Raw genomic sequence first — 61,728 nt, 5'->3', positions numbered from 1 at the left:
TATGAAAGTGGAGGAAAATACTGCAGGACGCCAACAAGCGAGAAAGCAGACAAGACTGAACACCGCCTCTCTCAAACACAATCTATTCCGCTTTGTTTCAAATTCATAACGAACCCGCTCTCCAGATGTGCGTCCACAGCGCAACTGCTTGGAGATGCCAAGTGCACACACACACACACACCCGCCCCCACAGACTAAAACCTTCAAAATAAAAGGCCAAGTGATGAAGACGTTGCAGTGTTTTATTTTCAAGTCACAACACTCACATTTCCTCTGTGTTGTCCTTATTATAGGGAGAAGAAAAAGTCGGATGCGGCTCACATTGAATATGGTCTAATAATAATATTAATAACAATAATAATAATAATACACACATTGATATACCATATTCCATACAAAAATATAGAAAGATATACAATGTGCTTCACAAAACATGAGACAAAAACATGGAAACAACTGCTAGAATAATAACAGAAAGGATTAAAAACAAAGAAAGAATTAAATTAAGGCAACCTAAATAAAGTGACAATTAGGTTGAAATATATTAATTCATGTATAGATTAAAAGTTTCTTCTTATCATGTGGCAGATGAGCGGAGTGATTCTTGGCACCATGAACCAATGCCAATCATCACTGCGTCCATAGCTCCATCTTCTGGCTGCGCGAAGATCACACGGTGGGATTTCTTTCATTTAAGAGCCTTATAAGCTGTATTACTTACTCGTGATGGAGTTATGTATTCGGCTTTGGTATCATCTGACCATAGTTTGTGTGTGTGTAATCTTAAAAAAAGTTCCTACTGCAATATTACTAACCCCACAAATATAATTCAATACTGTTGGTGCTGAAGCTTTTTAGATTGAGTTCTTTACAATAATATATGGAATATATGATAAACTTTGAATAGAAATTACACAACAGAATTGAACAGTTAGGACAGTCTGGGCCTCATGAATATTTTACAGGAACATATGTTCATCCATCAGTAATATAACACTGTGAGAGAGGACAGACTTCTGAAAGGGTAGCCTTCTGATACTCTTCAAACTGCTTATATATCTACTTAAAGAGGTGCTCCAGTTTGCACTTGCACTCACAAGATTCAGAAAAAAAGCAGATACTGTGATACCCTGACTTCAAGCACCTAATTTGGGTCAAGGTACAAACATGCTTGATTTGTTATTCCCTGTAATGAAACAGCATGCAGAGCAAGCATCTTGCCTTGTAAATGCTCTCATCTGCAGACCTCTGAGTTAGTGACTCTGGTCTTCATTTAAAACATTGGAGTCTCTGAGACAAAGCTCCACATCCATGTAAGACATTACTGTTTTCACAAGTTAAGCAGAACTCCTCGTGACAAAGTTAAAAGTTTGAGCATAAACTTTTGATTTTAATTGAGTATTCATTTATTAATGTATTGCTATTTGACTTAAGTAAAGGATTAAATCACATTGTTCTACTGCGTATTACAACTAAGTAGCTAATACCAATCTTAGTGATCCAAATCCTGATTGTATTATGATTGTATTGTGATACATTGAATGTCTATAGCAGGCTTACCACTGGTAATATTCTAATGCTATGGCTAGAAGTGATACTATGGGAAATAGTGGTAATGATAAACGTATTCTGATGATAGCACAAAAAAACCAAACAAAAACAAACAAACAAAAAAAAAAAGCAGCGTGGCTCCCACGACTACTACTGCTACTCTTGCTCCCACCACTAATGCCTATTTGGGTACAAAGTCACATTATCCCCAAACTGACCACTAGATGGTGTGCTCTGCCCTGGTAACACAGGAGATCTACTTGAATGGCAATGTTATGTAGAAGAACAGTAAGTTACAATGGATAACAATGAAATATTGTTATCCATTGTAAAATATAAACATTTTATGTGTTTTTAATTAATTTTGTTGAATTTACACAGCTAGTGAATAATACATTCTGGTAACTTCTATTACACTGTACCTAATACCTGCCTGTTTTCAACTGAGTTTCTATATGCCTCATTTGAATGCAGCTTTGGATCTCCTGTGTGAATCAAACCCCATCCAATGAGAAGGGAAATCCCTCCTGGCTGGCATGGAGAGATAAATAGGTTTACAGGGCCAGTACGGGAGCAGCCCTGTATAGGCCCCACTTGCATAACGTGACACCGCTAATACCTGAGGACTTGTGACAGGTCCTGCAGTGTAAATACAACACAGGGCTTTCCTCAGGTGTCACAGTATGTTCACACTCTGCAGGTCCTCTGCCAGGTTGCTTCATCTACCTGCACTAGATATCCAACTAATCACGGGCACATAAGCATCTGCCTGTGAGCCAAGGTCAGCTCTTCTTGGAATATAAGCAGAGAACAGAAGGGCTTAAGGTCTCGTAATCAGATCCCCTGTTGGACAAGAAGGACTGACGCTTGCAGCAGGAGACTGCCGGAGACTTAACAAAGCCTTCCTTGCTGCATGTTTTTACAGCATATAGGGCAGGAATTCCAGCACTATATAGTTTGAAATCAATGCTCCCAGGGTGTGCACCACAAATGTTGTCCTTAACACAATGTTCCCTCTTTCTACTGTTATTTCCCTCAGAGCAATAGGGAAAAGCCATTTGCAGTTTTACTGACTGAAAACAATTTAATGCACAGTACATTCTTAACTTAATGCTCTCCACATGCCTGAATGTCTTTCTCATGATTTGACCTGATCTGACTTGCTTGCAGTGCTTGCAGGACTTGCAGTGCTTGTAGTGTGTGACCTTGGTATATTAAGCTCTATCTAATGTTTTTGTCAAGACTGATTAATCACTTAGAACACCACCACAACTCCAAGATTACTGAGAACTTTAAAGGCTTGGTATTGCAGAATGTTTTATCTCAGGCAGATACCACAATGCAATAAGTTAAAAAAAACACACAGCCTAAACCATTCTTGTATCATTTATAATGTGTTTCAGGTAATACCAAGCTGCAGAAACATGGTTAAAAGTTTTACTCGTTGGGTAATTGTTCCTTGAAGGCATTCGTGGTAATGCAATCAGTTGTCCACATGAAAGGTCATAGAAATAGTTCTGTTTCTGATGAAAATAGAGACAAGTGAAGACATGAAATGGGCATGCTTGCAGGATCATCAGTTCTGGAAAGTTAAAGCGGGTTCAAACTAGTTCATATGACGTGTTGTTGGACCATGTCAGGAGGTAAAGGTGGGAACTTGGTTCTTCACATGAAAGTGAGAGAAACTGTTTTGTAAAGAATGTTCAGACCTGCTTAGTTTCTCACATTTGTACAAGTGGCCAATCACTGCATAAAGTGGGTGTAATTGTTGAGTGTAGGTTTTGGGACGTTACAGAAATGTGAAAGCAGATACCCTCAATTTCACAGTGGTAAAGATGTGTAGGGAGGGGCTTTCAGACACTGTTAAACCATTGCACAAGAGCTTCTGTTAGAGCATACCCACACCTTTAACCCAGAGTTCACAGCTTCACTATAGGCTACAAAATTCAAACAAGTTTTAGATATCGATTCCCGTGCAGACATTACTCCTCTGCATTTGACCCATCCTAACAAAGATGGGGTGACAGGCAGCGGACAGCCGCAGGGGAGCCAATTCCAGTTCTGAGGCCAGCAGCTCCAAACAGAGACATGCATCTGTTTTCCTGTGAGGGGAATGAATCACATGCTGTGAGCATTCTGAGGATGCTAAGCCTTGGCCGCTGATCCTGGACCCAGGGGTTCCTGTAGGCCTTTAAAAAAAAAAAAAAAAAAAAAAAAAAAAAGCTAATGTGAAATGAGGTTAAGCTAGCCCTGGGCTTTCAGTAGCCTCAGTTCTATTTTTACTGAAAATGCTTTTTCTGTCTGAGCTGTGAGTGATCTGATACAAGAGTTCTAGCTCTTGTATCCACAGGGAGATATTTATTTTTTATATGTTGGCTTGCTGGTAAGATGTATATTGCCTTAGCTGTAGTTAGTTTAAGTACTCCAATGCATAGGTAATGATCATTCACTAAATTTGTAATGTTATGCTCACTGGGCAGGAAAGTATCGACGTGGCACCTTCTCGGAGTTAATATTTAGTGATACTGAACGGCTGTACTCATTCATGCAAAAACAAGAATGTCTAACAGACAAGTCTTTGATAGGGCACAGTCCCATGGCGCCTTGCTGAGTCTGTATCGACTGCGGCTGTTATTCCCAGTGTTATGAGAGAGACGGCACAGCTGTACAGACCAGAGCTCCCACTTCCCCTGGGTAAGTCCATTTCCATCACCGGTGGTGGCTCTGGTGGTTGTCATGGCTCTCCTGTATGCCACAACACACTGTATCTTCATTAGCTATGTGTATACTACACTGTGTGTACCACCTGGCAAGGATGTACAGTGTAATCTCATTGGCTGCTTTTCTGAAATATATACAAATAACAAAGTGTAGGACTGTACAAGCTCATTCCAAATAACCAATTTCATTTATTTGATTAAAAAGCCTTCCAATTACTTGCTTATAAAGAAATCAAGATAAATCAGAGAAGGTGGAGTACAAGTATATACAATTGGGAGATCATATGATACAAAAAGACTCCTAATATCCCTAAAATGAAACAATATATACAATGTAACATGTAGTAATTGTCCTAAAATAAGCCCATACAGGATGCTCAGGATGCGTGCAATCAAGAAGAAAAGAAAAGATCTGCTTCAGTGTTTTATATGAGATCCATTACTTAACTACTTTTCTGAATGGTTGATGTGAATTTGGAGACTGCTCAGTCATACTGAATACTACAAGTTCATTCTGTGCCATGAAAAAAAAAATCCTTCCTTTGTCCTTATGTAGCCTGGGAAGCTGCAGGGTGGACCAGTTCAGCAACAGCATGCCTCATATTCACATTGTGAGCTTTCACCTCTCACACACTTATACACTGTATTTGCAATATATCTTTGCCAGGGTTTGTAATAGCCTAATTACTCTAATAATGAATCTAACCCTCCACTCTGGTCAGGTGAAGACTACTAAACCTTGGACTAGGGTTACATTTACAGTACCAGTCAAAAATTTGGACACACTTTCCCATTCATTTGAAGGAGAAAGTGTGTCCAAACATATGACTGGTACTGTATATCTGACTTTCCCACATTATATCGTGTCAACATGACTCGGCAACAAATCATGACTTAATGTTGTTGAGTCATGTTGTGTGTGTGCGTGTGTGTGTGTGTGTGTGTGTGTGTGTGTGTGTGTGTGTGAGAGAGGGAGAGAGAGGGAGAAAGAGAGAGAGAGGGGGAGGCGGGGACTCATAAGGGGACGCCCTGCCTTGCCTTGCCTTGCTTGCCTTGCCATCACGACAACCTCCCATAGAAATAATTCTCCGCTGGCTCCGGATTACTTTTTTCTTGTGCGTCTCTAAACAGAGCGGAAGGAGCACAGTGTTTTCTGACGCAGGTCGCCCCACGCTGACACAGAAAGCCAGGTACCTCCGCGACACGTACCTGTCCGTGTGGCATGTGACACTTAACGAGTGTCTTTTTAAGCCGAGGAGCAGGAAAGCTGATCGGCAAGAAAAGGGCTCGACCTGTAGAGGAGATAAAGAGCTCTCCGGTGGTTCCCCCGGGTCTCCCACCGCGGAAGGACGGAGATGGAGCGGCTGTGCGGACAACAGCTTCCCTTCTGGGTAAATACGTTTCCCGTCAAGCCCGCCGTCCGCTCCGGGGATTTTTTTTGTCATGACTGCCGTTATGTCAGAAAGATACTGTAACTCCGTTGGCCATTGCGTATACTTCATGTACTAGCTACTACCTGACAAGATTGTACAATATTGTGCCATTGTCTTCTTTTGTCTTCTTTCCCGGCAGCCATTCAGAAGTAGAGTGACGGTCACAGCTAACTATAAATAATCCACTTAATAGCATTTACTGTGTTAACAAGCTCTCAATTACTGTCATGTTGAATTACGTGTTGTATAAAGAAGTCGGACAATGTAGCCTACTGTTCGTTTTTCGAGGAAAAACACACGATAATTAAGTCAAGTATGGCTAAATATGAATGTTTTTGAAGCTTTGTGGTAACTTGCTACATCTCCGACACAGTGAGGTCCGTGAACTTATCACAGAGTCAGTATACAGTAGCTGATTGACGTCCCTGTGGGAATATTATAGTCGAGATACAAACACCGTGGACGGTGGAGGAGGAAGTAGCTAGCCTAATGGATAGTCTATTAATGACACACTATAGTCCCATAGTGAATATTTCTGTATGCTGATGAAATCACAGACAGTACATTTGGAAAAATCAACTTATACAAATATGACAGGAGACGAATGCTATAAAGAAGCTGTCACAGTTACTATTTGGTAACACTGACACATAACCTGTTGAGCAAGTATCCTTAGTATTAAGGGAAAAGAGAAACACCATAGATTATAGAAGGAAAGGGTCACTCGGTTGTACCACAGATGTATCCAATCCCAATGAGAATACTATGCAAGCTTTCTATTTCTTACTTTGATCAGTTTTCATCAGAGATCCACATTAACTGTACCTTCTAGACAGCATGGATGATGCCAGTCAGCTATGGGTCATGCTCTGCGAACTTATACAGCCTGGAGATAGTAATGTGGGTTCAATGCAATGATACAACTTTTGGTTAACAGCTGCTGATCTAATTGTTTCAAATCATTACTTATACCTGCTTAGTAACTCCTAAAATGCCCAGCAAATTGTTATCTGATACTGATCCGTGTTTGGTTTTTATCTCTAAGCATACCAGCTTTGATTTGTCAAGTTGCCAACCATGAGATCATTGAAAGGTTATTGAATTTGACAGCTGTGTGGAAGTGCTTATAGTGCTGTTTATAGTGGTGATTTGGAGAAAAACACACAATTGTGTAAATATTGTGATGGAGATGTGAAATATGACAACGTGCAGTTTGTTATTGCGCAGTCAGTGATGTGTCTCTGTTCTTTCTGTGCTGCAAATGTAAATAACAGATTTGCTTTCTGTGTACTGAAATTTAAAAAACTATGATCCGCCTTCATTTTCCACCGGCAACAGCAGTCAGGATGTTCAGTAAACATTAATATCCTGTATGCAATTATACAAAAGCATCACTAACACAGCATGTATGTGCGTGCTTCCTGTGGTGCCTCTTAAGTTTATTTCTATATGTATGGATGGATAAAAGTTTTTGGGGATAAAATAACAGACAATGTTTTTCTTTCTTGTTTTTGACTAATTCAGTCAATCTGTGTGACAAATCAGGGAACTACATCACACTGTTGCAAATACATCATGTTCCTGTATTCATTGTACCCAAAAGCCTACAGAAATGAGGTCTTTGTCTCTGATTGACTGGTGCTGTCTTTACAACCAGGAACCGAAGCAAAGAGCTGACGGTTAACTTTCGACTTTCCCGCCACTGACCTTATCAGTGACCTTTACGTGGAAAGAGTGGACAGCCACTCTTAAGTTCCTCAGAACAACAATCTCTTCCTCTCCCATATGATATAACAGCAAAGTGTGCATCATCATCAAAAATAAAAAGCCCACAATAGACTGTTTTTGCTGCATCAGCTCAAAAAGTTTGAAGTGTCCAGATAGATGGGAGTTTTTTTTCCCCTTTTCTACATCTGTGTGTTATGGCAACTAGACCAGGATTGTTTTTTTGGGCTGATGCTGATACTGATATCTGTGACCTCAACTAACTGCTGTTCACAGTCCACTTCACACAAACTGAAGGCAGTTGTAATCCTCCGGCACTGAACGGTTCATATAAAGTGCAAGTCGGGTTAAGTTGTCTGGATTGACCGAGGAGTTTATTCGCAATCTCATTATTAGTAAAAGGTGTACCTTTATCTTTAGCTGATACCTGTAGCTCAGACAAGATTTAGATTAGTAAAATCAGCAGTCATATCGGTCACCGCTTTGTCGGTAGATGTATGAATCAGCTTTCAAGCGATAGCCTTCATGCAGACTGCTCAGAAGTCCTGCTACTCTGTCAGCACGTTTGTCACAGATGCTTTAAATTGAATTCCTTACTTTACCTTGACAAGATTAAGATAGATGAAGAAATCAAGACCTCTCTGATGTGTGTTTCAGAGCTGTTTCGATTTGAGCATCACTAATGTTGCAGGACACATCAGATCGTTTGAAAAATCGTTGAATTCTGCTTTTGTCTTTGCGGCTTATGGGGAAGTCTGTTTATAGAAGTGTTTCTGTCACCCACACTGTGTGATGTAGAGAAAATATGCGGTGTGTAAATATTGTAATTGTGGTTTCAGTGCGTCACTTGTTGCTCATGCTGTGCTGTAAGACAGGTAAATGAAGATCTTTGTGTAATGAAATCAAAATACGGCATGTTCCAATTTTTTTTCTAACAAAATATCAAACATTTGACAATTTAAGCCTTCTGACGGGAGAACTGGCTGCTTTGCCTGGTTTAACAGAGTAAAGATTTGGGTGTTGGACTGATTTCCAGAATGTTTTTCTGATGTTTTATTGTCCACACAATGAATTGCTTATTTGGAAAAATGATTGGCAGATTAATCAATAAAATTAGTTGTAGCCACACACAAGATAAAGGCTGAAACTAATGATTATTTTAGATTTGAAAAGTTGCAGTAAGTGAATTTTGGAAATTTTGCATGAGAAATAACAACTTATTTATCGTAGCTGTTGCACATTAATTTTCTGTCAATCAATTAATCAACAATTCAGCTCTACGCTATCAGTTTCTCTGCATGATAAACAGGCTCTATATCCTACTGTGATGCACATCTGAATCTTGTAGCTGCTTCACATATTGGTCCTTTTGATATCGCAGCAACGTGCCTGAACTTCAGGTGAAAGTCACGATTCAATCATCAAATGTTGACAGACAGTACGGTGTGTATTATATTTACAGTAGTGTCATGTTAAAGGTCAAAACACTGGCAGTGTAGATGTATTTGTGGGACAGATCGGGTCATTCATTAGAGCCACAATGGTGGACTGTGTTTTTATGGATATATGGCAGCTAATTTAGGCAAATTTTGGAACATGTAGCTCTGGATGATTTGGCTGCAAAGTGATTGGCATGTGGAAAATGATTTGCATGTTGTAAGTTCCCTGTCCCCGGGCTTTTGATTGTATAACACAACACACAGTCCTCTCCTGCAGATGACTTTTCAATTTTAAAGCTTCAATTTTTTTTTATTCAGAGGGAATTTTGAAGGAATTTTTGTTCATCATCAAAGTTGAGATTTAAAGTATTTCTTTACCCTGGTAACAGCAGGTGATAACTTTTAACAACTTCTTACTATATCTACAATTCCATGACAGCTGGGCCGGATTCATTTTCCAAGGAAGATGGTGTGATTCTGAATGAAAGCTACTGCACAGCTGCTAACCTTACAGTGAGCTGGTTTTCCCAAGTCCAATATATACTTGATCATCAGACCCATGTATATCATTATATACAGAACATTTCTCTATATAGCTCAATACATATATTTCAGTAAAATCAATGCTGTTGTTCATCATCTGCAGTGTGAAAATAACAGATTCCTGGACAGTCAGTGAAATAAAAGGTGTGCCTCCTGACGGGCCAGACCAATACCGGATTTTTGGGGCCGATGCCGATACCGATATTAGGAAGTAAAAAAAGTCTGATATATTGACTAATAATACCTCCAGTGTTTGAAAACCATATTTGAGGTATCATTACGAAAACTTGTGTTTATGTATATACAGAAAAAAATTATATATCGGCATATCATACAACATATTGGCCTATACTGATAGATGTGTGATAGGTCGGTCAGGCTCCAGCCTCCTGGTATTAGTGCAGTTATAAAATGACTGGCCGCTGTCAGGCCAAGAGTTGATGACACTGGACGGTAGAGGAGGAGACGGCAGAGAAGCTGGTACACATCTGTTTAGCCACAGTCGCTCTACGTCACACATCGTCCTATGTTTCCATCATCCTTCTCTGTTTCCATCACAGTTAAGCCATTTAGAGACAAGACTCCAGGGCAGCAATTCCACTGACAAAATGTGACTCCACTAGGAGGACTATCAATTGTAGCATCGACTCAGCACCTTTTAGGGTGGCATAAATTACCAATACACTTTTTCGGAAGTGGTGCAAATAATTCATACCAAGTGTAGAAAATCTTTTGTATCATGACTTTGATATTTGATATGAAGTGTCTACTTTGTAGGGAAGAGTTGGTTGGTTCAAACATACTAATTGTTCCGCTATAGTCACCGTGATTTGAACCCTGCCTTTAACACGTAAACATGAAGAAACAAACATATTATTGACTGTGCTATCCAATAAGAGACGCTATGAGAGTAGTACTCATAGCAGCATGTAAATACACACATTAACAGGCTGATCCAAATCCTGTTCATCAGCAGCATCGTGTACAATACCAACCATACGATCTGTCAGCAGCAGCTTGGATTACAGTTGTGTGTTGAGGAAAAGAGTTTGGCTCGATTGCAGCAGGTTATATCACGGTCTGTACAATCCATGAGGCGTTGCATAACTCTGGAATAGTTTGTCTTCATTAGTTCGGGGTTGTTTTTTTTCTTTTAAAGAAGCTGAATGGAAACCGAAACAGAGAAGTGATTGTAGTTTTAGCACTAAGTCAGGATGGCAAGAGAGGTTTAACGGAAATGTCCACCACTTCCCATTGTGTGCATTTTTAGGTTTAAGGCGTGTTCTCTTTACTAGGAATATTGAGATAGTGAAGGTATATGCTGTTGCTGCAAGGTTACAACAGCAGTACTGATAATGATAATGTAATATATAATAAGAAATTAGACATCTTGGACTCCCATTACAATTCCAGTTTGAGCTTTTAGAGGTTCCACCAAAGAGACATCTAAACTTCTCAAAATATTAGATACGAGGAATGTCCTAATTGTGATTTTTCTTCTTTCCTACCCCATTAGTTACCTCATGATCCCTCAGAATGATCTTGTGAGCCTTTTGAGGGGCCCAATCCCCTGTTTTGGGAACCAACCTGAGTACTTTTACTTTTGATACTTTAAAACATTTTGCTGATGATACTTAAGTACTTTTTTTAGATTTTGAATGCAGGACTCAGGATTGTTATTGTTGTACTGGTTGCCACTGAACAACATGTTTCACAGAAATCCCCTAAACGCAGTGTCCGATTCCTGCTAACCCAACAAAAAACCAGGAATTGAGAGTTGTGAAATATTCTCATTCTCACGTTAGAACGAAACATGGTCTCACCACCTTGTGTTTGAACTGCGTGATGGCAAAGAGGCCACATGCCAACAGACGTAATTTGCAGAATAAGTCGAATTCTTTTCAAACTTCTTAAATTAGTGAGTGGTTCCTTCATTGTCACCCATGTCCTGCTGCAGCTGGTCTGGGATTTATTACTCTGACGGCCTGCACAGTCTCAATCACTTCCTGTGTGTTCTGTAATATTTTTTTTATTGCTTTTCATTCCCAAGCAATGCAGTAAATTCCCTTTTTTAAATTGTAACCTTTTGTTCACTATGAATAGGAATGTCTATCCTGTAATCTGCATTCAAGGAATCCAGTTAAATATGAAGAACACAAGCCCCATGAATAACATCACTAATGTTTTCCATGTTGGAGAGAACATAGCCAGCAGCATTTCCTGTCCTCCTGTAGTCTTTACTGTTGTCGGCCTCCCATTCATACCCCTCGAAAGCTTTCCAGTGTAACAGACACCAGATGCAATGCCTGCTGCGACGCATTCTATCAAACCTCGAAAAACACTAGAAAACATAACAGAAGTTCGTCACACCCCCCAAACCACCTGCATTGCTTTAGAAGTGACTTACTGATCAACTTTGCCTTGTTAAAGATCTAATACATTTCCACTATCGCCTCATTAGCAGAGTATGACCAAACCTATCCATGATACTAAGAAAACTGTTTGACTAATTTAGGCCGGTCACAATTATTACATTATCAACTTGTACAATAACGTCAGTATCGACGTCATCATGTCTATATATGGACTAATTGTATATTACATGGACATGATTTTGGTCATTTGTTTTGACTTCAATATTGCCACACTTCATATTAGCAGCTAAGAGGCTATTGATGTCACATTGGCTAAACAAGTAGTGTCCTCCATTCCTCACTGTGTACATCCTGAGTGGAGACTGCAGAAGAATTAAATAACTCTGTCCCCAACCATAATGGTAGTTTGTGTTTTTACACAAGTGTAGCCCCCCCCATGCCCCCTCAACAATAATATTGCTTATTGCAATTATTTCTGAGGCAATATATCGTCCAATAAAAGTAGTTATCGTGACAGACCTAGACTCATTTGGAAATGCTTGTTTTATTTACTGACCAAAGTTTGACAAAAAGATACCACTCATGTGTGTACAGTAAATAGAAAGCTACAGCCAGGTGCTGGTTAGCTTAACATATACCTTTTTAAAAATGGGAAACCACTGCAAGAACTGATGCAACGTGCAAATACTATGATCTTCATTGGTCTCTCACATGTCTGTCAGTGCTCTGATCAACAGTAGTAAATTACATGTGGTCAAAGTTTTACATAGCAACACTTGATAAATGCTCCACTAGGTTCACTAGCTGGTTGCTAACTTTGGTGTCCACTGCTTGGCACTGGGCAGGTAGTGAGCAGTGGGTTGATCAGTACAACTGTGTGTTGGTACTGTAAATACATGTATAAATGTGCTGTAATACCAAAACATCAAGCTGAAAGAGGATGATAATTGTATAGGTCCTTACATGTAGTGAATCCAGTGTAAATGTAGCAAGTAAACACTGTAGGTCCTAAACAAATATGTTATGTATAAATGGTCAAATGAAGTTGGGTTAATGGTTTTTGACCTGGCGCCAGCTTCCTGCCATTGGCTTCACCACTAATGCTGTCTCAGTCTATTATTCTCTATTTTCTCCAGTCAAGCACAAGCCTATGTCATTCATTACATCCATAGAATAGCTTCAATGTATGCATGTCTTTCCTTCTCCTTCAAAGGCCTGTATTAATATGAGGCATACTTGTTATTCCATGTCCGAGTAGCTACATCCCATTCAGAGTAATGCGGTCGAGATTTAGTTCTCATATGAGAAAGCTGGGTCATTGTAGAGAAATTTATGACGCAACGAGTCATTTCCTGGTGTTGTTTCTCAGATGAGACCTTGCATCGTCCAACAGACTGTTTACTTGATGGTTCAGTGGTTGTCTTTTGATGTTGCGTGAGTCATTGAATGCTTGTTAGTGTTGGTCTTGCTCCGAAAGTGTCTCCCAATGATTAACCTTAACAGTCAGGTTTACTTTTGAGGAAGCAGGCCGCCCACATGCATGCAATCCCCTCTAACTGACGTTACAGTCAATTCAGAGGAGCTTCCCATTTGGCAAGGTGACAAGTTCACACAGTGGAAGAGAAGCTCATTTCACTAATAGACACGCATGTGAGTAAAAGCTCAGAAGGTCTAGAGTATGCTGCAGTGTAATATTAAATTTGCATGCAGGAATTTTATCACTGGTAATCTTATTTAGTTCAAACATTACAGTAAAACCTCGGCAATGCCCGGCAACAGTCACATTTCACCGTCTACAAGGGTCGATAACGACACAACTGCCTGTAAAATGAGATTCCTAAAAGAATCACTGCTACTCCAACAGGGCCGTCATTCATAATCATCTCAAACACGCAAGCAGCATTTCTTTATGTGCGGAGGTAGCCTTTAACTCTTTGTACTCGAGCCAGAGAAGAAGCAGAAGAAGAGAATGCAGAGAATGAAATGAATGAAGGCTCACATAACTGTAGGTCATCTCAAAAAGCTCAGGTCACGTAAGTTGAAGCTTAAAATCACATGTTGCACCATGTATAAACAATTTAGACGGTGTGTCAAAGCTGGATCCAGCCTGAATGAAAGTAAAGTACGTTTGATGGATGATTTCGGAGGCGAGAGAAAGACGTTTATTGTTAAGCTTTAGCTTTTGCTGGGAAATTAAACCGTTATTTACCTTTACAGTAGTCAAGAAGCTGGTCTACAGTCTGCAATCATCCTGTTGCATCAGTGTTAGCTTAGTCTTGTGTTTTTTTTTCATTTCAAGTAAAAAAAAAAGAAGAAGAAAAGAAACACCACAGCTGGATAGAAAGACTGCAGAACAAAGATGACGAAATGTTGTGAAAGCTGACAAACGAGCAAAGAAGAATGTGAAATGAATATTTACATTTTGTTAAACAGTCTTTTCGGAAATCTGATGCGATGACGTGATGTTTATTGTATTAATATATATCTCTTTTTCTTTCCTGGGGGAGGATTTGATGTCTCTCTGTGTCATCTTATCTGATCTTGTTGGTCTGTTTTTATCAGGAAACTCAAGTCAAACAGATTGAGGTCTCAGCAGGTTAAGATATCATCAAGAATTATTATCATAGTATTTCTGCTTCAGTGGAGAGACTGTGAGGAGAGGCAGGGATGATGGAGGATATAGAGGAGATGACAAACCCAGGATGTAGACTGGGGAACAGGAAATATGTGATAGCATTACAGTTTTAGATTTCCAATACTTGTAGACTCTTTTAAGAAAAAGGGGGGGAAAAATGAGACACAGAAACCAATGTGATTTGATTGTTCATACGATACCGCTGCCACAGTTTTTATGGCGCTGAACAGACCCTGAAAACATTTGTATTTTCATAAACATAAACGTTTCTATCAGTGGTGTCATTTTATATTTAAAGCAGGCGGGGCTCATATAGAAAAAGCTGATGTCGCCTACTACCATACACCTATCTGGCAACAAGTCAATCAATGTCGATCACAGTCCTAATGAAGCAGATTGACTGAGTTCTGCAGTGTTAAATCCTTAATGAATAATACTTAATGTTTCAGAATGCAGATATGTTCCTGTTATTTATATAGTGTTATGGTGTCATATATAGATAATAAACATGGCCAAAGTTCCAAACCTTGAGGTTAACATATGTAGCAATGCTGCTTGCAAGTCAAAAGCCAGGGTTTCAATGTATCTCTGAAAACTTTCCCATAAATGGCTGTGAATTCCATAGCCTTTGTTGCCACGGTTGTTGCTAAGGTATTTCCGTGTATTGTTTGCGTTGGCCAATCTCACATTTCGGACTTCATTTCGTCTTGAACATGTATGGATTTATTTGAAGGAACGAGAAAAAGTAGTAAGATACTACTACTGGTGTTTGCTCATGGTTTGTTAACAGCCCACTGAGCTAACAAGTCACCTGTGACACTGCTTCTTGGAGCTGACCAATCAGAACAGAGTGGGCTTATAGGGAGGAGGGCCTTAAAGAGACAGGAGCTGGAATGGCCTGTTTCACACAGGAGTTTGAACTGAAGGGCTGCATAAAGGGCCAGTATAAGATAAATAAGGAGCTTTTAACAGTGAATCATGTAAGGAGGTTAGGGATCCAGTAGAACCCCAGATTAAAAATATAGAGCTGTAAATAAGAAGCACTGAATTGATGTTACACATTAACTTCATTTAACTTGTGATGCTACTGAGCCTGTGGAAAAAAGAAACAGTTGATGTCTTCTGTGGTTATAGAGGAGCTTTCTAATGTTTAACTAAATAAATAAGTGTGGGTTGAAAGCAGATGGTAATTTAGGATGTAGGCAGGTTAAAGCTGCATTCTGGAAATTGTAGGATCTAGTGTCTTCGGAGCTTGATCCATACTAGAGATTAAAAGTCAGACTATCTCAGCCTTTGTTGCTTTTAACTTTGAGGTGCAATGCCAAATTACTAGAGTAGTCCTTTTAACTTTAACTATAATTGTTGCATATTCAGTTTTGGAGTGTTTTTTACATTGTTTAATGTCACACATTCATGTATGATGAATTGCAAGTACTGATGTGTGTTTCCCGATCACATCTCAGTCTAAAGTCTCCTAATACTGATTCTCTTAATGCTCTTCAAACAATAGTTATTTTTACAAACTGATGTAACATGGTGTTATTATGAGGGCAGGTCTTACCATTACCATCCTGTGATGATATCAAGGTGCTAAGCAACAATCCCATCGAGAGACGAGCCTTACAAGGGAGACAAATGCCAGACCAGTAGGTACAGTACTTCATAGTGCGGTTTCAAGGTCTGTGCTGGCTCGCTGTTATCTGAAAGCACCTCACGCTTTTCATCTCGCCTTTTGTTTAGTTTGGAGTTTCAGGTTTTAAGTGTAGTGATAACTGCATTGTGTCTGTGAAATGGGGTGAAGGCCAGACATCTTGCATTTAGTAAAAGCTGCGGTATTGCATTTTCTCTTCTTCATGATTATTATCTATAAAAGGGTGTCTTGTTATGAGATGATGATCATTACAGTACTTCTGTCTTTTATACAAGTAATAGTTGTCATTTGATCATTTTCTCTCAGTTAGGGTCTGTCATTGGTTGGCTCTTGTCTCGCCCTGATAAAATCTACTACTGAGCCTTGCCTTTTTAAAGACTCTGCTAGCTGTTATGTGCTTTTTCAAATGATATATTTCAATGGAGTCACAATCATATTTGTAGGATATAACCTTTATAAGCAGTAGTGTAGAAAACAGGCATTGTATCAGATGAGATATTTCAGAAAGGGAAATTATTAAAACTGGGTGGAAACAATTAGAGTTTAAAAAAAACCTGCATTTCAGAACCAATTCAAAGTCTTTAGGGCGGCCCTTCATATTAGGGCAGTGACATACAGTACAGTTCACTAAGGAGCAGAATTGGGGGAGAGCATCATTTCTGGTGAGGCGTGTCCTTTGTTGCTGGTTTATTTATAAGTCCCCAAACTTTGGTATCACAAGACTAATGTGAATCTGTAGAAAAATCTATAAATGAGTATATAGATCTGTAAATGAGTATATAGATCTGTAAATGAGTATATAGATCTGTAAATGAGTATATAGATCTGTAAAATCATATGTAGATCTGTAACTGTAGAAAAATCTATAAATGCATACATAGATCTGTGAATGTGTAGACATGCATTAGACATTAATGGCAGAAAAGTCATCAGTTACAACTCAGGCCCACCTCTCAACTGGCTTTCTTTTGATACTCTTTTTTCATTTCCCTGAGCCAAGGCTCACAGGCTAAAGAACTTCCTCTGCAGACAACCAACAGAAAAGGGCGGGATGGAATAATGCAGCCGCAAATACCACTGTACACTGTGCCCCAGTACTTTAACACTTTCAATTAGTAGAAGCAACAGGCACACCTACAGTATGTTTCCATGACTTTTCATCTAATGAGTCACTGGTGGCTGTGTTTACAGTAAGATTAGATTCTAACAATAGTAAAATCAGCAGTAAAGGTCCTCAGGTTCCACTGCTAGTGATGCTGAAGAGCGACCAGTGACTCATTAGATGGAAATTCACGGATTTGAATCTTAGTCACCTACCTCTATAAGCTTAAAAGTTGTCGGGACCATCTCAAGTTGCTAGTCGGACTATGAACATTGCCATCACCTCCAGAGGCTAAAACGTCAACAGACAGATAGCCAATGGCTTCCGAAATTGAGTTTCAGATATTTCCACACTAGAGCAGGAAAAGACTAAACCTGCACATCATTAAACCAACTATTTTATCATTTAAACATTCTTAGTCAAAACATACAAAAGAATTCTTATCCGCAGAATTAAACTAACTTTCACTTACATGAATGGAAATGTTAATGAACTCACACCTTATGTACATTCTGTGCCTTTGTCGCCAAGATAAGAGTTAATGCCATGTTGGTGAACAAAGATATAGTCTTTGTCTGTTATAGTTAGTCATTAAACATGGTATTTACTCACTGCCTTTTCCCTGTTGTGCAGTAGAGATACCCTAATGCAATGTGTTTACATTTCTGTTGCTGAGGAAGATAAAAGATGTGTGTTACATATGAATAGGGGTTGACTGAAGAGTAAAACAATTCCCATACCGATATATCACCCGATTCCTAGTCATACTAAGCTAATTGACTGCTTGTTCTAGCTTCATTTATTTTGTTATCAGTTGTTTTTATATCAAAGAAAGAAGGCAGAAGAATAATCATTAGAATAAAATATAACAACCCCCTCTAGGACCAGAAAAAGGTCATCCCTTCCTCCCAGCCTTGTGACATCCCATGATAGTTCTATATTACACAGTAGGTAGATGTATAGATTCAGCAGCTTCATAATGAACGGACAGATATGAGAGTGGTATCGATCTTCTCATCTAACTCCTGGAGAGACGGCGAGCAAACGTATTCTCCCAAGTGTCAATCAATTCCCTGGAAATACAAATGATTAAAGGTCCATTTCAGATGTATAAATCCACTATTTTAGATTTTTTTACACAATAGAAGTATATCTTCTTTATCTCATTGGTTAGCAGCTGTATCTAGTCTAAGAAATATGTTTTTATCAGAAGCTTTTCTCTTCCCTTCATCTAATATAATAACAGTTCATTTGGAAGCATCCGGCTTTGCTAAAATGGAAAAAGGCCATTTGAATAACAGTATGTTCATGTTTTCCACCGAGTCATTATTTGAGTCTTGAGTAAACCCATTTTTCAAATTGAGACTGAAAACGTACGCTGGGAAAATCATGTAGAGGATTATCATAGAATACTTTTAAAAGGGTATGATGTAAAAATTCAAATATCACAAATGTCAGTTTAATAATAACAAAATCAGAAGCTTTTTCCTCCTCTGGTACATCTTTGCTGTCAGGTAGATTAATGAAACCCACCATGTTCCTGTTCAACATTCAGCCAAAAAGGTTGAGAAAGTCTGAAGTAGAGACGTTGTACATCTGCCCTGCAACAAACACAAACACACTCTACACACACTAGCACAAGCATTTACCCAGTCACCTCCTTACCACTACAACACTTTAACTACACACACAGGTCCCGTCCAGTGGGTGTGGCACTGTATGGAGAGTGGCTGGAGGCCGCCAGCTGTGTTTATCTTGGTTGTATCTGTGGGTGGGCCACTGTGTTTTTCCAGGGTAGCACGATAACCACAGTGACAGGACCGCATCACACTATGATTCATGTTTACTGTTTGTTCTCCTCTGCATGGCTCAGTTTGTTGTTTATTTATTTCACCCATAAAATGAATGATTCACACTGAAAAATGATTTCACACCATGCAGAACATTAATACACATGGTCTTCCAGAAGTTTCTATAACTGTGCTTTTCTTTTTTTTTCTTCTTTTGAGAGTGTGGAAACAACATTAGTGGCCTAAATTGGATTAAAGGTCAAACTAGTATTGATTCGGGTCTGCTCTTTGTCACCTCGCTTTAGTTCTCAGATTGTAGAAGCCTGACAAGCACAAAGCGGGTCCTCTCATGGGCAGCAAACACCAGTTTCATCATCAGTTATTATTATCAGTGTTAGTCTGAAAGCTTCAGTTCACACGAATTACACTAAAACATATTTTCCTCTTTTTACCTCTAGTCTTATTTAGCCATGGCCGGATTAACCTGTCTGGGTTCCCCCCGGGGGCAAAAATGAGCTGTTGGGGCCCATTAACCACCACTAATCCAGCTCTCTGTCCATTGTATACTGTATTCTTAATCTGGAATAATACAGGGCCCCAGATTTGCCGTGTGATAATATGATTAAACACAAACTAATGGAAGAATATGGGGTGGAGTGGTGTTTACACACACACTTACCTGATGGTGGACCCTGTCTGACCTCATGTTTGTAGAGAACAATTCATACTTAACTTGTTTGAAGGGTCATGGTATGTAAAAGTACCAACCCTAACCCTAACCCACCAAACCACCAAGTTTGTCTCCCACTAATTTAGAAAGAACACAGTTTCATAACTGTAAAGCACTGTATGTGTGTCACTGTTTCACATTTACTCATTGCTGTGCTAAAAAAGTGAAATGGAATTTACTCATACTGTATGTGTGCATGTATGGTATTTCATCCAAAGAATTACTGATGCAGACGCAGATTGAAGTCAAACACCCTTTCGTTCCTCTTGAGTAAATATTGTACCGTTGAAAGAATGTGGTCGAGCCGTTGCAACGCTGAACTTTAGCTTAGTGGTTGCCAGTAAAGCCGCCGGTGTTGGAATTTAAGGTTATCACGTTACACTGAAGGTTTCTGCCAAGGTTCTAAAAGGCAAAGAGGGAGATTTTACATCACGCTGTCCGCCTCCTCACTGCAAGGATTGTCAAATCTTTAGCTACAGCCGTTACAGTGTTTACAGATGGGTAAACATCTGGCCTGCTGGTGATGGAGGTGGTGGGTGGATGCATGTGTGCAGTATGTGCTGATTTGCGCTCTCCAGTCTGTATAGATGGTTTGTTTGATAAGATATGCAGGTCTGTAAGCTAACATGCTCCTTACCCATTTTGTCTTTCTCTATAGGAAGCCAATCAGACGCTCCACACAGATCGGCCCGATCTCCCAAAGTGCTTTCAGCTCTCTCTCCTGTCATGGCTGCCATGCATCTACCTATGGGCCGTCAGCCCCATCTACCTCTTCTATCTCAAGAAGAACAACAAAGGCTATATAATGATGTCCATTATGAACAGATTCAAAACGGTGAGAAGGGGGACTTTATTTTATATGTTTGTTTTATTACAGTGTACTTCAAAGTGAGGCAAGGCTCATACATCAGGCTGACTATGTGTTATGGACACATTTGTTTTTGTCATTTTATTCTGTTCACTGTCATTGACCAATCAAGCAACCTCCAAAACAAATTGGTTACTGTATATACTGTTAGTAATTTAAAACAATCCATCCCTTTTATAACATTTAGCATTTAGGAGAGGCAATCATTCTGTTCAGTTTATATTTCACTTAGAAAGGGATAGCAGAGAGGCTAGGCTAACTGTCAGCACAAGTCAAAAGTTTGGAAACTCCTTCATATTCACTTGAATGAGAAAGTGTGCTTGCTAATGTTAGCACTAATTATCCTTAGCTGTTACTGTTAGTTCATGTTATTTCAGTCATTGGCAGTTGCTGCACAGTCTGTATTTGTACCATATTAAACAAAGGACCAGTTAGCATTAGCTGGCTTTCTCTCGTGATTCCAGATGTAGCGTTAGCTAAGTACCAACACTCTGGTACTGTTAATTAGCTAGTTATTTAAGTCAAGACACAGAGTCATTAATGTACAGAGTCAGAGTAATAAAAGGAGTACTCCAATGACGGAGGGGACTAAAAATAGCTAACAACATTAGCCTCCCAGCTTGTTAGCTGCTGTTGGAATTGATATGATATAATGAACCATTTTTAGAAGCAATCGAATTACCAGTAATGAAATTGCCAATAGGAACCAAAACAATTAAATTTCTTCTTCTTCGGTTATTACAATTTCGACCAAATAAGTACACAAGTCAGAACAAACACTAAGGATATACAACATTTAGCAATTTGCTAGCATACATGAATTAACTTTCAGGTTGACTTTAAATGCACATTTGCTAAACTGTAAAATGAGTACAGGTGTGTCCAAAAATCCACTCCTCTGCCTTCTAATGTTCAGATGGGCTATCAGACAGTTAATCATCTATTTTACTATCCTCTGTTTATAATAGTACTCATTTGTTTATCTCACTTTATTTCTCCTTTGGTTCTCTCTCTGTCCCCTCTCAGGTATTTGGCTTGTTCTTGTGGATTGTGTGTTGGACAGATCTCTTCTACACATTCCACGAGCTGCGGCAGGGACTCAGCCAGCCACCCATCTACTTTATCACCCCGCTAGTGCTCGGCATGACCATGGTGAGGATATAGCTCACATAGTCCTGAAAAGGGGATGTGTGTTTGGCCTTACTGCCTTCTGTTAAAAATGATTGTACAAGATTGCTCAATAACCTTGTTTGGTATCAGCGTGTTCACAGTCAGTTTTGAGCAGGTCTAATAACAGTAATAACATTGTCAGTCTCAGGAGAAACGGTGTGGCTCACTGACATGTTTTTAATGGCTTTTGGACAACAAGTGAGGTCTACACCACAGAGGAATAAGATATGTTAGGCTTTGGATGCAGAATTTGATTTAGCTATAAAACGTCAAAGGTTACATCTTTAATATCTGGTTTTGTTCGACTAACAGTCCAAAACGAACATTAAGATATTCAGTTTTCAGTAAAACATAGAAAATCACAATGCAGTCATGAGTAGTAGCAGATATTTTATATGTCTGTGCTGAGACATTTTGACCATCTAGGACACATGATTAGTTGTTATTCTGTTTAAAATCTCAGTGTTTCACATTGAGAGAGAGACACAGAGAGAGAGAGAGAGAGAGAGAGAGAGAGAGAGAGAGAGAGAGAGAGAGATGGGGAACAACCTGCAACAAAGGTCTACTGAGGGGATCAAACCACCGATCTTGTGGTCATGCGGCATGTGTTTAACCAGCAGGCGCCATACAAATGCATTAATTACTTTAAATGTATTCAGATTTATTTTAACCGAAAATGCTGCAATCTGATTTTGTGGTTCAAATAAAATAGATAGACCAAATTAATAAAAAACTATTCAGTTAAAAATTGCCCAGATTTAAAACAAAGACGTCTTTCTGCTGAAACACAAGTGCACAGAAATTAGATTTAAGTCCAGAATCACATTTAGTTATTTTTTTTCTCAGTACATTATAATGTGTTTTTTAAATGTATTAATAATTGTTTTTTATTATTATTAAAATGAAGACAAAACATCTTAGGGGGAGAGGAGAAATTGCTCGTAGGTACACATCATTTAGCTTGTAAGAAGCTCAGTCAAAGGCATCCATGTGTTCAAATTAGTTTGCTTTAGCCCTCAGGCTTAACCAGAGGCTGTGTAAACACAGATATTCTGGCATGTTCCTCTTAAACAGGAAAGTAACATTTCTTCTCTCCCTTCTTTTCAGCAAAGGAATCTTTTACCAGTCTTGTTGTTGATGTTCTTGGCGTATAATTGCTGTCTGGACAAACTGTTTGGTTCATGCCTGCTGTTAAGTCCAAATCAAACACTTCAATCAAACTCTGATTTTTCCAAACCAAGATCAGCTGATTGCTATGTCTGTGATCAGTTCCAGTCAAAGCGCACTGATTCATACGTAGGCAGAACACAGCCTGCACTCACAGTAGAAGACAATTCATGTTTGCATGTCATAACATAATCATCAGTGGCTTTTTAGTAAGAAAATAACATTTAAAAAAGCTAAATCTGCACTGATATGTCATCATGTTCTTGATACAACAGTATGTTATATTAATACAACACAGGGCACATGTGCACTCACACCTGCACATTTTCATAGAATATCTAATGTAGTCACTTCATAGAGTATGGGACTTACATACATATGAAATTGTAATTAAAATAACTCACATTCCTACACATATAATATATATCTGTATTGTCTAAAAGAGAAATAATTCATACACAGGAGGAATTACTGTATTTAAACAGAGTAGACTGTAACACACAGGAATTGTTAGAAATACAATCAGTTTCAGGTTGGATTGACATTATTAAGTAATTGGAGAATATACTGTATAAGGATTTTATAAACTCCCCTGACCTCTCATCTAACTCTACTAGCAGAGTGACATATTTGGCTTTTTGTTGGATGGATTACAATGAAATTCAGGAACAGACATTCATGTTCCCCAGAGGATGAACTGCAATGACTCTGTAATCTCCCGACTTTCCATCATTTCTACCATTTACGGTCAAAATTTCAATGTGTTCAGTTCTGTGGTTTATGTTTAAATACCTGCTAAACTAATGACATTCCCATCATCATCAGCTTTATTTTGTGTTTTGTGCTTATTAGCAAACCAATCCATCAATCAGCCTTCATTTATATAGCGCCAAATCACAACAAAAGTCATCTCAAGGCACTTTACACATAGAGCAGGTCTAGATTGTACCCGTTGATTAATTCAAAGAGATCCAGCATTCCCACATGAGCAGCACTTGTCAACAGCGGAAAGGAAAAACTCCCTTTTTAACAGGAAGAAACCTCAGGCAGAACCAGGCTCTAAGTGGACGGCCATCTGCCCTGACTGAGTCAAATGTTAACATGCTAACGTGCTAAACCAAGATAAACATCTCCAGTCACTGTGAGCATGTTAGCATGTGCTACGTACTAATTGTCAATGCAGCAAGTAAAACTACTAAACTATTGTTTACCCACAAGAAACAATACAATACATGCAATGCTGGACGTTAATCAAACTGCCACTATGGATTGTCACTGCAAAACCCACGTTTATTTTTTGCATTGCATTGTGGGAGAATAGCATCCATTAACAGCAAAGTCAGAAAAATCAGTATGAGAATCCTTCATTTTATACCTTTTCCATTGTGAACACTATAGACTCTATAGCAGACTCTACAGTTTGAATCGACATCATACATACAGTATGTATATAACAGGCTGAAAGGCAGTTTACTTGATTAGAGCTTGTCCGTCACTCCTCTAAAGGCCATGTCAGGTGACGGAGTAGCCAGAAAACTCCTGGAGCATCGAGTTCAACCCAGCTGAGGTCGTGTGAAGGCAAAACAGTCAGCATGAAAGCCTGACCCAGTCAGGCTGCGGTTTACCTTACATGCCCTCAGTCATTCTGTCTCGGCTAATCTAACTCAGTCTCTCCCTCTGGCCTCCCACCCCTCTCTCTCTCTTTCTCTCCTGCTCTCGCTCCCTCCATCCTTCTCTCAGCTGTTGGCCACGTTTCTGATCCAGTTTGAGAGGTTACGCGGGGTCCAGTCCTCAGGGGTGCTCTTCATCTTCTGGTTCCTGTCCGTGCTGTGCGCCATTGTGCCTTTCCGCTCCAAGATCCTACAGGCCTCCAGCCAGGTAAGAGCGAGCCCAAGCCTTCAAACGTCTCTCACATGTATGATGACGCCCCCCCCACACCCCCCACACTACTTCACCTGGATTCTCATCTCCTCACCTTCTCGTACCTCGTGTGGTTCATTCCCCTCGTCGCTCCTCTGTCCCTCATCATCCTCAGTTTCCTTCACTTTTAAGAGCTCTTAAGCTTGATCAAGTCAACTCTGCCCCCTCCCTCTCTCCTCCTCCCCCCTTCTTCTTGTTGACTCAGTCGTCGGTCAGGAGCTTACAGTGAGTAGATATTTTTGAAGGGTCAGTCCAGGGCAGCACTAAGCAGAGAGCAGAGAGGGAATAGTAGCTCTGTTGTTTCACCTCTAGTCGTGCACAGCTCACGTGCGAGCAAACGAACACTCGCAGGTAAGCAGACGAGGCACGTCACACACACACAAAAATATAAAGGGGACAACACTGAAAAAAAGTGGAATAGGCATATCAGAAGCTCCATAGCAACAACAATTGGCCATGATGTGTTCATTGGGATTTACAGGGTTATTGATTAATACCACTGACCTGGATGATTACTTCGCTTGGCGTTGAGATTTCTGGCTTACAGACCTGTACAGCTCTAATCTGTGGAAATTACAAGACTCCTACATAATAAGTCTATTTTTCTTTTGGGGGGAGGAAGGTGAGTAGTGACCTAAAAACATTTCTACTACAGAGGCTGAAAAGTGTTGTTCTCAAGCAAGAATTTCCAGCATTTCTTTTTAAAGAAACTATAGACAGTGACTCTTAGATCTTGATCCTGAGTCTGGTTATACTGCCATTGATTTCAAATACATTGTTTCCCCCCCAAAATGATTATGAAATCATGATTATCATGATTACAAAAATAAATTCACTCATGCTTGATGTGATAGGATTTGTGTCCCTTGGCATAAAAGCAAGCACAAGATTTCAGTTAATTATAGCATTTATTATAACCGTCTAAAGCTGCTATAATCAATAGTTTCATGTCAACAATAGATTAAATGTTAAAGAGGAAAGATGCAGATAATTACCAGCCACTCTGTAGAGATCCCATTTGCAGAGTCACTTCCAAATTTTGTGTCACTTCTCAAGACACATGTTGATAGGAAAGCTTTTACGATGTGGTTTTTAATTCTTCATTTTAAATGTACTTGTCTATTGATTGTTTTTATTGACTGAACAACACCACAGATCCCAGTAACTCCCAGTCCATCAGTTTTATATAGTGTATATAGGAATTTATGAATATTGTAGATTTATATAATTACAGAGATTATTAATCGTACATAGTTTTTTATTTTCATATTTGTCACTTTCACCATACCATTGTGTCAAGTTTGAATTTCCCCCTAGAGGGATCAGTATAGTTCATCTTATTATATGCTGTGCACCACTTACTTGTATTGAAAAGTGCTATACAACTAAAGTTATTACTATTATAAAATGTAAATGTTGTGTTTACAGCTTGTTATAAAAATCAATGAATGCAAATTGATGTTTTGGCATTATGATGTATTGTATCACTGCCAGACATTTTGCTCAATCACTGCTCTGACTGCCAAACTTTCTCATCTTTATGGTGAAAATGTGTCGCTTACACGCACATAATGATGTGATAATGGCAGGGATGTCCAAACTATTCCATAAAGAGACATAATATAGCTGCAGGTTTTCATTCCAACCACACTTGACTCATTTAAACAACTGATCTCAGTCTTCACACAGTTGATTGGTCGAATCGTGTGCTCTTGATTGGTTGGAACGTAAACCTGCAGGCACACAGCCCTTTATAGAATAGTTTGGAGTTGGACATGCTTGGATTGTGGTCAATAACCAGATTTTATGTTTCCATGCTGAATGTTAGAATAACCTGAGTAATGTATACAGAGGTGTTTCTTGTCATCATTACTAACATGGGACATAACTGTTGTTGTTTTTTATGGTGGCTTTAATATAGTAGTATGTATAAATGAAGGTGCAGTAGACCAGACAGATGTTGGAGAAATGCAGGTCATCATGTTGGCACCATGTAGTAAAGCTACAACTACAGCTGTTTAATAGTTGAATGCCTGCTGTATGTCAGAGTGTATAAGATGTGTTCTACTGTTATCATCGTTAAAAGTCTTATAGATGACTTTAATGGATGTTTTGGTGATAAAAGTAAGAATCAGCCCAGATGGACAGTGAGACAGACGCAGCCATGTGCTGGGGTCAGATCAGGCTACTGCAGACCTGTGCTGCCATAATCACGTTGATCCAGACAAAATGAGTCCACGCAAATATGATTTGGGAAAAAGGAAAGTGATTTTTTTTTTTTTTTTTTTGCGCCGTTGATGGTGAAGTCCTCTGTTCATAATCATGTTCAGCTGATTTTGATGTTTTTTTGTGTGTGTGTGTGGCTGAGGAATTAAAGTTAGTGTGTTGTTGTTTCCGAGAACTACAAATGATTGGATTGAAGTTAACGTTAGCGCTCGCTCGTTGGCTGTGATGCAGTTTTTTTGCTGTTTTGTGGACGAGAAAGAGTACAGAGAAGAGATTTAACTGTACAGAAATAACCTGAGAACACATTAGTACACATTAGTAGTGAGTTTACATGCATTCAAATTAGGCATGGATATCATATACAGTATGGGACTTGTTTCCTGTCAAAACAGTGCCTGATTTGACAGCTTTTCACACTAAAACTTCCTGTTGGTGTACCAATGTCACTCTTAGGGCCTGATTTACTAAAGGTTTGCGTTTTCAAATGTGCATATAATACACACTGTCCATTTAGTATGTTTTGGTTAAATACAGTCTGCAGTCATGAATAGCCTCTTAGCTGCTAATGTGAAGTGTGGCATTATTAAGGTCAAAAAAGATCAAGATCATGTCTATGTATCATATGATAAGTCCATATATAGACATGATGATGCTGATAATTATGTTATTGTACGATAAGTAGATAACGTAATTATTATGACAGGCCTAATCATGTATGGGACTTTTTTCCCGCCAAAAAAAGCTTATGGAAAGTGAAATGGCTTCATACAAAAACTGCTTGTTGGTACAATAATGTCACTCTTAATGTTTTATTTTATTTGATTATATATATTTTTTTGTCATGATCTTCCCTCTACTTTCCAAAAGCTGTCAATCAATGCACAGTTTCGGCTGGAACAAAGTCCCATAGATGATATCCATGCTTAAATTTGACTGCATGTAAATTCACTACTACTGCTTAACAAGCGATGCTCACAGTCACACGTCTGAACTGAACTCTATTATTTGCTTGTTGTGTCCTTGTTTTCCATTTCAGGGCGAAGTGACAGACAAACTGCGCTTCACCACCTTCTACTTCTACTTCAGCCTGGTGGTGTGTGAGCTGATCCTCTGCTGCTTCAATGAGAAACCTCCCCTCTTCTCCAATGTGGTCACAGACCCTGTGAGTCCTACGTCCCACCGCAGCCTTCCACTCAAAAATCCCTCAAGTGTTTATATCTGTCTGTGTGTGTGTGTGTGTGTGTGTGTGTGTGTGTGTGTGTGTGTGTGTGTGTGTGTGTGTGTGTGTGCTTGCTTCACGTGAGAGTGCACATCTTGTTTTTCCCTGCTGACATTGTGTATTCAGTGTTTTTAACTGAGTGGCCGAGTTTGTGCCGGCTTCAAGCTTGGTTAAAGCAGGTCACACACTCATTCACACACACATACACACAAATACACACACACAGAGCACAGTTGTAACCGGCTGCTCAGAGAAGTATGTCGTCCTTATTTAACCTCTCTGGCCTATTTTTCTTGCACATTTTCTGACCAGAATCCCTGCCCGGAAACCACAGCGGGTTTTCTCTCCACCATTACCTTTTGGTGGTTCACGAGGTGGGTGAACTCACACCGTCCTACATCCACATCTACCACTGTGCCCACATGTACACACTTTTGTCGTATACGTGAGGATTTGTTTTTAAATGATATTGTTAATGCAAAGTCAATTCAGAGGGTAAGTACTTTTCTAATCTGCTTTTGCTTGTATAATTCCATTTCTTAACATTCTCTCCCTGCTATAAATGAAACTAGCTGGCCTGAGAATTTAAAGGCTTACTGCTGCACTAAAAAAAGACTATATAACCAGAATCCTGCTGTGGTAATTACAGCGGACAAATTAGACAATATTTGAGACATTTCCTTATGTAGCTGTCTCCCTCTGTTTTGTCCTGTAAACCAATCTGCCCCCTTTGTGCTGTAAAATACATCAAGCCAATTTCTGTTGAAATCTGATCCTGGAGGACATAAATGATGATTAGCAAAAATCCAGGAAACTCAATTAAAGTGTCTTTTATGGAAAGCGATATTTGCTAAGTTGACTCCCGAGACGATTTTAGCTTTAGATGCATATTTGCCAGTTAATGAAAGACACAGCAGGGGATGTAAGTAGTGGAAAGGAGTCAAAATGCAGGTAGGGGCTGGCAGCTCATGTCAGTAATTACATTTGTCAGGGTTGAATTTGCTTAATGTAACAGAGTGAATTGAATTCTCTCTCTCTCTCTCTCTCTCTCTCTCTCTCTCTCTCTCTCTCTCTCTCTCTCTCTCTCTCTCTCTCTCTCTCTCTCTCTCTCTCTCTCTCTCTCTCTCTCTCTCTCTCTCTCTCTCTCTCCCTCTCTCTCTCTTTCTCTCTTTCAGGCTGGCCATTAAAGGCTACAAAATGCCTCTGGAGGTCAAAGACTTGTGGTCTCTGAACCAGCGAGACAGCTCCAAGATGATGGTGCCCAAACTCCTCAAAGAGTGGGAGAAGGAGCAGTCCAAACACAAGAGGTACGCTCGGGAAAGGAGGAGGGGATGAGAACTAGGGCGGGCGGGTAGAGAGAAGAAAGTGTTTGGATGATTGAAGACAAAAATTAAGTATGCAGTAAAAACAGAGGAAGCAGTCACTATGTTTACATACTGTTTTTAAACAGTGAGAGAAAATCAGGTTACAGTAGGAAACTGGAGAAGTGCTGTGAAACATTCAGCAGCTCAGTAATCAGATTTGTCCTCTACCATATTTTGAACATAGGTATATTACATTACATATGAGCCCTGTGTGTTGTGTCTGAGTGTTTGGACTGATGGCACAGTGAGAGACTCTATAGTGGGAGAACACTGTTTCCTACTATAGTCTCCACTCAGGATGTACACAGTGAGGAATGGAGGACGCTACTCGTTTAGCCATTGTGACATGAATAGCCTCTTAGCTGCTAATGTGAAGTGTCCATGATCATGTCCATGTATCATACAATGAGTCCATATATAACATGATGATGTAGATAATTACAGTATTGTACGATAAGTGGATAACCTAATTATTGTGACAGGCCTATGATCATGTATGGGACTGTTTTCCCACCAAAACTGTGCCTGGATTGACAGCTTTTGGAAAGTGAAATGACTTCACACACAAAAACTGCCTGTTGGTACTAATGTTATTGTGACAGGCCTATATGCTCACAGTCATGATAAAAGCACATCTCTAAAATAGCATAAAAACACATAAAAAGACCACAAACTAACAATGCAACAGTAGCTTGTCTATGTAGTATATTTTGTAAGAGGATCAGTGTTTTCCTATGATTGCTGGGAAGTGTAGTTTTTTAGCAAACTCAAATTTGTTGTGGGAGTATTTTCAGCAGTGGATTCGGGGTTGTAGTATTCACAGCAGCAGCAGCAGCAATGTGTATGTGGGACTGACTCCAAATGAACTGCACCCATTTTCATTGAAAGAACACGTCACCCACTGCAACCACGCGGCTCATTGATGTGATCATAATAGTTTTTTGGACAACAATGGAGATAAAAGACATATCCGAGTTTGTATACAAAGATAATGAATTCAATGTTGGTTTAACACAATAAGTAAACTATAGAAGATCACCAGATTTTAATGATTTTTTTTTTTTTTTGGTAGATTGGCAAAATACCAGCTGTCTCAGCAGCTGTGTTTAACACCAAACTGGTTTCTCAACATCTTTACTTAACAGATCTGTGCAGAAAGCTGCCAATAACCACGCTACATAAGTCAATGAAAACCTACTGAAGAAGACGTAAGATTAGAGAAATGTAAATGTTCCATCACAGATATCTACAGGGTGCGCTTCTTTTTGCTTTTTTAATAAGAAAAAATCCAAATCCTGTCACAATCCCTGCCCCACCTTTTACTTCCTCATCAGAACAGAGAAAGGAGAGGATGTTATCTTAGAGGGTTGGGCTCTGTGTGGGTGTGTATATACAGTATGTGAGTGTTGTGCAAGAGAAACCATGATGTTTTTAATACCCTAGTAGAATAACTCTACATAATAAAGTATATGAAACTGATATCCCTGCTGTCACATAGTGTATTTACTTTAAAGAAGTGTGGGAGCTTTGTTTAAACAATGCTGCTGCTGCCATGATGGATTGTGTGTGTTTTTTGTTTGAATGTCAGAGCCTAGAAGGATTAAATTCACCTCCCACTGCTCCGTATGATGTGCTGCAGATTAATAACCACACAGCTCACTTTTTCCAAAACTCTCACAACACAGTATTCCTGTTAGTTTTTTTCGTAGCTGCATACCGGACACAACAGCAGGCGGAGAAAAAAAGAGGATTTCTGACACAAACGCTCTCAACAAGTCAGGTGAACTGCGACCTCCATCACACCGCAGTTTTTTTTTTGTTTTTTTTTTGTCCTGCCGGTTTCATTGAGAGCAGCTTGTAAAACGATATGGAAAAGCTCCATTAGACCTTTTTTTCAGTTGTGGTTTGGAAACCTGTTTGGCGTTAAGCTGAATTCCAATCGCAGTTGTCCAGTCGGAACCGTAGTCGCCAATTAGTTCGCCGCTGGAATCCGACTCCCGCGCTTTTAAGCCGGTATTAGAGTAGATTTTATTTAGTGTGCAACATTCCTTTCACTGAAATGTTAAGAGAGCGTTACTTTGCTTTATGTCTGAGATCATTCTGAGCAAATGAACTCAGGACTAGTTGCTGCTGCAGGGATTCATGATGGCTACAAAACACATGCATGGGCCCCAAAGCTCTGGAACAGCTTTGCTATGGACATTGGGGCCCCTACATCAATTACCCTATCATTTCAGCATCAAGGACATGTATAGAAGTAATGGGTTTATTTAGCCTATTTAATCATTCATTCATTCATTCATTCATTTTTTAAATATTTCTTATAGCAAGGCGACTATAGCAGAAGAGATAAATTCCATGTCCCTATTTATCATCATTATCGTCATCGCTGAGTGTGCAATACTGACAATACATATAGCATTCAGTCCTAATATAGACTGATAGCTTTACATTTAAAGGACAGGTTCACTGTTTTTTAAGTGTGTCTTAAAACAACACACAGGTGCCCATGAACACTGAAAGAGGTTTTACTGCCTTTTTAAAAGTTTTCAGTGTAAGTGACGGGGGCCTGTTTCACTGTTCATTTAAGCACCTGTTTAAGACTTGAAAATTGTGATCTTGTTATTTAATGTATAATCCGTGCACGTAGCTCCCCAGCTTACTTACAGCCTAATACACATGGCTTATTTGTAATTGTCTTTAATATAGCATCATTTAAGCTATGTATTATGTATCTTTACACCAGGCATGTCCAAACTATTCCATAAAGGGCCATAATGTAGCTGCAGGTTTTCATCCAACCAAGCAGGAACACAACAAAAAAGTGCTGATTTCTGCATTTTGAATATTTCTATACTTCAAATCACAACTATCAAGAGAACTGTAACACATATACATATTATCAATCTGGAAGCAGCAACATCATACTTTCTCCTAAAAGTAATCCATAGACTCTCAGGTCTAAGGAGCACTATCAGGGTGATTCCTGAGAATGATGATGGGATGCTGGATGAATCTGATATCTTCTAACTGTCTCTCTCTCTCTCCCTCCCTCTCTCTCTCTTCCTCCCTCCTCCAGTGAACCCACTCTGTCCAGTCAGGCCGTGTACTCCAAGGCGCCGCCGTCCACCGCCAACCACATCGGAGGAGGAGGTGAAACCAGCCCTGAGGAAGTCGAGGTGCTGCTGTCCAATCAGAAAGCCGCGCCCCGCCAGCCGTCCTTCTTACGCGCCCTCATCAAAGCCTTCGGGCCCTACTTCCTGATTGGATCGGCCTACAAGCTCCTGCAGGATGTCATCACCTTCGTCAACCCTCAGTTGCTCAGGTGAACAGCATTTGCATCACTCTTCTCTGCAAGACCTCAGACAACACATTTGCAAGCACACACACACACACACACACACACACACACACACACACACACACACACACACACACACACTACTTTTGTTCCAGTATTATCTAATACTACTATATATGTAAACAGGAGGTTTTTTTGCATTTTGTGTTTGCATGCTAGTTTCCTTTCATACAACACATAGTAGATGTCTTTATTCTGAATTCACGCCATCCCAGGATGCAAAGTTACCATGTAAATATGTTTCCTCTTTAATGTTTTAATGGCCCACATCTGACTTTTAGTGACAGCAGCTGTTCTGTGAAAGCCTTATCTCTGCCAGATAAGCTATCAGAGACGGCCGACCACATACTTTTCCTGTATGCATTTTGTCACGGTCATGTGATCCACGCTCGCTCAGTCACCAGTGCAACGGGAAAAAGTGTCAGATGTACAATTTTTGATATTATACGTGTGTAATATTAATTTACTTCAACTTTATTTATATAGCACTTTAAACACAACATAGTTGATACAAAGAGAGTCTCACAGAGGTTAAACTAACACAACAAAAAATAAATCAGACGTGAAGAAACCAGTAATGCAGAATTTTCACCTTTAACTAAACCAGGGATATCAAACATACGGCCCGTGGGCTAGAACTGGCTCGCCAAGGGGTCCGATATGGCCCACTGGATAACTACTAGAAAAACAATTTCAGAAAAGTAAATCCAATGTTTCTGCTGCTTCAGTGGGTTTTTTCCACCCTGACCAGAGTACAATTATGAATAAATATAACAATACAATACATACATATTTCAATCATTCATATATTGAACATTGTACAAAATGTTGTCAATTAGCAGCTTCTGTGAAAAATAAACTTGAGACATAACATTGTTGAAATTGCACTCATTTTTCACAGTAAATACATGGTTTATTATAGTGATGTTATATTAGATATTATATATATTTTATCTTATGTATAGGTTATTATACAATGGTTTTACTGGTCCGGCCCACTTGAGATCAAATTGGGTTGAACTAAAATGAGTTTGACTCCCCTGATCTAAACTGTAAATGTGAAGATGCTAGTTTCTGTGATGATCCTGAACAGTGTTGGGGAATGTTACTTTTAAAAGTAGCTCATTACATTACAAAATCACTGCCATTAAAGAATAACTTGTTACATTACAGCATTACCTTCTGAGAAAAGTAAGTGGTTAGAGTACTTTAGTGTTACTTTGTGATTCCTCATGTTGTTTTAGTCCAGACTTCCTTTCAATATAATGACTGTACCATCATCACACAGCTAAGTCTGGCCCATAATCTGTTCATCTTTACACTAATAGCAGGAATGACTTAGCCAGGTATCTGCCTGCCTGCCTAAAAAGTAGTAACGATGTGAATTCACGGCAGATTTTTTTTTCTTGTGGTAAAAAGGGAGCTACAGGAAGAGTTGGTTCAAATAATAACTGATTACCTTTTTGAAAAGGTGATCCTGAATTACTTGGACAAGGATCTTCTTCAATCAATGTTTAATACAAGCTCAGGTCATACCCATACATGCATGGTAAACAGAAAAGGTCAGTTTATATAGTATTCCTGGCATGGAAGCTATGTTACATCGTGTAAGGAGGTGGCTTTTACAAAATATGACCTGGGGCCTCTCTAAGTATTTTTGGCTTGTTGGTGCCTTCATCATCAGGCTTAGACACCTTTGACCATGGGACTCTCTCTGTCTCTCTGAGTTATGACTATGCTGCAAGCTATACTGTATATGGAGGATAGGCACATGATTTGCTGAGCTGATTTATATATTAAGAGAAAGTATCATCTGGAGACTTTTCAAATGCATGTCATGACTATGATTTTAATTGATGTGGCACAGTAAAGATGAACAATATGAAGACAAAAAGGAGGTAGGAATGACTAAATAAGTAAACTTTATTCAAACAGCACCTTTCAAAATGAGAGAAAGTTAAAAGTAGTAGCAGTCCTTACACTGACTCCCTGTTCATTACAGGATAACATTCCAATTCTCCTCCCCCACCACCACCACCGCCACCACCGCCACCACATATTTCAGCACTTCTCACCCCTTACAACACCAACAGACCCCTCAGATCCTCTCACCTCAGCATGTTGGCAGGGCCCCGCTCATGATGACAGGGCCTTTTCTGTAGCGGCCCCTCGGCTCTGTTAGACAGGCTGAGTCTGTGGATGCTTTTAAGATGCATCTAGAGACTCACTTTTATTCTGTTGCTTTGTTTAATCTGATTTAATTGTTATCTGATTTCTTTGGGTTTTAAATGTGGGCTCAAATTTTGTTCTTTTTTAACCCTTTATATGAAACCCATTGAAATAGTTGGAAATTCAACCCTACACAGTTATTTTTACTTTTTTTGCTTTTGTGACTTTTTTCAAAATGTTTCATTTTTATGTTGCAAATCAAGGTCAGTGAGTAAAACATGTTTAAAAAAGTCTATGTAGTAAACATCCACATGGTTCTACACCCTCACAGAGAGGAATGGGGAGGCTAATATTCACAATCATTTCCTCCTTTTTATGCTTGCATGTGCATACATACAGTATCTCACAGAAGTGAGTACACCCCTCACATTTTTGCAAATATTTCATTATATCTTTTCATGGGGCAACACTATAGAAATAAAACTTTGATACAATTTAACAGTAAATCCATAAGCTATACAAGCTGTACACGTATATCAAAGTTTCATTTCTATAGTGTTGTCCCATGAAAAGATATAATAAAATATTTGCAAAAAAAGTGAGGGGTGTACTCACTTTTGTGAGATACTGTATGTCTGCATTTGTGAAGCACTTTGGTGCAAAGTCTGTTTGCTTTTTTAAGTGCTTTATAAATAAAGAGCTGCACAGACAATTCAAATAAGGATGAAAAGTGTAGGGTTTTTTAGTTTTGTTTGTTTTTTCAAGTTCAGTTCTAGTTTCTTAACTGTGTTTCCTGTGCTGTCAGATCACCATCAGCAGCACATTACTGCACACTATCAGCCTGCTGATTAAAACATATAGCATGTCTGATTTGTATCCTGATCAGCATGTTACAAGGCATAGATGAGATTAGACGCTCAGGAAAGCATGTACATGTGGCTGTGCTGACCTTACAGCACGGAGGCAGCCAGATCGCTAATGTGAGACTAATTCAACTGGGACTTGTTGTGTAGTGACTGCTTGGTTTTTATTTTTAATGATGTTATATGCCCTTTTTTCAGATTAGTAGCACAGCAGTGCGTGTGTTTAATCTATAAAGAAATGTGTTCCTTTCTTTTCTAGGATGTTGATCTCATTCACAAAGCAGACGGGAGTTCCTGATTGGTGGGGTTACGCGCTGGCCTTCCTCATGTTCTTCACAGCCTTCCTGCAGACTCTCATCCTCCACCAGCACTTTCAGTACTGTTTTGTCACCGGCATGAATGTACGCACAGCTCTCATAGGAGCAATCTACAGGAAGGTACATAAACACACACATGTGCACACAAACACACACACATTTTCACATTAGTTTTGTACCTGAGGTGAGAGAACAGCATTTTATTACAGTGATGGCCTTGTTGGTGTTCTTCTTCAGGCGCTGGTGATAACAAACAGTGCCAAACGTTCCTCTACCGTGGGAGAAGTAGTGAACCTGATGTCTGTGGATGCACAGAGGTTCATGGACCTCACCACCTTCCTCAACATGCTGTGGTCTGCTCCTCTTCAGATTATGCTGGCTCTATATTTCCTCTGGCAGGTACATGAATCATCCCTGATTTTTTGTAAAACACAGTCATGAATAAAACTGTGACAGGTACATTTATTCCATCTTTTGAACAGTGATGGATTGTGTATATGTTTACTTTGAATCCTGTTCGCATTGATGCAGTTTGCTGATTGGATGTTGTGTTTTATAGAATCTTGGTCCGTCTGTGATGGCTGGAGTGGCTGTTATGATCCTGCTCATCCCCTTTAATGCTGTCATTGCCATGAAGACACGAGCTTACCAGGTATGAACCAGGTTATAATTTACTTTTTTTGCATAATTCTGATTTGTAAATAATTTATTTAAAGCAAATTGTAAATAAAAACAAACAAAATGGGCTGCTACTGGCTTTGTTAGAGTAATTTCTGATTAGATGTAGAGATCACAGTCCATTTCATCTCAGACCAGTTCATCGTTAGATTATTTTTGCGTACAACATTGGAAAAAGTAATGTTACAAATGAGTAGGCGTGGGTATCATGTAAAAAAAATTAAGATACCAATAGAGTATTTCATTCAATTCACCTTTTTTATCTACTTCATTCAATACCAGTCATGTGAATGGAAGCATTCAGTGGTGTAAAATTCCACCACTCCTCCCCATCCAAATGATTTTTTACACAAACACATTTCAGAAATGTTCAAATCATTGAAATATTTATTAATTAACTATAAAAAAACTGTACAATAAAGTATTATTACCACAACTGCACTAGTGGACCACTGTCATAGTAATTTGAAGGACACTTGCAGTGATTGGCTGAGAACAAAACCATACAGTATTTTTTTTCTAGATCTGGATACAAAAAAGATTAAGTGTGGGTATTGATTGGTTGGAGAGTTTTGATACTACTTGGTATTGGATTATTTCAGTTGATACATAAAAGATATCGAGTACCAATACCCAACCCTACACATTAGCTCATTTACCACCCTGCCTTAAAGGTTCATTTGATATTTTAGAAAAAACAGATACCAAGATCAATATACTGTATGAAGCTACAGCTAGCTTTGCTTAGTGTGGCACAAAATCCACCTACCAGTATCTGTAATTAGTATCACTAATAGTATCACTAATTAGCATGTTTTATCTTTATCTAATTCAATCCATTGAAAAACCAATGTGGAAAAACAAGTTGTGATTTAGATTTATGTGCTAAACTATTTTATAGCTGTTTTAGTAGTAATAAGTTCCCTGCAGTCTTTGCTGGTTACCTAGCAACCTCACAGTAACGACAAGACATCAAAATATTCATTCTGTTGAAACGCTGCTCTGGACTCAAACAACAGTGAGTGCAGGTCACTAATGTCCTTGCAGAGTTGAATTCAACATTTTACATGATTCATAGGGTTTGCACTTTAAAGAAACCTCCTTTATCTACTTCCTTTGTGTGTTCAGTTAGTTTCAAATCTATTAATTCACAGATAAAGAACAGTATGTCTTCTTGTCCTTGTCTCCGTGTTCCTCTTCTTGTGTCCCAGGTGGAGCAGATGCAGTACAAGGATTCTCGCATTAAACTCATGAATGAGATCCTGAATGGCATCAAAGTGCTAAAGCTGTACGCCTGGGAGAACTCCTTCAAAGAAAAGGTCCTGGCCATTCGACAGAAGGAGCTCAACGTGTTGAAAAAGACGGCGTACCTGGGAGCGCTGTCCACCATGGCCTGGACCAGCGCCCCTTTCCTGGTATGTTCAGTTCAGAATGACTGGAAGCTAGCTTTCTGTCACGACTCTGATTGGTCAGGAAGAAAGCATTTGGTGAATGTCACGATCAGCTGTGACCAATACTATTCTGTTTTGTTGTGAATTCTGCTCAAAAATTGATGCTTTTTCATGGTTTTAAATAGTAATGATTAGAGCTTTAGATAGTAAGTAGTAAGTCATCTGGAACAGACCGTGTTTTCTGTTTGCCAGTCATTCTAGAGGAAGTTGTTTATATTTGAACTAAAGCTCCAAACAAATAAACCCCTCCCTCCTTCGTGCCCCTTCTAAAACTCCACCTTCCAAATTCATGGACGCACATTTCCAAGGCAACGACCAAAAGAGAAATATGGCAGAAGCTAGAGCGATATGTCAGCTGTAGAGTTACCACTGTTACTTTCACACAAGTAGAAAAACGTTTCATCTCATGTGAGCACAACAGTCCATCCACATTCTCCTCACTTCTCAATCAGCCTGCGTTCAGCGTCTCTGTCCACGTCTCTGTCAGCTGCAGCTCCTGAAGAGCTGAGAGGACAGCGGCCGGTCAAACTGCCTTAACCAGACCTGACTGACAGCAAACGTTTACTGAACCTAAATAGTTTGCATGTCTGCTCCACAGGAAGATGAAAACATATATACAGCTCAGATCACAGTTCACTAAATGAGGCAGAAACAAACTCAGAGTGTTAAAAAACTTGGGAGGTCTTTGTGAAACTGACAGGAAGTGTATCTCTGCCATAAAAAACACTTTCTATGAACTGACCACAACTTCTCTTTACAGTTCACCAGCCCTTCACCACATTCAAAGGTTGCAGGAGACTGTCCTCATACAGACAACTGCTCTGAGTTCCACCTATCCTGTGCATGAGAACATACGCCCCCTGCTGCTCATTAGCTGGAATAGTGTTGTATAGCTTGCTCTGGGCCACTTTGGTGGTTTTTCTATTTACACATCTGGGACTTTTTTCAGCACATACACAAAACAGAGAGCTAATACACCATTAGTAAATATTAGAATGGAATTGCTAACTCAAAACTTGAGGCTTGTTAGAGGAAGGATTTTTCTACAGGTACCTAATAGTGTTTTGGATCAGCCTTGAGATTGAAAAGTGGTTGATATGGTTGTTCAGCTGCTTCTCCTGCTGCTGTTCTCCTTATAAATGACTCACAGACAGATAACACTGTCCACTCAATACCAGTGCTGCATTTGTTATTAAGTGTCATACGCCTGTCTAGCTGGTACCTCTTGTGCTAGTGTGTCATTGATGTTATATGAATCATACTGACATTTCTAGCACTGCTGCTCCACTCACATATACTACTTCTTACATTAAATCATTACATCAAACTAAAATGAGATGTTACTGCCTGGTACAACTTTTTTGGTACAAGTGTTGCTTAGAGGTAGCAGATAGCAGCTGCATATGGTAGTAGAATCAGTAGGGACCAGCTCTTATTGTTATTCTTATTGTTTAACAAGAGTGGCATGCCGTAAGCCTCTTTGTGTTCTCAGTGTCAGTTGTGTTGTAACTGGAAGGTTTAGACAGGTTTGGATAAGTTCTAATATTTAAGAGATAATTTGAAAGCAGCATTGATTTACTATAGACTACAATATAGGCCAGATGATGAACATGGAGGATAGAATTGTAAAATATGGATTTTGCTGCACAAGTTTTTAGTAACTTCCTAAATCCAAAACCTTCCTGTAACTTAGAGCAAACCTTCACACCTTCCAGCACAAAGGATGGTTCAATGATCTCAAGACAGAACCCGTCTCCACTTCCTGGGAATCATTTACAAGATAAAGCCGGCAAATCTGGACAAGTTCAAGTGCGAACACCAAAGCAACGATACGCACCACTTTTTTCTCATCAGCTGACTTGCCTGTTTACTGACCCAAATCATAACAGGAGTGAGACATGAGCGTGACCTGATCCTGTCGGTCCGCTGGCTTCTGTGTGAAGTAAAGCAGAGAAACGCCATGACAACCGAGGCAATAACACGGCAACGTTTTAAATATATATATATATATATATATATATATATATATATATATATATATATATATATATATATATATACTGTGTATATATATATATATATTTTAGAGGTTTTTTTTTTAATGTGATGAATAAACACTCGTTCTACCAGACATCAGCAGCATCATGAACCTCCTCCACCCTGCAATGTATTCACCAGCTGTTGATAATCAGGTCATTACTGAGTCAGCGGTTAAATGAAGAGTGTTCAGCATCAGCATCGGTGTCTGAGCAGCCTGTTTACCCATGTGTTTCCAGGTTGCCTTGACGACATTCGCCGTGTATGTGACGGTGGATGAGAACAACATCCTGGATGCGGAGAAGGCCTTTGTGTCACTCTCGCTCTTCAACATCCTCCGGTTTCCGCTCAACATGCTCCCCCAAGTCATCAGCAGCATCGTGCAGGTGAGAACAACTTTCCCTCTCGCTTCCGCTCTCTCGCTTTATTGGGTCCGATTTTATCAAGTGCCTCTGTGTTTATTATCCGTCTCAGGCCAGCGTCTCGCTGAAGAGAATCCAAGATTTCCTGAGTCACGATGAGCTGGATCCAAATTCAGTGGACAGAAAGAACACAGCCGCAGGTACAATGAAACTGCTCCTCCTCAGATTAAAACAGGTTTCTTCCTTTTTTTTGAATGTCTGCTCTCATTCAGTGTATTTAAAACTGACATCAGTGAATGGCACATTGAGAAAATGTGCATTGTCATCACATCTCATCATGTATTGTGTAAACTTGGCAGTCTGTTGAAAGGCTTTAGTGCAGAGTCACGTTCACCTTTTACCTAATGACTCAGACACTGAGCGGGTTTCCCTACAATGACAAAGATTTGAGTCTTTTGTTCTGTTGGATCACAGTAAAGCTTCCACCATTCAAAAGCATGACACTGCAAAAAGTTTTTTTTTTAACTCTACAGAATATTCAGTGACGGTCATCAACGGGAAATTCACCTGGGGTAAAGAAGACTCTCCCGTCCTGCACAAGTAGGTCACCATAAGCTTTAACTACAGAGTGTTCCCACCTGTCGCATGTTTGTGTTGCACTTAAACATGTTTACTGTGTGTGTGTGTTTGTAGCATTAATCTGATGGCGCCTCAGGGCTCCCTGCTGGCAGTGGTGGGCCACGTCGGTTGCGGGAAGTCCTCCCTGATCTCTGCTCTGCTGGGTGAGATGGAGAAACTGGAAGGAGAGGTTTCTATCCGGGTATGACTTCACTTTCTGTTCTGTATACTCATACTTAGAAAAATAGCAGCTTATATATCCTTTTCTTGATTTTCCCTTTCTCTTTTTCGTTTTAAAGCTGTATTAATCCATATTGTTATGACAGCAGTGTATCAAATGACTCAAATGACTGTAATGTGAAATGAATTCTCGAGAGAACTCTCTCAGGGTTTGCATTCAAGTCTATTTTATTTGTATAGCTCAATATCACACATTTCTCTTCATCTTTAGATGCTCAATTTGAATAAGGGGAACCCTCCCTAAAAAAATCCCTTTTTGAAGGGGGAGAAATAATGGATGAGACCTCAGGAAGAGCAGCAGATATACAATAGATGTTGTGTGTACAGAATAGAACAATAAAGACAAGTGATAGAACTACAGCATGGAAAACAGGTGTCAACGCTCTCATTAGCTTTGTTTGTAAGAGCAGCAGCAGACTCATTGTACATCACCTGCCCAGCACCAAACAGCACACAAAGAACATTTTACACCTAAAACAAGCTAGATTTTCATAAAGTAGACCAAAACAAGAGTGATTATTGAACTTGAACAAGACTCCAACTGATTGCTAATGTCAGTTGTTATTCATTCACTTATTTGTACTTAGTGGTTAGTCCTCTCTGTTTTCCTTTCGTGCTCTGTGGGCATACGTTCACCAAGCATGGAAAAGAGGAAGGAACCATTCAGTCAGTCAGTCGCACTTTATTTATTTAGCGTTTTATGCACAGGTTAACACACAAGTGGTGTAGAAAATGGATGGATGGTCATTGCAATTGAGCACTCATAAGGAGTGAAAACAATCCAAATGCACACAGAGTTTAAAGTCAAATGTTACAATAGATTTAGATAAATAAACAGATATCCAATGATTATTTTAATAATAAACATTACTAATAGCTATTTAGCTGTAATGTAATGTTGCTGACACTGTGAACTGATCCGTGTCTCATTAATGTTCGTTTACTTGAGATTAACTGATAACAAATGATTTGTGTGCAACATCACAAGATAATTCACTCACACAAAGCACTTCATTCTAGCAGTGAGTTACATATTACTGGAAACCAGTGTTCCCCAGTTCACAGCTGGTAAGAGGAACTTTATCATGAAGCTATTGTTTAAGAGTGCAGAGGATGGATAGAGTTTCACAGCCTGTGGAAAGAAGCTGCTGTGTACTCTGGTGGTACGGCAGCAGATACTTCTTTATCTTTGTCTTAACAGACTTGGGCTGGGTGTTGTCTTTTAGCATCCTGTGGGTTCTGTGCAGGCTTCTCACCACACTGATACTGTTTCACTGATGCAGTAGATGGATAGTCATGATGCTCTCAGTGTTTTTAAACACACTCTGCAGAGCCTTCCTGTCTGGTGCTATGCACATCACCTGCACATTTTTGTTCCTCTGTAAAAGTTAGTAAGAACTTTGAATGGAAAGTTTGCATACTTAAGCATTTACAGTCATTTCTGATCATGTCTGTGACAAGTTCTTTGATTCCCAGGAACATAAAACTGTTTACCTGCTCTACCTCTGGGCAGGGGTGTGTGCCTCCTTTTTTCATAAAACAACAATCAGCTCCTTAAAGTAATGTGTGTACAACATGACTTCAGGCTAGCCCCCGCTAGTGCAAACTAGTTCTTTTGTACAACAACCACAACTTGGAAAATAAGACACACAAGCACTATATCAATATCAATGATAAGAGAGATAGGCAAGCAGTTGTTGACTTTGTGTTCAATAAATATACCAGGCAACAGGGCTGCAACTGAAGAATGTTTTTTTATTATCACTTAATCTGTTAGTTATTTTCTCCATTATTTCATTTGTTGTTAGATCCAGAAAATAGCAAAATAAATAGTCCACCACTGTTTTCCATAGCCCAAGGTAACATCCTCAAACATCTTTACATGTCTTGTTTTGTCCTGACCAACAACCCAAAGATAATCAGAGAATTTGGTCATTTTTTGTAATGAGTCAATGACTCAACTCATTCATTGATTGTTGCTGGGGGTTTCTTAAAGTTGGCAATCAATGTAATAGTTAGCAATGATTCCAGGGAATAAGAAACTCTACCAGGGAATAAGAATGAAATTGACAGTACATTTGGAACATCGTAGGGTTGGTGGTTTTTGGAGTATCTGTTCTCTGGAAACAATAACACATGTTCATATCCAGTGAAAAACAAACAAGCCTTGTAGAGTCCCATCAGATCTGTCATTAGAGGAAGTGGAGTGAAGTGAAGTTTGTCGGCCCTTTCTCTCTCTCTCCTCAGGGATCAGTGGCGTATGTGCCTCAGCAGGCCTGGATACAGAACGCCACCCTGCGTGATAACATCCTGTTTGGGAAATCCTACAATGAGCAGAAGTACAGCTGCGTGCTGGAGGCCTGCGCCTTAACCCCTGACCTGGAGGTGCTGCCTGGAGGAGACATGACCGAAATAGGGGAGAAGGTACTTTGTTTTTCCCTTGTTTTAAGTAAGGATCCTCTTTTTGTTTCTGTTTCCAGGTAGCAGTTTTGACTCTGGTTTCATTTGTCTGAGCTCTGTGCTCCATTTGAATATTTGATATTTGAGTTTGCCTTGAATGCTTTTGTACTTACTTTTGTATGACCTTTATTTATACAGGTAATCCTACAGAGACACATGGTTTCATTTTCAGGACAGACCTGTCCTAGACAACATAACAATACAGAAAATTAGTTACAGTTATAGACAAATCAGTGAACCAGTACAGAACACAAAAGGCCATGAACACATTCAAATACTAAGAACAAGAGCATGTTTTCTAAGATGCTCCCTCTAGTGTCTCTAAAAGAAGTGTGTTGTCAGGACAGGTTGATTTTTAGGCAGGGCCCTGATGACTATATGTTTGGTATTTTGATATCTGCACTCAGGAGACGCTGGTTGCTTCTCAAACCTCCCACAATCCAAGAATGGATAGATATAGTACATTATATTTATGTTATAGAAAGGATTACTTTCTCTCTCCTCACTAAGTCATGGACTAAGTGGGTCAAATATGGAATGCCCTTGCGGCTAGATTTTTATTTTTTATTTTTTTTAGTTTAACTTTGTTTTTATTTTTATATAGTTGAACCCATTTTTAAAAAAAAATATGAATCTAATTTCTTCTTTTCCAACCTCTCCCAGTCATAGTTTTTATTGCTCTTATGTGCACACTTAATTCCTCCCAAATTGTACAAAGCTCATAAATCTCGGAAGTTCGTGGAATAGCAGAAGAGATGATACTACTTCTATTTGTCATATGCTTGTATTGCAATCTGCAGTCCAAAAATATATTTAAAAAGTTAAATAAATCCCCAAGGGGAATCAAGTGGACAGCTGCAGATTGTGCTGTAGTGAGTTCCAGGTTGAGGGAGCACAGTAGGAAAGTGGGGACTTTGAAGGTAATGAAATCCTGGCTATGGCTGCACTGTATACATGACATGAATGGTTAAGTATGTAGGCAACAGTCCTAGGATGGATTAGCAATGACGACCAGTTAACCAACGAGTCTCCGTCTCCTTCCTGCAGGGCATCAACCTCTCTGGTGGACAGAGACAGAGGGTGAGTCTAGCCAGAGCTCTGTACAGCGACGCTGACGTCTACCTGCTGGACGACCCGCTGTCTGCCGTGGACGCTCATGTGTCCAAACACATCTTTGACAACCTCATCGGTCCAGAGGGGGTGCTAAAGGGCAAGGTTAGGAGAGTTTAAATCCATTTTTTTAATATGTTTTTTTTCATACTAAAGAAACATTCATGCATACATTAGTGGTATAAAAGCCTTCTGTAAACAACACTGCAGAGCCAAACACACTTCATCATCTGCTGCTGCGGTTTTGGGGTTGTTGTTTTTCTTTTCTACGCAAAAGACCTTGTGACTCTTCCCCTCTCAAAGCTCCTGTGAGTCTGGTCTCAGAGTGTGAACAGAGTCTGCTTGTGTAGCTCAGAGTAAAGCCTCTTTTTTTCAGAAAGAGGAAGTTGTGCTTTATCTTTGTTACTTGAGAAGATGGTGTATCTTATCATCTAATTACACGTCGCTTTTTCATATTTATGACACCAATTTCTGATAAGATCTGGTTTACTTCCTGTGTGACTGCATTCTGTTAGGTAGGGTATTATTGCAGTATGAGTATATCACTGAAGTGGAAGTTAATAAACTGTGTGTACAAGTCTGTGTGAAAGTTTGATTTGATATTATTCTATATATTCTATATATATTATATTGTGTTTGTTCTGCTGTTTGATTCCAGACACGTATCCTGGTAACACACGGCATCAGCTTCCTGCCTCAGGTGGATAACATCATGGTGATGGTGGACGGCAGGGTGTCTGAGATGGGTTCCTACCAGGAGCTGCTCCAACAGAACGGAGCTTTCGCAGAGTTTCTCAGGAACTACGCCCTGGAGGACATCGTGGAGGAGGAGGAGGCGACAGGTAGAGTGATGCGTTTACGTTCTCTCTTATCAGTGTAGATCAGGATAGATGGTTGGCGGTATGATACACGGTTTGTTTGTACTTTTTCTAAAGAGGAACTAATCCAAGATGAGGAGTTGTTCCCTGACGACGCCCTTAGCAACCACACAGACATGGTGGACAGTGAGCCGGTGATCAATGAGGCAAAGAGGAATTTCATAAGGTATTGACTTCTTCACTCTCTCTCTTATGACAAATTCACTGTAATGCTTTTTTCTCTTTGAATCCTTCATCTTCAGTCATCATCATCACTAAACTCAAAAACAACATCTGTTGAACATAACGAAGCAGCGACCGACTGTATTTTATTATTTGGACACTAATGCAACAGACTGAATGAATGAATGAATGGTCCTTTTTTTGCATCTTCCAAATAAATGCTGCACATCAACATGACTACATTTATTCATTTTTTTCCCCTTTACAGGCAGATCAGCATCATTTCAGTGGACGGAGAGCACCCCAGGTCGCGCTCGGTGAGGAGGCACGGCTGCAGCCAGAAGAAACACGCTGAGCCACAAGAGAAGAAGAAGAAGCCACACGAAGTGGAGAAACTCATCCAAGCGGAGACCGCGGAGACGGGCAGGGTCAGTCCAGCCGCCGCCACCACCCTCCCCCCTCCTCTTTCTCATGCGTGTGGTCTTTAATTAATGTTTGTTTACTTATTTTTTCAGTGCGGTAGATCTCAGTGTGGGGACAGACAGAGGAGCTTGTTTTCACTCAGGGCTGTTTTAACTTTGTTGGAATCACAGCTGTACAAATAACACAGCTGATGCCAACAGATTAAAAGATGCCGTTTGTTGTCAGCTATAAGCACGGCCGGATCTACTACATGGGCAGTCAGTGCCCCCTTGAGCAGAAGGGGGGCCGTCAGTGAAATCCACAGAAATACCACATAAGGATGTTAAAAATATTAGTTGCTGTCTCAAATCTAGTATGTCTAAAACCAAATATGAAGTTACAATGTTTCCACCTGACAGCAGCGTTATAAAATGAGGATTTCCAAGAAAGTGAAGTCTCATGATTGACTGGGTTTTATTTGTCGATTTGATGGCTAGGCAGGTGATGATTGGTTGACAATGCACTGCGGTTAGATGTATCAGTGAGCGTGTATGGGGAAATAATTGCCAGCAGTAAACAAAAGGCCAGCGGGAGCGCCAAAAGAAGAAAAAAACAAAAGGAAAAGGAAGAGAAAGAAGTGGCTGCAATAAAAAAGGATAAAAATAAAGAAGAGGAGATTGTAATATAAATGTATTATGGGTCCCCTGGGGGTACTAATCCAACTTTGGCTATAAGATACTAATATCAAGAACTCTCACATCTAAACATTTCAGATCATTGTTTTTAATTTACTATCACCTTGTTGAGATCCACACAGTTAAACCCCAGGAAATGACTGCCTCTGTTCTCTTAAAGATAAAGACATTACAGATACAGACTGTACAAACAACAGCCAACGCCTCTCTATCCTTTGTTTTGGTCCCCTAAAACAAACCTGGTCACATATTACTCGTCTAACACTGCTGCTGTCCTGTCACTCAACCAGGTGAAGACGACGGTGTATCTAGAGTACGCTAAGGCGGTGGGACTGCTGCTGTCTGTGATCATCTGCTGCCTGTACGGCTGTCAGAGTGCAGCAGCCATCGGAGCCAACATCTGGCTCAGTCAGTGGACCAATGACGCCTCGAGGAATCAGACTAAGGAGAATGTTCATATGAGGGTGGGGGTGTACGCAGCACTGGGCATTGCACAAGGTAAGACACATTCAGCACTGAGCCCTGTTCAGTTTTATGCTTTTATTGTTGTTTTTGTGAACAATATTGAAGGTTCATTTTTGTGGTGTTGAACTGATGTTGAACCTGAACACTCCACAGTGCCACATTTCACTTCCACCCACACAGCTTGTTGCTGCAGAGTTCACTGAAATAAACTGATACGTATTTGCTTTCCAGACAGTTGAAAGATCTGCTTTTGATATGCTGTCGTCCACAGAGGACACTCACCAAAACCAGCTGTAGTGTCAGAGCAACTGCACAGATCATGACTGTGTGCATTCATACAGAGCAGCAGTTAGAATGCATTGTGTTTGATTCCTTTTTTTCATTGTTTCAGGGTTCTTGTTGTTGAATACATGGAGATTGTGTACATAATGTTTCTGTTTCAGTGAACTGTCACCTTCACATCCTTACATTCAGGACAGATGCAACCTGTGACTCCTCCCCCTCCCCCCAATACCTTTATCCTCTCTAACCCCTCCTCCTCTGGTTCAAACCTCATCCCAGGTATCCTGGTGCTGATCTCTTCATACACACTAGCCACGGGAAACATCGGCGCAGCCAAGAAGCTGCACTCTAACCTGCTCGCCAACAAACTTCACACCCCCCAGTCTTTCTTTGACACCACGCCTATAGGACGCATCCTCAACCGCTTCTCCAAGGACATCTACGTCATAGACGAGGCTCTGCCCTCCACCGTGCTCATGTTCCTGAGCACCTTCTTCGTTTCTCTCTCCACCATGATAGTTATCATTTCCACCACTCCCATCTTTGCTGTTGTCATAGCACCCCTGGCTTTCATATACGTCTTTGTCCAGGTACTCTCCAAAAAAAAAGTCTTCGGAGGAAAAATGTTGCTCATGTGCCGGATGATCCTTTTTGTGTTCCTCTTTTTCTTTGCAAACATGCAAATTTTGTGACTCTTCCTCTTCCTGGAATGGCATGCCATATGCATGTTGGCGCAGCTACCTTTTTTTTTTAACCTTTCAGCATTTTTCGGCTTTTGTTTCTCCGTAGTCTGCGATGTTGTCCGTGACGAGCATTTCCTGCTGGCCCTGTCTACTTTTCAGCCATTGATTCACTTTGCTCTCTCTCCGCAGCCAAAACATTTCCTGTCCTGCCCTGCCCTGCAGCCTGCATCTACACCTACACACTGTTGTACACACAGAAACAAACACTCCCAAAGATATATCATCTGTCAAGTTGAGCAATACTGCCTGGCCCCAATACGCACACAATAGACTGAAGCCAACCCCCAATATACAACCTGATCTGATTTTAGGAAAGTAAAAGTAATGTGGCTCAGTTTTACATGATCCAGATCCTCCCTCTAGTGGTGGGACAGTGTTATTACAACTTTTTGTCTCCTTGTAAACATCTGATCAACCACTGTGTAAAATAAGATTCTTTAGGCAGAGATAGAAAGTCATAAATGACTTAATGTCTTTAGAGTTACTTAATAAATATTAATAAGATTCATTGGAAATTAGCTTTTCTACTTAAATTTTGCAATAGTAACAATTTAAGAAATACTTCAAACTATACTATGTCTCTCTCTCTCTCTCTCTCTCTCTCTCTCTCTCTCTCTCTCTCTCTCTCTCTCTCTCTCTCTCTCTCTCTCTCTCTCTCTCTCTCTCTCTCTCTCACTCACTCACACACACACTTTGCATTTATTGTAGATATTTGTGAATTTGTTGATGGTGCAGTTATAGAGGTTAGATTTGGATACAGTGAAGTGGGTCCACCAATGTCCTGCATCAGTATTAACACATCAACACTGCTTTCATCAGCAAGCAGAGCTACCGCACATTTACAACTGTCTTCATTCTAGAAATTAGCAGTCTAGAAAACACAAGGTGCATATATATATATGCATAAAGGGCAAATCATGTATTTGTATGGGCTGAGGTTGCTGTTGTGGAAATACTGAAATCCCTTTTGGTGGTCACTTGAAGCCACAACCTTTAAGCCATATATTTAGAGTAAACATGATTAAAATGATGTTAGTATAAGAGCTGGCAGGTAGCTTGAGCCTCTATGGTAGCATACACAAAACAGAAAACGGACAAAACACTTGATGATACAAAAACCTTGTTGATTGTGTCTTGTTTTCAGTGTGGTGAGGTGCTAAAAAGCCTGAATACGGTGCTAAACATGACTTGTGTGAAACATATATAGATGCCCTGCAGTGACAATGGAAGCTGCTGTTTTAATAATGAAACATAGAAACACAGGGACGGGTCCTAACCCATTTAACGCAGGTGTCATTGTGTTGTCACACTTGATCCCCTCCCCCTCCCTCTTCCCCCTCCTCCCTTCTCGCAGGTGTGCTGTTGTTGATTAACTGCCTGTTGTGCCGGGGCTACAGTATGCTGCGGGCAGCCAAGCTCACACACCACAACATGCTTCAGGGGGTACTGCGAGCACCGCAGTCCTTCTTCGAGAGCACCCCCACTGGGCGGTTACTAAACCGCTTCAGCAAAGACGTGGATGCTATAGACTCCCACATCCCAGAAAATATTGACATATGGATGCGCACTTTCTGGTACACACTGAATGTGCTGCTCATATGCTCTGCCCTCACCCCAATGTTCCTCATAGTCATAGCCCCGTTAATGGTGTTCTATTGGTGGGTTCAGGTAAATAGGAAACGAGTCTGCTAACTCATTAATACAACGTGCATGTCTGAGAGTGCTGTTGTTGAGTGTGTGTGCCGTAGACTGCTGCATGTGGTTGAAGTGGTGATCACTGCTGTTGTAGCGCTGTAGAAGTAGCATGGTTCGGTCTCTGCTAGTCCAGTAGTCGTAGCGGCCAGTCTGTAGTTATACACAGTCATAGCTCTAGTCAGCAGCACCATGTGGTTCATTTGGTTACACCAGTAATCTTTGGAGGATTTACTATACAATAAAACATCAAATTTCAATCTGGATTCTGCTGTAATTCACATATTCAAATTTGACTTTTATTACAAGTGATTGTCAAAGCTCCGGAGGCAGAAATAATCTCAATGATGTTATATATGTATGTGTGTGTCAGTCAAACAGGAGTCTAGTCAAATTAAGCTGGACCACTACTCATCACTACTCATCCAGAAAGCTTTATTAGGATTGATCAGCTAACCGAGAACAAGCTGTACTTTTTAAGTTTTAAGGTTCATATTTGATCTCTCGTAGATGAACTCTTTCAGTCGTCCGTCCAGTTTCAGACCAGCTATACTTACTGACCCACAAGGACTTTGAATGCCAGTATGGATCTCTTTGCCAGTCAGTCTTCCTCAGATACTGCAGCTACAGTAACATCTTCATTCAGTGAGGTTCAGGTTATTCCTGCCGCTGGAGCAGCTCAGTGTAACATCTACTGTACCTGACAGCAGGTTTTGGTGTGAGAGCCGAGTGAACTGGTAGCTGGAGAACAGCAGTTGATAACGGTGGTGTGTGTAGTGTTTTTTGTTTTGTTTTTTTAATAAGTACTAATAAACAGGAAAAATCACAGATTGAATCATTCACCATTTTAACTGTGTGATAAAAATCAAATCAATCATATTCATGTTTGTATTCATCCTTAAAAAACATGTTAGAGTGATCATTTATAAGCATTTGAGGATCATTCAGATTTAATTTATAAATCATTTAGTCTTTACACTACTGCATTTAATCCACAAAACACACTCCCATACCTGGCCTCAAGATGGCACAGTCTGGCACATTTCTGCAATTACATGTGAGGTTAACAACACTGTACACAGATCAGTTTTAGCAGTTTGTTAATTCAACTTAACATTCAGTCCTGAGTTAAACACATGTTTTATAACTCTATGCAAAATTTAGAAAAACAACAACATGAACAAAACAAGAAACATAATGTATCAGCAAATACTAATAAATTATCTAACATGAGAGTAAAATGTCTTGACTATCAGGAACATTATTAAAATCATCTGTGTCATCATAATTTAAAATCCATAAATCAATTGATTTAAAGCAGAGCTTCACGGGGCGTTTACTGTTCACATTTAACATAATACTAACCAGACCTCCCAATGACTAAAATCAGCTCTATTAACACAAGCTCATATTAAAAGCTTCTTATTATTCCCTTTGGCTTCATCATAGCATCCACGCTGCATGGCCTTCTGTCTTTGCTGCATCGTGTCTCTCCTCTTTACATGACGACTCATTAAAACAATATGATTAAAACATTATTTCACACTAAGGGAAACAGAGCTGCTGCTTAATGCTTTTCAACATTTAGTCATTTTTTATTAGGCTTTATTAGACAGTAAATTTGAATTTGATGCATAAATATGTATAATGAGCAACGAAACACCTGCAGTGGAACATGAGCGGTGCTGTAAGGCTGCTGCGGGGAAAACAAACTCTTATTTACTGTAAGTTATGAAGCAACAACTTATTACTCCTTTTTTTATGATGTTGTTAATGTGTTTACATGCAGCATAGCGTGTCAAACATTACTGAAGCCTCATGAGGAGCTTATGTAACGTCAGCTGGCGCCTCATCAACAATGTGAAAAACTGCAATACCCACGAGCACTGCAGGTGTTTCGTTAACACAGGCTTTCTTTATTACTCTGCGTGTGTGTATGTGTGTGTATGTATGCGTGCATCATAATTGTTATTGAATATTTCAGCCTTTATTTTGAATGTCTTGTGGGTTTGTAATGTTCTGTTTGTTTCTCTCCCCCTCCTCCTCTTCCTCCTCCTCAACGCCTCTGTAGAGATTTTACGTTGCCACGTCTCGGCAGCTAAAGCGTCTGGAGTCGGTCAGCCGCTCTCCCATATACTCCCATTTCTCTGAGACCATCACGGGCTGTAGTGTAATCCGAGCCTATGGCAGACACTCTGCCTTTGTTCTGATGAGTGATATGAAAGTGGATGAGAACCAAAAGAGTTACTACCCTGGTATAGTGTCCAACAGGTACGTGCCGTGTGTCAGCTCCGCCGAACAGCAGCTGTGCTCCAGTGTTTGACTCCAGATGGCATTTATCAAAACAGAAAGCTGGAACATTTGAAATGAGAATACAAATCATGTAGAGCATTGTGATTTCATGTCATGTTCAGAAGCATCTTGTCATGCTTCAGGTTGCAACAAAAAAAGTTGCCTTCCAGTGCTGTGTCTCAAATCATGTACTTGTGTTAGTTCACTTCTGTGTAGTAAACTGTGTACACTCTGTACTTACTTGTGCAATGCGCACATTTTGACAGGTTAGTGTTAGAGGATTTCTAATAGGAGGAGAACTCCTATTCTCAGAAGCTCTGATTATGAGGTAATCCAGAATGAATGGCCCCAAAATGTAACTTGAATGGGATGAAAAATAAATAAATCAGCCAATTTTCATGATGTTTTCAGTATAAGCAGCAGACACAATAGATATAGTTCCATTAGATTATCCACTTTACAGCATTCAAACTTATGAGAGTGTGAAGCATAGTTATTAAGGCCACCATGACTTGTTAACAGCTATTATGTTAGCCAGACCTACATTTGGTTGTCAAACACAAAGATCCTCCTGGTCATCCTCAACATGTTCAACTTCATTCAAAACTTCTACAGACTCCTCCTGGGTGCCTGTCACCATTAGTCCTTCACCGACCAATCAGCATACATTAGCAGGATGCTAGTGCTTTATAGGCAATACTGTCTCCCCAATAAGAAAAAGCGCATTAGTATTTTTTAATTTCAATTCTGATATATAATCAATACTATATTTGCAAAAAATAAAATAAAATGTAGGCTTTTTTGTCTAGAAGTAGGTGTAAATAATTATTTTAGCCATTAGTGCCATTCACTCACGTTGATTGAGGACTACCTCATGAGTGCCCTCTTGGTGAATTGCAGCCAATTTTCCATAGAAGGGCTGGTGGTGTACAAATTTCGACAAGTTAGAGTTGTTTCAAATCAAACACGGCCGTTGCACACTTCCCAGAAATGACAACTAGATAGTTAGCAAGCTATCGTTGGCAAGCTAGCGTTAGCATTCACATTATAATTCATGGTACTAAATCTTTACAGATTGTTAAATTAACCCAATAAACCTACTGATGACTGATATGAGACAACAGTATAGCGGTGCTTAGTGTATAATGCAGCGATGTTCACTGTAGTTACATCCTCAGCCGCCTTTTCCTCTTTAAAATGTGATCCTTCCCTTCTGCTATGTAGCCAAGTTGGCAGCCGTTGAGGGAAACAAAGTGTCCATAGTTCCACACATGACTTTTTGACTGTTTTGAGTGCACCATCCAGGTACTCATAATGCACTGCATTTTTTCATACCTCTTAGTGTGAACACAGTTATGTACTCAAAATATTAAGTGGAAGTACAGATGTATGAGATTTGAGACACAGCACATGTTTAGGTATTACAAGGTAGAGTATAAGAGTATAAAAAAAGGCTTTGAATGACTAAAAATGCATGATTCAGGACTTCAGATAGTCCAATATTTTGGGAAATAGGTAAAGCATATAGGAAGTTATGAAGACTGAGAGTAGATGGAAGCAGCTAACTTTCAACCACAACTTGTTTTTTTTCTTTTCTTAAACAAAAGACATATAACTTGATGATTTGGTGTATTTGCAGTACACAGAGCCAGGCCATCTCTTTCTCACTGCTTCCAGTCTTCATGTGGTATCAATATTCTCATGTTACTATCTTCTAGAAAGGGTATAAGTGCATTTCCCCCCAATTGTCAAACCTAATATATTTATGTCATCCACAAAAGCTAGATAAATGGCTAAACTAATTCAGTTGCTGTGGGAGCTTACTGTAGAAAAAAAGGAATGTCTGGCTCACTTAATGCTATATCTTGGCTTTTATGTACACTAAAGGAAAGTGGAATTCTGGCATGACTTGAATTTGGCAGCCAGTCAAAACTTCAGGATTCAGAAGTCTATAAGGAATGTTGTTTAATTGCACACGGTACAAAAGAGACGTGCTCGTATCAGTAACCTCACACAGGATGTGGGTCCACACTTGTTTGTAGCTTCTAGCTAAATTGAAGAGCCAGTCTTTGTCAGACTATAGAGGATGAGTACAGATGGTAAACATCTCAACGCTCCAACGCAGCTGCTTACAGTTTCAGTCAACACTTGCGCACCAGAAGCTCAAAGACTCATCACTGCAGAGGGATGACTCCACTCAGCTATACAACAGATGTGTATATGATCAGTGTTCACTTAGTGTACAGAGCTCCCAGTATCTTTATCTCTTTAGATTTCACTGTGACATTTCTAATAGGAGAGTGACCACAAGTGCAAAATGCCTGGTTATGTCTATCTACTGTATATGACACAGTGCCTTCAGTGTGTAGTTCAATCTATGGTTCTTTTTTAGCTTTTTATATCAGCCTTCACTGCAGGGGTCTTGTGTTCTCTGCTGTAACGCTGTGTAATGCTCTGTTGTACAGGTGGCTGGGGGTACGTATAGAGTTCATTGGGAACTGCATTGTGTTGTTTGCCGCTCTGTTCGCTGTGACGGGGAAGGCGAGTCTGAACCCCGGCCTGGTGGGTCTGTCAGTGTCCTACGCTCTACAGGTACACAGCAATCTACTCACTGTACTGTAGCTTTTAAAGATCCCCTCCAGACCTGTTATCAGATTATGTTAGAGCTAATAATACAATGATTGTAATAATAATAATAATAATATGTGTCCTTAAAAACCTCTAAATTACATCTGTTCCTCTCCTGCAAATGTTTCTAAGTTTATCTGATGTCTCCTACTTCACTGTAAAGTTCATTCTCAGTGTTTGTATACCAGGCTTCAGGTTTCCACATCACACTTGTGTTAGTTGAATACTCTGCCAGGATTGGCTCCAAACTAGTTGTGATGTCACAAATCGTACTCATAGGCAAAATTAGATTTTTAACAAGCTCAGAAAAACGTTCCACTTTCAGCAGATGAATGTGGAAACACACTCTGAACAAGCAAGAGCAAGAAGTAAAACATGTATAGGGTTAGGGTATGGGTAGGGTAGGGTGTATTTAAGTGGAAGGAGATCGTGAATGAGTTAAATCAGCAGCTATATCTCAGCATAGGTTGAGAAAGATGTTAGTGATGTATGTTCCAGTAAAGACTTAAAGCTGCATTAATCAATATGTTTATATTAAGAATGAGTCATATGAGTACATTTAATGTGAAGTGAGACTCACAAAGAATTATCTCAACTCTGCAATTCAACACAAGTCAAAGAGCCTTCACCTCTTTTGGCTCCTCTGGTCCACATACTGCTGTCATCAGCCTCACCTCAGTGAGAAGGCTCAGATAAAGCAGCTGTACATCTGCCCACAACCAAGCAAGAGGCAGACATGGTGGAACATTTACTTACCTCTAAAAAGAAGAGACAACACTGACCTTAGATTGAGACAGAAACATGAATCTAAATGAATGCTGGCGTTGCTCAGTGTCTGCTGGATGTATAAACAGACACATCTGCAATGCCAACTTAATATATAAATATGTCAGTGTTATATCTTTATCTTGTCCTGCTATCTCTGGTTGGCCAAAATAATAAAGGGATGTAGCTTTAATCAGCACTAAAGAACTTGTATCAGGAGCTGAAATAATACATGTGTAAATAATGAAGTAATGTTAATCTGTCCAACAAAAGTCATGTTCTTTACTAAAATGACTATGTTTGAGATTTTGGAGTGATGATTGGTAAAAACACATACAATTTGTGTCACCTTGGATCTGGGAACTTGTGATGTTTTAAAGACCACGTGATTAACTGACAGCAGTATGTAAGGTGTGTCCTGTGTTTATAGGTGACCATGTCTCTGAACTGGATGGTGCGAATGACTTCAGATCTGGAGAGCAACATCGTGGCAGTGGAGCGAGTGAAGGAGTACTCTGAGACCAAGACAGAGGTGTGTGTGTGTGTGTGTGGCTACTTCTGTCTCTTCATTACATTCAACACAAATTAAAGCTGCGTGTGTTTGCCCTCAAAATGAAGCGGTGTTGGCTCGCTGCTGCAGGAACTTATGCAATTAAAAAGTAGGAATTTACCAACATTCCCCCCAAAAAAAGTGTCCTGCTGCCAAATCATGTTCTCAAACAACACAGCACCTATAAACTCTTAACTAGATCCAGAAAAGTTTGATCCCCCCGGTGCCAACAGGGGCCCCTCTGCTGCATGACTTAAAACAGGGCATTTGTACTGTACACAGTGTACTTTCTCAGCTGCAGCCATCAGCGTATGTGCCCCTTCTGTAGCTGGTAGAGTTCTTAGTGAAAAGCTTTGTTGGATCATCCCAGAGGTGAAATAAATGTTTGGCAGCCTGAGCGCACACAGAGAGCTCCAACTCTTTTTAGAGCGATAAACAAATCAGTTGTGCTAAAAGCCAAGCAGGCTAATGAGTTGTTCAGAAAGTTTTCCTAGTCAGAAATGCTTGCGTTTGTGTTCACAGGCCCCCTGGGAAGTGGAGGACAAGAAGCCCCCTCCTAATTGGCCCATGCAGGGGAACGTGGAGTTCCACAACTACAGCGTGCGGTACCGAGAGGGACTGGACCTGGTCCTGAAAAACCTCACCCTGAGCGTCAAAGGAGGAGAGAAGGTGGGTATGGTGTGAGAAGGGGATCAGTAAGGAAGGTGGGGGGGGGGGTGTCAGTAAAATGGTGTCACTAATCAGAAGGTTGTGTGTGTGGTTTTGTGCAGATTGGTATCGTGGGTCGCACAGGCGCCGGCAAATCCTCCATGACGCTCTGCCTCTTCCGACTGCTGGAAGCTGCAGCCGGAGAGATCGCCATCGATGAGGTTAAGATATCAGAGATAGGCCTGCATGACCTGAGGTCTAAACTCACCATCATTCCACAGGTACACAACTCACACACACACACACACACACACACACACACACACACACACACACACACAAATCCAGCTTCACAGATGTCTGTCTTGGTAGTAATATTTTTGACTTCACAGTTTTTCCTTGTATGTTGCTCTTGGCAGATGTTTCTGGAGTTGTTTAGGTCAGAGGTTGTCAATCACATCTCTGAGCTAATAAACACTAAGTGGAAATGTTACTGCTGAAAGGAACAGAGACGTGAAGTGGAGCTGCTGCTCAGGAGTTCTGCATTTCTATTTCAATATGTTCTTTAAAAAAGATCAATCTTTTAAGGAAAACACAGGACTCTCCTGGATAATGTGATGATGATGCAGGTTCATGTTAGGAACACTAGTTTCTATTATTCCAACTTTGTTTCAGATATGGTGTTTTAATGTTCTGTCTGTTAGTTTGGCATGGCGATTAACTTTAAATACTACAATACCCATGAGCCTCAGCCTTAATTGCCGTGGAGAAAAGAGGCTTATCAGAGCACTAATGAGTTCTAAATGCTTCATTGTTTCAGTTGTAAAGAAAATGCAGCACCACTTACTGAATTCATCCTAAATCAACCCAGAAATGTAAAGTGATCTGATTTTAATTTGAAGCTCTGTAATTGGATGTCTTACTATAAATGCATCTTGGGAGTCGTAGTTAACTTACACCCCATTTTTTTTTATGTTCACAATCTTTTACCTTTGACTAATGCAGTTGTTCATCCTTTTAACTAATATCTAATTTAATCGAGAGTTTTAGGTCAAATGAATGCATTTTTACTTCCTGAAGTTGACTTTCAGATTAAAATTGTTTTTATCAATTTTGAGACTTTTCTGTTTTATATCATTGTGAATTGAATATTTTTAGGTTTTAGGTTGTTAGTCATACAAAACCAGTCATTTAGAAAATCATCATGACGTTTTTTTCACTTCTAACTGTCATTTTTAGTCTAAAAGACGACTTAATAAATAAAATAATAATAACGTATGTAAAGTATTCATTGCTGCAGCCATAGAAGACTCCTCTCTCCTATTACACATCACATGAAGCCTCTAATTACAGCAACTTTCCACCAAACCTGCATCTGTGTCTCTTCTCTGCTGCAGGAGCCCGTCCTGTTCTCTGGGACTCTCAGGATGAACCTCGACCCCTTCGAGAAGTACAACGACGAAGAGGTGTGGAAAGCTCTGGAACATTCTCACCTCCACAAGTTTGTCAGCAACCAGCCGGCAAAGCTGGAGCTGGAGTGTTCAGAGGGAGGAGAGAACCTGAGGTGAGCTCCCAGTGTTTGTTTTTCTGCTGTGTGAAGCTTCTCTGTAGCTCTGTGTCTCACCTACCTGCTGTGTCCTCAGCGTGGGTCAGAGGCAGCTGGTGTGTTTGGCTCGAGCTCTCCTGAGGAAGACGAGGATCCTCATCCTGGATGAAGCTACGGCCGCTATCGACCTGGAGACGGACGATCTCATCCAGTCCACTATCAGGACTCAGTTTGAAGACTGCACCGTGTTTACCATCGCACACAGACTCAACACAATCATGGATTACACAAGGTTGGATACAAGAGCTAATGATACTGCTTTAAAGGAACAATTCACCAAAAGAAAAAACAAATAATGTCAGGTGTTCTAGGATACACTTTTATAATGAAGTACAAGTGTACGAGGCAGGTTGAAATAATATGGGCTCAGCATAAAATGATATTAAATACAGACTCATAGGCTTTTTTATGTGATGACAATTTAACATGTTGGTCTCATGTCTAAACAAGCTGCAATTGACCTGTTAACATTTCTGTGACGCACTCCATCACTGCACAAGTCTGTAATAAAGGCTGTTAGATTAAAGGTGCAGTATGTAGGATTTAGTGGCATCTGGCAGTGAGGGTGCAGATTGCAATCGACCCTACGTAAGTGTTGTTTTGTCCATTGTGGGCTAACTGGATGTGAGCATTACGTTTATCTTCATATCAGTCCAAGCCATGACAAATAATTAAGTAAAACAAAAAATTGCCTTGTGAACAGCCTGTGTGGTTTAATTTCATGGGGTGCAACATAATAAAAAGGTGAAATTTTCCTTTAAAGCACATATTGACAGACATTATATAAACTGTTCAGATGTGTAATGAGTCCCTCTTCTCTCTCTCTCTCTCTCTGTGCAGAGTGCTGGTATTGGACAAGGGACAGATTGCAGAGTTTGACACTCCTACAAACCTCTTATCACAGAGAGGAATCTTCTACGGCATGGCTAAAGACGCAGGACTAGCACAGTAGAACCATCATCTTGTCATAAACCCGGGTTGAGGATCAGCTCAGTTCAGTCTGACTCTGAGCTTCAAACCTGGCAGTGGAACTGAAGAGTACCTTTTTATGCGCACTGGGTATTTTTTCAGGGCACTTACTGTGTGTTTTGAATTCAGCTTGAGGCCAAGCCTGAACTCCTTCGCAGACTTGAATCAATTAGCACTTGCAAACATTTCTAGTGTTTGTGTGAATCCACAGCGGGACACGTACATACTCTTTTTGTGATTGTCTTAAGTTTCTGGCACTGACTGTATCGTCCTGTGTGGCAAACGCCATTTGGCATCTATAAGTAGTAAAGCGGAGTAAATAAGAGATAACAAGCCATATTTGCAAAAACTAGTTGATCCAAGTCTGACCTTTAGTGCCTTCTGCCAGTGGGATGAAGAAAGCCAGTGAATGTATCATTTTCTAATCGGCTGTCTGCTGCAAAACAAACAACAAAAAAAAGGAGGAACTTTTTTATTTTATTTTTTCTACAAAGAAAAATACTGTGCCACTGTACTGTCCTCTAAAAAAAAAGAAAAAAAGAAACATACACTTTTGTGATAAACCCACTTATTTTTGTACTGTACCATTATTTAAGCTACTTTTTAAAGATTTGTCTCATCTAGGGAAGTTTGCTCAGTTTAAATATGTGATTCTTTTGTGAACCAAATCTATAAAAACTTGAATTCTGTACCACCAAAATATGAAATATGATGCCTTTATTAAAAAACTGAAAAAAAGAGGGATGTGTGCTGTCTTGTAATTACACATTGTGAGAAGTAGGTTAATAATGTGTCATGTGGTCAATCAAGAGGTCAGTTTGTATGTAAAGGTCCAGCGATGACGGTCCATAGTGTTGCATTATGACATTTTGACCATTCTTTTGTCGTTCCCTCAACTTTATGGAGGTCCAGCACTAAATTGTCTAAGTATCACTTTAAAAAGGAAAAATCAAAATACAGTTAGTTATTATAATGTGTAAACAGTTGAAACATCTAATAGCATGCTTTATTCATAACATTTATATGAAACTGAAAATGAAATTTGATTTATATACAGTACCAGTCAAAAGTTTGGACACACTTTGTCATTGATGTGAATGGGAAAGTGTGTCCAAACTTTTGACTGGTACTGTAAATGTTATATCATTTTCAAACAAAAATTGCTCTCAACCAATCAGTACAGTAGAAAACAATACATCAACAGAAGAAAAAAACTGTGCAAACTGAAAAGTTGAAGCTATCAGTCATAACATCCCACTACACTAATTTCAATGTTATCCTGATCATGCATTCTATCCATTAAATGTTTTTATTTTGAAATACACATCATTTAGTTCCTCACTACAACTGTTCCATACTTTCACGTGTTTAACTGTACAATGATTTTTCTTGGTCCTGACTCTTTATACCTTCACATTGCTCTCAAATCATTTTGACTTTCTCTTATTTGAAACATCTGTTTGGATACCTTGTTTATGACTGTATACATGATTTGTGCTGTTTTCCAATGTCTCTTCTCAGATTTTAATTTAATATACAGGTGTGGGTCAAGAAAAGTACTCCTAGAACACTCTTCAAGTATATAAATGCAAAAGGTCATCTAAACGAGCTTACAGTTATATTGCAATAGACCTTTGCTGTGACATACAGTAATATT

At 39.8% G+C, this 61,728-nt stretch overlaps 1 protein-coding gene across 1 annotated transcript; it reads left to right on the top strand.

Moving 5' to 3' along the window:
- Window positions 1–5,363: 5,363 nt before the first annotated feature.
- abcc3 (ATP-binding cassette, sub-family C (CFTR/MRP), member 3) lies at window positions 5,364–60,793 on the top strand. Its single transcript, XM_053340862.1, has 31 exons — window positions 5,364–5,662; window positions 20,353–20,529; window positions 21,589–21,714; window positions 24,640–24,777; window positions 28,082–28,207; window positions 28,577–28,638; window positions 29,440–29,571; window positions 32,708–32,953; window positions 36,281–36,458; window positions 36,576–36,737; window positions 36,898–36,990; window positions 38,228–38,431; window positions 40,744–40,890; window positions 40,979–41,066; window positions 41,400–41,466; window positions 41,560–41,686; window positions 43,972–44,148; window positions 45,232–45,399; window positions 45,953–46,136; window positions 46,230–46,338; window positions 46,603–46,762; window positions 47,722–47,929; window positions 48,458–48,768; window positions 52,685–52,884; window positions 55,371–55,497; window positions 56,729–56,830; window positions 57,371–57,517; window positions 57,619–57,777; window positions 58,894–59,060; window positions 59,140–59,334; window positions 59,943–60,793. The coding sequence occupies exons 1-31, from the start codon at window positions 5,627–5,629 to the stop codon at window positions 60,052–60,054; spliced, it is 4,635 nt and encodes a 1,544-aa protein (XP_053196837.1). The 5' UTR covers window positions 5,364–5,626; the 3' UTR covers window positions 60,055–60,793.
- Window positions 60,794–61,728: the final 935 nt, after the last annotated feature.

This window comes from Scomber japonicus, chromosome 20, assembly GCF_027409825.1.
Source record: "Scomber japonicus isolate fScoJap1 chromosome 20, fScoJap1.pri, whole genome shotgun sequence".
NCBI classification, from domain to species: domain Eukaryota; kingdom Metazoa; phylum Chordata; class Actinopteri; order Scombriformes; family Scombridae; genus Scomber; species Scomber japonicus.
The sequence above is the reverse complement of the archived record's forward strand: the minus strand, read 5'-3'. Positions and strand labels throughout refer to the sequence as shown.

What these genes read in the sequence shown, in the direction of transcription:
- abcc3 (XM_053340862.1), top strand. Translation starts at nt 5,627, where the DNA reads ATGGAGCGGCTGTGCGGACAACAGCTTCCCTTCTGG. An exon ending in TTATGAACAGATTCAAAACG is followed by an intron (nt 20,530 to 21,588) that starts GTGAGAAGGGGG and finishes GTCCCCTCTCAG; the next exon opens with GTATTTGGCTTGTTCTTGTG. An exon ending in GCAAAGAGGAATTTCATAAG is followed by an intron (nt 46,339 to 46,602) that starts GTATTGACTTCT and finishes TCCCCTTTACAG; the next exon opens with GCAGATCAGCATCATTTCAG.